The following is a 72,089-nucleotide window of genomic DNA, read 5'->3' on the forward strand; positions in this document are numbered from 1 at the left end:
GGAAGGAAATAATCACCCAAGTCCAAGAAACCCAGAGAGTCCCAAACAGGATAAACCCAAGAAGAAACACCCCAAGACACATATTAATCAAATTAACAAAGATCAAACACAAAGAACAAATATTGAAACAGCAAGGGAAAAACAACAAATAACACACAAGGGAATTCCCATAAGGATAACAGCTGATCTTTCAATAGAAACTCTTCAAGCCAGGAGGGAATGGCAAGACATACTTAAAATGATGAAAGAAAATAACCTACAGCCCAGATTATTGTACCCAGCAAGGATCTCATTCAGGTATGAAGGAGAAATCAAAAGCTTCTCAGACAAGCAAAAGCTGAGAGAATTCTGCACCACCAAACCAGCTCTCCAACAAATACTAAAGGATATTCTCTAGACAGGAAACACAAAAACGGTGTATAAACTTAAACCCAAAACAATAAAGTAAATGGCAACGGGATCATACTTATCAGTAATTACCTTAAACGTAAATGGGTTGAATGCCCCAACCAAAAGACAAAGACTGGCTGAGTGGATACAAAAATAAGACCCCTACATATGTTGTCTACAGGAGACCCACCTCAAAACAGGGGACACATACAGACTGAAAGTGAAGGGCTGGAAAAAGATTTTCCATGCAAATAGGGACCAAAAGAAAGCAGGAGTAGCAATACTCACGTCAGATAAAATAGACTTTAAAACAAAGGCTGTGAAAAGAGACAAAGAAGGTCACTACATAATGATCAAAGGATCAATCCAAGAAGAAGATATAACAATTATAAATATATATGCACCCAACACAGGAGCACCGCAGTATGTAAGGCAAATGCTAACAAGTATGAAAGGAGAAATTAACAATAACACAATAATAGTGGGAGACTTTAATACCCCACTCACACCTATGGATAGATCAACTAAACAGAAAATTAACAAAGAAACACAAACTTTAAATGATACAATAGACCAGTTAGACCTAATTGATATCTATAGGACATTTCATCCCAAAACAATGAATTTCACCTTTTTCTCAAGCGCACATGGAACCTTCTCCAGGATAGATCACATCCTGGGCCATAAAGCTAGCCTTGGTAAATTCAAAAAAATAGAAATCATTCCAAGCATCTTTTCTGACCACAATGCAGTAAGATTAGATCTCAATTACAGGAGAAAAACTATTAAAAATTCCAACATATGGAGGCTGAACAACACGCTGCTGAATAACCAACAAATCACAGAAGAAATCAAAAAAGAAATCAAAATTTGCATAGAAACGAATGAAAATGAAAACACAACAACCCCAAACCTGTGGGACACGGTAAAAGCAGTGCTAAGGGGAAAGTTCATAGCAATACAGGCACACCTCAAGAAACAAGAAAAAAGTCAAATAAATAACCTAACTCTACACCTAAAGCAACTAGAAAAGGAAGAAATGAAGAACCCCAGGGTTAGTAGAAGAAAAGAAATCTTAAAAATTAGAGCAGAAATAAATGCAAAAGAAACAAAAGAGACCATAGCAAAAATCAACAAAGCCAAAAGCTGGTTCTTTGAAAGGATAAATAAAATTGACAAACCATTAGCCAGACTAACCAAGAAACAAAGGGAGAAAAATCAAATCAATAAAATTAGAAACGAAAATGGAGAGATCACAACAGACAACACAGAAATACAAAAGATCATAAGAGACTACTATCAACAATTATATGCCAATAAAATGGACAACGAGGAAGAAATGGACAAATTCTTAGAAAAGTACAACTTTCCAAAACTCGACCAGGAAGAAATAGAAAACCTTAACAGACCCATCACAAGCACGGAAATTGAAACTGTAATCAAAAATCTTCCAGCACACAAAAGCCCAGGTCCAGATGGCTTCACAGCTGAATTCTACCAAAAATTTAGAGAAGAGCTAACACCTATCCTGCTCAAACTCTTCCAGAAAATTGCAGAGGAAGGTAAACTTCCAAACTCATTCTATGAGGCCACCATCACCCTAATACCAAAACCTGACAAAGATCCCACGAAAAAAGAAAACTACAGGTACCAAGTTTTATTACCAAGTTTTATTTTTAGAATTAGACAGACTTAAGTTTAAATTCCAATTTTGACAATTACTGGGAGATCTGACCCAGTTACCTGCCTTCTTTGTGTTTCATTTTCCTCAAACACAGAAGGGAGACAATCCTGACATCTTGAGATTGTTGTTGATCAGGATTTTATCTACGATTTATGAAAAAAGGACCAGTGTGAAATATAGACCCCGTAGATCTTAATTGGAAATTGAATAATATATAACTTGGAAATAATAAATTTGACTGTGTGTAATATGTATAATAACAAAGGAAATTTGGGGGAAATTATTTCTGGAGTACGGCCATTTTTCAGTTACGAGTAGAGTTTTTGGTTCACATTGTCAAGTGTTTAGTGCAGAAACATGTATCATTACAGAGAACAGTTTGAAATCTCAATTAGATTTACTCACGAGGAATCATCAAGATAAAGGAAATGTAGAAGATTAATATCACATTGAAATTTTCACTACATGAATGATATTTCAGACATCATTCCAGAAAACAAAGAAATTATTTATTCTTCTCAGAATGAAAGGATCTATTAGGTTTTGTAAGTAAATAGTTATACTACTTCCGACTTCATTCATCCATCATACATCCATTGTATGAATCTATGTTTTTATATATCCTATAATTGTAAAGTGCTTATAGTAAACATCAACAAAATCTCAGAATACAATAAATCTAGGACACCTTAACCTCTAATCACCTTTTTACTTAATTTCAATTATTCTTTGAAATTTGGGAGAATCATATATTTAATTACACAAATTTGTCTACAGCTTGAGTTAGAATCACTGGTGACAAAATGATCATCTACAGTATGAACACAAACTTGAATTGAATAGATTGCATAGAGTTGGGGCTTCCTAATGGTTGTCATGAGCAATGTGTGGTTAGCGGTATTATTGATTTCACACTAGGAACTTGTGGCCTCAAAATAATGCCTAGCTTAGTCCCAAGCATGTTGTCCAACCAATATAAAAACAGTAATAAACCACAGTGTTTTCTGGAAAACAAACCTTTGAATCATTTAAGAATACAGACAACAAAATCAGCTATTATGAGATTTTGGTTTATTGTAAAATTTAGCAAAGTTTATCTTGTAATCCCTGACCCCTTGCTCTGAAAACAAAAGCAAAGATATAATTATTGCTTATTCTTTTCCCCCTACTTTATTTGTGCCACTGTGAAAGAAGGGAGAAAAATCATCATAATAAATAGAGAGACTTAAGAGAGAAAGAGAAATCAGTCCAGACGAGAAATACTAGGAGCAACAGAAACACCATCAAGCCATTCAAAATAAGCTTCCTTTTAAAAGGTTGTCGTACTAAAAAAAAAAAAAAAAAAAAATTCACACCAAAAATATAGCAGCGGAGAAGGAAGATAAATACAAGTTAATTGCACACCAATCCCATGCATAAAACTGGGGCATTAGCCAAAGCAGTAGTATTCAGAATCCAACTTGGGACGCTTGTACAGTGCGTGTGAGTCCCCTACGACTGAACTGTCACTGAACTGGTCCAAGTCTGAGGGGGTGTGATGGCCTGGGACGTCATCCGCCAAAGTGTCCAGGTAGCTCCCCACGGAGATGCCGTCAAGCCCGTCACTGCCATCGTGGAGGCTGTTGCAGCTGCCGTGTAAGGAGGTGCTCTGACTCTCCAGTAAGCTGCACAGGCTGCCACTCAGACTGCTGCCTCGGCTGGTGATGGTGGCTTTCTCTTCAATCATCCACTTGATGGACTCGATGCTCTCATTGATGAGGAGCAACTGGCGCATGAGCTTCCCGTCTGTGGCTCTGAGGTTAACCTGTGGAGGGCAGGGAGAGAGGAGAGACCTGCCAGTTAGTCTGCGTTCTTGAAAGACCCCAGAGTCATTTAAATTCTGTCTCCTGCAGTCCATCATTTTACATTCAGAGAATAAAATACAAATTTACTTGAGCGCAGGATCTTTTTGAAAACTGCTGACAAAGGCTAGGAGTCATATTTAAAGAACTCACTTCCTTCCAGCCTTAACAGGCTCTGAAAGGGACTATGAACTCTCACTGCATCTCTGACCTTCACCAAGCTGCCTGGAAATAGCCTATTGAATGACAGATTCTGTCAAGAGACTTGTGCTCTCTATGGCCAGATTGTTTGTTGTTGTTGTTTTAGTTGCTTGGTTGTGTCTGACTCTTTTGTGACCCCATGGACTGTAGTCCTCTATCCATGTGATTTCCCAGGCAAGAATACTGGAGTGGCTTGCCATTTCCTTCTCCAGGGGATCTTCCTGACCCAGGGATTGAACCTGTGTCTCCTGCATTGGCAGAATTCTTTACCACTGAGCCACCAGGGAAGCTCAGATTTAATAGTTTATCCTTGTTAATTGAGAGTATGTGTGTGGATATTGAGAGAAGGGGGGATAGGAATCTGTAGAAATTAAGGAATCATCATCATCATTGTAGCAGCTCCTATTTTTGAGAGATTAGGTGACAAACACCATTAATAAAAGCTCAACACGCATTATATTGGGTTGGCCAAAAAGTTCATTCAGGTTTTTCGATGTTATAGAAATGACCAAGCGAACATTTGGTCAACTCAATAATAACCCTGTGCCTTAAGTATTATTATTTCTATCCTTCTTTTATAGATGAAGAAACTGAAATCTGCAAATAAAAAATTAAGAGTACAGAAAATGTCTGTACCTTTTATGACTATACTGACAAATATGTAGTGCTGAAAAATGCTTTCATGTTTAACAGGAACCAAATTGTTTCAATATTCCCTGAATCCAAGAGGCTGATAAATGAGGCTGATCTACTTTACACAATGAAGTGTACAAGTATTTTCTGTATATTTCATTATTTCCTTCAGATGTGTCAAGAGCAGCTCCAATCAAAACTGGGATATGAGACTCTGGGACAGTTCCCTTAAATGACTTCTAGGTATGTAGTCTTTCTGATGGTTTTAAATTACTTCAGAGAAATCTGTCTTAGTTACAAAGCAGAATTTCTCTGTAGGCCCCACAGTTCAACAGGAATATCTGTTAACATGAAGATTGTTTCTGAAGGAAGTAGGGGGAGAGCGCTGCAAGATAGCCCTTGTTCTGGTTGGAATTGAAGAGATAAGGCTCCTACAGAGATTCCAGCGGACTGGACTGTGAGGCAAGGACAGATTTAGCCACCAGAGGTCCTAGTCACATTCATCAGGGTTTAAATGAAATTCCAATTTTTTTTCGCCTGAGGTCTTTTAACCCAGGAGACTGGGCCTTGCTTATTCTCTCTTGAACACCCAGGATAATTCAGATTTATGGGTTTCTAGAATTATCCAAGGCACTCTGTTGTGAGTGACTCAAGTCAGAAGAGAGAAAGAAGCTTATATATGCATTTATATTGTAAATGTATTTCTAGGAAACAATCCATCTCTGAAGGAGAACTTTGGATTGAGTGAATGTGACAGACAGCTATTAAGAGAGATGAAATTTTTAGGATGACTTCAGAGATTTAAGATTGCAGGTAAATTCCATGTGTATATGTACAAAAATGCTTACGTATGTATGTATAAAGTATGAAGTATAATTTAAAAACCGTTAATCTACCTAGGATATTAAATAAAGTGACTTAGGAGACTACCTTATCTTCTCTGAGAAATGTACCAAAAATTCTTAGGCAGTCAGCAAGGAAAATCAATTTTCTCTGAGACATTCAAGAACAGAACTTAGTAAGTCTTGAGATGGTTTTCTATTTGTGGTGTTGTCTCAGTGACCTTGCTTTAAGGTTGTGTGGGGGAAGGAGGTTTTGTGGCAATTTTTTATATTTGAATTTACCCCCACACCCTATGAGTCATCAAAATACTGTTCAAATTACAAGTAATACAACAAATATTTACAAATGACCAACAATTTGCCTAGAACATCCACAGAGGAGCCAGGAAAATCAATAGAAGTCAAAGTCTTGCAAAATTGTTCAGTTAAGCATCTGTAGCCGATAAAACATGCTGTGCCCATTGTAGGAACAGTGCAATGGAAGTGTGGCCATTTCCCAACAGCTCCCCAGATGAACCACAGCTGCATTTGTTCACATCCCCACCCTGTCCTGTCAGAATGTTCCTGCGCATGCCCAGATCTGGACATATTCCCTGTTACTCCCTTCACTTGAAATACTGTTTTCCCCTTCAAATCCTCCCCATTCTTGAAGTCCTAATTCTTCCATGAAGTATCTCTTCTGCTGGCCTGTTTACCCTCTACTGTGTAGTTTGTATCTGACAGTCTACCTTAATTTTGTACACTTATGTTGCTACCTATTATTGTCTTTTAGCTGTTTCTTCAGCTAAGCTTTCAGTTCCTTAAAAAAGCTGTGTCTTATGTTTTGTCCATCTCTTATGGTCTGTTTTAAGGATGGATTGATTTTGCGGAGGGGAAACAGTCGTAATTTTAGGATCTGAGAAAGTTCAGCTCTTAAGACAATAATGCACATTCCCAGCAACTGTGTCACTGGAGGGTTAAAACATACTTATACTCTTTTCCCAGCAGTTTTTGTCTGAGCTACACAGTGGCTGCATCACATAAGAAGTGTTCAGTTTTGTTGAGCAATATGAATGAGAGGGGAGTAGACTCTGAAGTAACAAAAGCTTCCTTTGACCATGAAATGATTTATTTAAATAAAAAAATTCTTTTCTTCTGAAAGCAAACATTCACAGGCCATTGAACCACTGTAGGGGAAAATATGACGAAAGCAAGTCACTAAGAACGTGTTGGTCAGGCTGATAATGATTACACACTTAACTGCATCTAACCCTGTGTCCTCCAGGGAGAGAGTAAACAGCTTCCCACCGTGGGAGCGAGCCCTGGGCCATTCGGTTCACACGGCTCTCTGCCTGTTACCTGGCACTCCACCTAATAGTGCTTTCTCCTGGAATTAAGGTACAATTATGTTACTCCTGGTGAACCTTCAAAGTAGGAACGATCCACCACCAGGACTAAATCACCATGTGGCTTCTGTCTCCAGCAGCTGCCCTGCCTTTCCTCACTGTTATGCACATCAGTCCTTAGGAAGTCTGCCCATCCATTCAGAAGACAGCAGTCTTGCCCAGTGGGCGGGAACCTGTGTGGTTTTCCCACTTGAGGTCTTACAAGATCCCAGGATGTTTCTCTGAGGACAGTGGTGGTTGGGAGGACTTCCTCATGGTCTGAGTTTAAGTGACCCCTCCTTGGAGAGCCCCTTGCTGATCAATCATAGTATCTAATTCCTGTGCTTAGTTGTACACAGCATTTCTACATTTTTATGTTCCCTTCATAATACTTATGACTAATGGAAATCATCCTACTTATTACTTGTTTACTTTTTATTTTCTGTCTCCCATATGAGCATGTAAGCCATCACAGAGGGCAGGGGACTTGGTCTGTCCTGTTCACTACTGTACCCAAGACCTCTAAGAGTGCTTAACGCATAGTGGATGTACAAGTCTTATTTGTCCAAGGCCTGAATGATTGCCATAAGATGAACCATCTGTCAAGAATGCCCCTCCCTTGAGTTTTGCTATAAGTCAGTAATACCATAGGGCTTCTCTAGTGGCTTAGATGGTTAAGAATCTGCCTGCAATATGCGAGACCCAGGTTCAATCCCTGGGTTGGGAAGATCCCCTGGAGAAGGGAATGGCAACCGACTCCAGGGTTCTTGCCTGAAGAACCGGCAAGAGTCGGACACAAATGACTGACTAACACTTGCTAGTGATACAGTGCTTCAGGGGAAAGAATAAGGTAGCAAGAAAGAGCTCTTCAGTATTAAAGCATTCCAAGCACGGAATCCCACTCCCACCAAGTCACAGAGTTCAAACACTGAGTAACTAGGGCAAGGTTATTCCCAGCTTAAATGTACAGGTTACAAGAGAGTATCTCTGAAAGGAAGTGGACTTCACGACGTAAATCACACTCCAAGCATTATTCTGTGTGTTCGGAGGTGATAACTCGTACTAATACAACAACACTGTTCTGTAAACACTTGGTGAAAGAAATTAAACAAAGGGAACAAACAAATAGGATGCTACCAAAAAAAGATTTTTTTGTAAGGTTTGCATTAATTGATCCAAAGAGATGTCAATGTCCTTTCCTCTTTTCCTCTTCACTTGTCACCTCTGGCCCTTAGTATTGCAGTACAGCCCATCTTCGTACTTAATAAGCCTCTCGTGCCTCAAAATTGTAGCAAAATAGGTCTCTCAACTCTAGACAGAATGAAGACTGAAATTTCATGTCAATTATGATCAATGAACTGGTCTATAGAAGAACTTAATGGGGGGTCTTGAAAAGCAAATATTCTTAATAATAAACTTTTCCAGATCTATGTTTTTGTCCAATCTATCATTTTACTACTACAAAAATACAAAGGTTATGAATTGTCTCACTGGAATCCAAGAAAGAGTATGGTCATGCTTTCACTTCATCACGAAGTTGCCAAATAAATTGACTTCTTTGGTGGTGGTGTGTAAGGAACCCAGGACAGAGCTCTGGCCTGTCATTGTCACAGTCTACCTTTGGGCAAGGTGACTTGGCATATACAATCTTCTTATACAAGAAGAAGAATCCTGGGGATTAATTTTGAGCTCTGGTGAACCCCTGGACTCAATAGACATAGTAAAGTAGTCTATGAACAAAGTCTAATTTCTGCCCAATATTGAAAATGTAATTCAGTAGAGAAATCCACACATCACTTTTCTCTGCTCTCTGTATTGAGGTTTCATTGAAATTGTTATAAGAAGATTCTGTAGATCAGATCATCTCAGGATTTCCCTTTATTCTAACATAGTCTCTGATTGTCATTCCTGTGGCCATTTGATTACTAAATTGTTTCTGCTATGAGAGAATCATTCAAGCTATACAGGAGACAGAGCAATTAATTTACTGCTCCATCTCTGGCAAATTACTTTGCTAGTAAAAGCTCATGGCTAGAGTTTGAGCTCTATGTGAATTTTAATCACCTTATCAGAAATTCTGTGGCGATAGTAATTTTAGCTCTTGCCATTTGGGTTTCACTAAAAGTAATATTTGTGTTCTGTGCCAAGATAAACATACATACCATATTTAATGGGTCTATATATTAACTGAAATGTGCACATGAGCTGCTGAATATATCTGCCAAATAGGGACATTGCTCATTCCTTCTTGTCATCCTGCAGGCTTGCATAGCACCAGTGTTCATATCTCGCACAAAGCTCCCCTGTACCATTCTTATCTTTTTATTTATGGGAATTGACTAATCAGATAAAAGCAGGCCATCTCCCAGTTATGCAACCTACTGTAAAATCCACAGTATCCACGACCCAAATCCCAAATGTCCAGCAAGCTGTTATAGGAAGACTATTTTGCAAGCAAGTTAGTGATCATGAATATGAAGGAAGGAGAATAAATTAGATTTACCTTTTAATGTGATGTCCTAATCCTAGTGTCTAAGGTGAAAAAAAAAATCAGCATTTTTTTTTTCAAATTTGTAATTGGCGGAAGGCCTTTTTTCTAGCTGTATTTATTTCTAAATATCTAAAAAAAAAAAATCAAAAGCATCTAATGTACTAAATTAAAGGGCTGTTGTAAAGATACTTAGAATATTATTTCTCTAATAGTTTATGCCAGTTTATCTGCATGTTCCCTTTGTATAACCTCCTCTTGTCTAAATGTACTCCCTCCTCAAATTTGCCACATCCTCTGAAGAATACAGATTTCTTGTCTACTCATCCTTAAAATTTCTAGCAGTTTTATTAATAGCTGTATTTCTAAAGCACTCCTGTTTTGTCCAGAGGACCCTTAAGGATGGCACCATCTTACTGCAGTCTGAGAAGACACAGTACAATACTTGCATCCAATGCTTTGGGTTTAGAATGCGTTAGGAGAAGAGCATGTAGCATTTGCAAGTCAGAGCTAGTCTGCCAAAGTTTTCCTCTGCTTTCGTAGCCAGTTCAAAATTTACAACAGAATTTGTTTTGAATTGGGCAACAGAGGATTCCATTTTTCTATCAGTCAGCTTTGTCTTCCTCCATTAGAATTGTTTTTATGTGGAAATGAACAATAACTAAAACAGTTCACTGTTTTCCCAAAACCTCATAGAGGGGTAATTTCCCCAAAGACTAAATTACATACATAAAAACACTATCATCAGCACAGCTGACCAATTGATATTGTTTTGATAAATTACATAGCTGCATCTGGTTTATTTGAAAGGGGCACATGTGACTCTCCTGAATCTTGAACATAAATTCCTGCCATCAGGCCTGCTCATGAGATCTGTATAGTGTCTGCTGGTGAGTCCTCTGATTACCAAAGGAAGACAGAGAACTCTACAGCCTTATTCGGTCAGGTTTTGTTTTTTTTTTTTTTTTCGGTCAGGTTTTAGCTCCAGTTGATACTTAGATGCCTGTGATGAAAACTCCTTTACCATAACCTAATACAGTGAAAATTTCTTTCTTGAGAGATTTCAATATGTATATGCAAAGTATAATTCTGGCTAATGTATAAGACTATAAATCACCTGAGCTGAAATTCATTTGGAATGATGTCACTGAAACATGGACTCCCCATATTTGTAATAGAAGAGCTCCCACACAGAACACAGACCAGAAGAGTTTCTGCTAACCTATAATAAATGTTCTTTCTGCATGTTCATTTTTCTAATTTAGAATTTAAAGTGCGATTTTTACACGGAAGGCTCGGATTTGGTAATGTGCCCCCCCGTGATTTGTAGTGGCTGTGTCTCCAATGGGAGGGAAGCAGGAGGCGGGGTGCTGTGCTGGGAAATGTTGAACGGTTGGCTGCCTGGAAAGCTACACACACACAAACATGCACACATGCACATAATAGAAACTGTGCTGATACAAATAATACTAAAATATTTATATAAAATTATATATAATTTATATAGAATGTTTTATAAAATAAAATATACAGTACCTTTTATTGTCAATTTCATGTACTGTAACTGATTCTCAGAAACTCCTTTTGTTTATTTTTGTTGAATTATTATACAGACAGCAACTTCTAGTTTCAGTCCAACCATAATTGAACAAATAGAATTGATCCCAGTCCACTAACTCTTTTCTAAATAATTTTTCTTCCTTAAGTCTGATATGTGATCTGTTGTTTAACCATTTTCCACCCTAGTGCAAATTATATTCATTAAACTGAAATCTGTTTCAGCCTCAGCATGAATTAACATCTGAGCTTTATGGATTTGTCAGTGATGGGAGCAATTTGGCTAAGTTAGATATGTTTTTGACTGCATACAGAGTATTTCCCAGTAATTTTTTTGTGCTATGGATAATGTAATAGCTAAGGACATGACACAGTTTTAAGTCAAATCTGTAGTATCAACATTTTCCCCATTGGATCATTTTCCCCTTAAGATCTTGTCATAAGATAATCAACAAAGTTAAGTCAAGTTCTGATTTATGAAGTTTTACAGTTTCTATGCTGTAAATACTCCTACAATGGCCAGTGTCAAGCTGCCAACATGATGTCACTAAGCATACAGTCAGTATGGAATGGAATTTTATCTTTTCCCCTAAGTAGAATTTGAGGGAGATGTAAAATATTTATACCAAAGTTATTAGTGGTCTTTTATGGAAAGGTTTCAAATACTGAATACAGATTATTCTTTTAAGCATCATTGAGATATAAAATCTATTTGGAAAGGGAATAATCAAGATACTTAGACCCACTTAGTATTTACATTTCTATATTATAATTTTTCATGGATTTATTTCTAAAATATGCTGTGCACTTCTCCATCTCTGTAAATAGAACAAAGTAGTAGAACCAGACAGAATCAAGTAGTAGTAAGAGGCCACCACCATGAACAGAGTATTTCTAGTTCAGAGTTATTCAACAATGCACTTAGGGGTTATTGAGGTAATCGCTTGTTAGTCCTTTGTTCATATGGTCCCTTCTTATAAAAGTGCTCAATTTTCTCTTTCAGTAACTACTAGATATTGATATTAGATCTGTTTGCCACAGTTCTTATGCCGTTTTTTCTTCCTGAGTCCCTCAATTTTTTCTAATCTGCTATCTGCAGCACAGCAGTACTTCAGTAATACTTCAGTAACTATAATTTTCCTATTTGTTGAGTATGAGAGAACTGAGTTGCAAGGAAAATTAACCTTTGCAATTCTTAGAAAGTGACTTTAAGCAGTGAGTAAAATTAGGTGAAGAAGCAGCCTCTGCAAAGCATAAAGCACGTAGGCCTTGCTCCCTGGAGCAGTGCTTCTTGACATACACATTACCTTGGAGTCTTGTTAAAATTCAGATTCTCTCCACTAATTCTGTGATCCTGCATTTCAAACAAGTTCTCAGCAGATGCCAGTAGAGATAGGCAGCCTCTAAGATGCCTCCAAATAAAACCCCCTCTTTCCTGATATCTACATCCCGGCCTGAGTGTAGACTGGACCTTTCGACTGGTTTCTTAGGAATACAATATGGCAAAAATGATGGGATGTCAGTTCTGAGAAAAGATTACAAAAAGACTGTTTTCTGTCGTGGGTACGTTCTTTTACTTGCTGAGAGGAGAGGAATCTGCCAGGCTGTGAGGTGTACTATTGTGAGATTTCCATGATAAGGAACTGATATCTCTGGACAATAGTTAGCAAGGGGCTAGGCACCGAAGAATTGATGCTTTTGAACTGTGGTGTTGGAGAAGACTCTTGAGAGTCCCTTGGACTGCAAGAAAATCCAACCAGTTCATTTTAAAGGAGATCAGCCCTGGGATTTCTTTGGAAGGAAGGATGCTAAAGCGGAAACTCCAGTACTTTGGCCACCTCATGCAAAGAGTTGATTCACTGGAAAAGGCTCTGATGCTGGGAGGGATTGGGGGCAGGAGGAGAAGGGGACAACAGAGGATGAGATGGCTGGATGGCATCACCGACTCGATGGATGTGAGTTTGAGTGAACTCGGGGAGTTGGTGATGGACAGGGAGGCCTGGCATGTTGTGATTCATGGGGTCGCAAAAGAGTCGGACATGACTGAGTGACTGAACTGAACTGAACAGAGGCCTTCCCACTACTACTTCCTATGTGAGTGAGCATGAAGCAGTGAGGGGGCTGTGAAATGACTGTAGCTCCATCTGATGTGCTAATTGCAGACTTTGAAGAGACTCAAGCCAGAAACACTCAGTTTACCTGTGCCAGACTTCTGACTCACAGAAACTGAGATAACACATTTGTTGTTTGCCTTGCTAAATTTTGGAGTATTTGTTACACAGAATGGATAAACATACATCAATGCCATTGGTATATGGGCTACACCGTGAGTAGCAAGGACTTATATATCTTTTCTATTTGTGGATAATTTGGGGTAGTAGATGCTGGACCACCATGTCTGTGGAATGCTACTCTATTGGCATATTGTTTTATAGCTTGAGAAAAGTAAAAAATAGAGTAAATAGTGAAATATACATTGATGGAGACAAGAAATGTTAGAAGTCATGGTCTTCTTTGAGGGGCCATCTGCATCACCCACAGGACAAATGCATGGTTTATTATCCTGAGGCTAAATGACAAATGATATCTCTGATATTTAGTGACACAGATAATGCTTTAAATAGAGATCAATTATAAATAATACTCCTATAATTTGAGGGCCATAAACAGTAGGGTGTACAATGATAAGATAATAAACTTAGATGTTAACATTCAGATAGCTTAAGAACTTAGAATACACTAAGACTAGTGACATCTTTGAGTTTTCAATACTGACAAATTGACTAAATTTTAACCCTGCTTTTCAGAATTCATTTAATTTGAAGAATTCACTTTAATGTGTCCTCACTAGCGGAAAGGAAGGAGGAGATAAGGAAAACAACAAATGTGTTTATTGTCTCCCATGAACCAGACTTTGTGTTTCACATATTAACCGATTTTTTTTAGAAAGGGCTTCAGAAAATGCACTGGTCATAACAAACACCCTCTTCCAACAACACAAGAGAAGACTCTATACATGGACATCACCAGATGGTCAACACCAAAATCAGATTGATTATATTCTTTGCAGCCAAAGATGGAGAAACTCTATACAGTCAGCAAAAACAAGACCAGGAGCTGACTGTGGCTCAGATCATAAACTCCTTATTGCCAAATTCAGACTTAAATTGAAGAAAGTAGGGAAAACCACTAGACCATTCAGGTATGACCTAAATCAAATCCCTTATGATTATACAGTGGAAGTGAGAAATAGATTTAAGGGCCTAGACCTGATAGATAAGAGTGCCTGATGAACTATGGAATGAGGTTCGTGACATTGTACAGGACACAGGGATCAAAACCATCCCCATGGAAAAGAAATGCAAAACAGCAAAATGGCTGTCTGGGGAGGCCTTACAAATAGCTGTGAAAAGAAGAGAAGTGAAAAGCAAAGGAGAAAAGGAAAGATACAAACATCTGAATGCAGAGTTCCAAAGAATAGCAAGAAGAGATAAGAAAGCCTTCTTCAGCGATCGATGCAAAGAAATAGAGAAAAGCAACAGAATGGGAAAGACTAGGGATCTCTTCCAGAAAATCAGAGATACCAAAGGAACATTTCATGCAAAGATGGGCTCGATAAAGGACAGAAATGGTATGGACCTAACAGAAGCAGAAGATATTAAGAAGAGATAGCAAGAATACACAGAAGAACTGTACAAAAAAGATCTTCACGACCCAGATAATCACAATGGTGTGAGCACTGACCTAGAGCCAGACATCCTGGAATGTGAAGTCAAGTGGGCCTTAGAAAGCATCACTACGAACAAAGCTATTGGAGGTGATGGAATTCCAGTTGAGCTCTTCCAAATCCTAAAAGATGATGCTGTGAAAGTGCTGCACTCTATATGACAGCAAATTTGGAAAACTCAGCAGTGGCCACAGGACTGGAAAAGGTCAGTTTTCATTCCAATCCCAAAAAAAGGCAATGCCAAAGAATGCTCAAACTACCGCACAATTGCACTCATCTCACATGCTAGTAAAGTAATGCTCACAATTCTCCAAGCCAGGCTTCAGCAATATGTGAACCATGAACTTCCTGATGTTCAAGCTGGTTTTAGAAAAGGCAGAGGAACCAGAGATCAAATTGCCAACATCTGCTGGATCATGGAAAAAAGCAAGAGAGTTCCAGAAAAACATCTATTTCTGCTTTATTGACTATGCCAAAGCCTTTGACTGTGTGGATCACAATAAACTGTGGAAAATTCTCAAAGAGATGGGAATACCAGAACACCTGATCTGCCTCTTAAGAAATTTGTATGCAGGTCAGGAAGCAACAGTTAGAACTGGACATGGAACAACAGACTGGTTCCAAATAGGAAAAGGAGTTCGTCAAGGCTGTATATTGTCACCATGTTTATTTAACTTATATGCAGAGTACATCATGAGAGACGCTGGACTGGAAGAAACACAAGCTGGAATCAAGATTGCCGGGAGAAATATCAATAACCTCAGATATGCAGATGACACCACCCTTATGGCAGAAAGTGAAGAGGAACTCAAAAGCCTCTTGATGAAAGTGAAGTGGAGAGTAAAAAAGTTGGCTTAAAACTCAACATTCAGAAAACGAAGATCATGGCATCCGGTCCCATCACTTCATGGGAAATAGATGGGGAAACAGTGGAAACAGTGTCAGACTTTATTTTTCTGGGCTCCAAAATCACTACAGATGGTGACTGCAGCCATGAAATTAAAAGATGCTTACTCCTTGGAAGGAAAGTTATGACCAACCTAGACAGCATATTCAAAAGCAGAGACATTACTTTGCCAACAAAGGTTCATCTAGTCAAGGCTATGGTTTTTCCTGTGGTCATGTATGAATGTGAGAGTTGGACTGTGAAGAAGGCTGAGTGCCGAAGAATTGATGCTTTTGAACTGTGGTGTTGGAGAAGACTCTTGAGAGTCTCTTGGACTGCAAGGAGAGCCAACCAGTTCATTCTGAAGGAGATCAGCCCTGGGATTTTTTTGGAAAGAATGATACTAAAGCTGAAACTCTGTTACTTTGGCCACCTCATGCGAAGGGTTGACTCATTGGAAAAGACTCTGATGCTGGGAGGGATTGGGGGCAGGAGGAGAAGGGGACGACAGAGGATGAGATGGCTGGATGGCATCACTGACTCGATGGACGTGAGTCTGAGTGAACTCTGGGAGTTGGTGGTGGACAGGGAGGCCTGGTGTGCTGCGATTCATGGGGTCGCAAAGAGTCGGGCACGACTGAGCGACTGATCTGATCTGTAGAATGGTCCTTGTGCATAGGGAATATAACTGAGACACAAACCTTTTGTTAGAACCATTCATTTTTTAGCTAATGTTGATAATTTTATAATATTTGGAATGCTTCCTTTTATGATGAAGATTAGTTTTATTTTTCATATGATGCCTAAACACCAACTAAATATTGACATTTGGGAAAATGTGAGTGGGGCTCTCCAGATGACATGAGTTGCAGTGCAGCAGTGATCTCACTCTATAAAGTGTGGCCAGTGAGAAACAACTCACTGAAAATACACTGACTTTCTTATTTAGTTATTTTGTCTGATTAAAAAAATCTGTAGGAATATTAATAAACATATCTTCCATTTATTAGTTGCTTCCTATATATCATGTCTTAAATATTAACTTATATATTTAATGTCATTATCATAATAAATCTGTAAAGCTGATTATGATTCTCATTGTGGTTCCAGTCTGACATATAAAGAGGTTGAAAGTTATCACTGTTTCCCCAAAGAGAAAAAAATGGAATAAACTGAAGATCAACAACTCTTCTTACATCCACCAGAGACTTAAGGTCACAGGGTAAACTGCTGCCCCCAGGAGACAAAGAAGTGGATACAGAGAATCTTTGCTTACCAAGAACAGATGCCCAGAAGCAGAAGCCCCCCCGCTGGAGTTAGTAGGAAGACTTAAAACTAAAGTTGAAGAATTGCTGGAGATTCATTGTAGACTAGTTACTAGCATTGTAACTAGTTTTTAAGTTAAAAACTCCACGTTAAAAATTTCAGGGGAAGCCCCACAGTTTCATGAGTTTTACCTCCAGCAGCCCCACGAGGTTCCAACTTTCCTTGATGCTCTGTTAGGGGCAGGAGCAAAGTAAAGTATGCCCAAAGCTCTCTGTTCTCTTTCTCAAGGCCTGCTGTCAAGGAAAACTATTTACCAGAGCCTCACTGACTGGGGTTTTATCAAAGCCTAACCAACCTTTTTTGTTGTTGTTTAGTTGCTAAGTCATATCCAATTCTTTTGCGACTTCATGGACTGTAGCCTGCCAGGCTTCTCTGTCCATGGGATTTCCCAGGCAAGAACACAAGAGTGGCTTGCCATTTCCTTCTCCAGGGGATCTTCCTGACCCAGGGATCAAACCCTCACCTCCTGCATCTCCTGCATTGGCAGGTGAATTCTTTACTGAGTCACCAGAGAACCAACTAGGGGTAAAGAGAAATGCCCATCTCAGGCTCACAAAAAGACTGAGACCTGACCATGGACTCTAGACTGCCTCTCCTCCCTACACCGTACACCATATCAATAGGGCTCCTGAAAATAACAGGGACTGCAGCTGAACATCCCACAGGCCTCAGACTCTATTTAAGGAGTCTCTAGGAAAACCCAAAGGCAAAAAAAAAAAAAAAAAGAGAGGAAATATTAGTCTCTGACACCTACAGCTAACAGTAAACACAATTTAACTCCTATTCAGATAAATATAAAACCTCACATCTCAGGTCTCTCTCAGTTCCTTTTATATCATACACAGCTTGCAACAAAAAATTACAGGACATTCTGAAAAAGCAAAAATTCTGAAGAGACAAGTAATGCCTCAGAACCAGACTCAGATATGGCACAGATTTTGATATTATTAGACTGGGAATTTTAAGTAACTATGTGGAAAATTCTGAAAGAGATGGGAATACCAGACCACCTGTTCTGCCTCTTGAGAAACCTGTATGCAGATCAGGAAGCAACAGTTAGAACTGGACATGGAACAACAGACTGGTTCCAAATAGGAAAAGGAGTTCGTCAAGGCTGTATATTGTCACCCTGTTTATTTAACTTATATGCAGAGTACATCATGAGAAACGCTGGACTGGAAGAAACACAAGCTGGAATCAAGATTGCGGGGAGAAATATCAATAACCTCAGATATGCAGATGACACCACCCTTATGGCAGAAAGTGAAGAGGAACTAAAAAGCCTCTTGATTAAGGTGAAAGTGGAGAGTGAAAAAGTTGGCTTAAAGCTCAGCATTCAGAAAACGAAGATCATGACATCCAGTCCTATCATTTCATGGGGAATAGATGGGGAAACAGTGGAAAGAGTGTCAGACTTTACTTTTCTGGGCTCCAAAATCATTACAGATGGTGACTGCAGCCATGAAATTAAAAGACGCTTACTCCTTGGAAGGAAAGTTATGACCAACCTAGACAGCATATTCAAAAGCAGAGACATTACTTTGCCAACAAAGGTTCGTCTAGTCAAGGCTATGGTTTTTCCTGTGGTCATGTATGGATGTGAGAGTTGGACTGTGAAGAAGGCTGAGCACTGAAGAATTGATGCTTTTGAACTGTGGCGTTGGAGAAGACTTTTGAGAGTCCCTCGGACTGCAAGGAGAGCCAACCAGTCCATTCTGAAGGAGATCAGCCCTGGGATTTCTTTGGAAGGAATGATGCTAAAGCTGAAACTCCAGTACTTTGGCTACCTCATGCGAAGCGTTGACTCATTGGAAAAGACTCTGATGCTGGGAGCGATTGGGGGCAGGAGGAGAAGGGGACGACAGAGGATGAGATGGCTGGATGGCATAACCGACTTGATGGACGTGAGTCTGAGTGAACTCTGGGAGTTGGTGATGGACAGGGAGGCCTGGCGTGCTGTGATTCATGGGGTCGCAAAGAGTCGGACACGACTGAGCAACTGATCTGATGATTAATTTGATAAGGAATCTAATATAGAAAGTAGACAACATGCAAGAATAGGTGTGTCATGTGAGCAGAGAGATAACATTTGTACAAACAATCAAAAGGAAATGCTGTAAGTCAGAAACACTGCAATATAAATGATGAATGCTTGTGATGAATATATCAGTAGACTGGACACAGCTAAGGAAAGGATCCATGAGCTCAAAGAGTTTAAAAATCTCTTCAACAATGTGTTGAAGCATAGCCTAAGAGGCTTACCAAAGCATAATTTAATTACCAATGGACAGATACGCTTGTATGACCTGTAATTTACTACTAATTTGGCTCAGACTTATGAAGTTGTAAGTTGACGTGTAGATTTGTGTTTTGAAGACCTGAAAGTGATTTTGGCCCAGTGGAAAGAAAAACATCTCAAAGTTATGGTTTTATTGTCCTGTTTGATGTTAAATGGCTTTGTCTCTAAACAGATTATTTCATATGTCTTTCTTGAGAAATTACCTAAACTCTAATTCTCTTTTGGGCCAGCTGTATCATCTTGCTGCTTTTTTCATTAAATAAGCTAAATAAATCTTCGGCAAGTGCTCCCTCTATGTTTATATGAGAACCATGTTTTCAACTACTTAAAAATTACACTTTGATAGGGTTGGACATTGCCATCAAAATACATAGTATGCCTGCCTGCTGGAACTGGTGAGACAGTTCCAAAGAAGTGGCCTCTGGAGTGAAATCTGACTCTCCATTTTCTTCTGATTTGGTGCCTTTTATTCTGGTTTCCTTGCTTCATTATTATTGTTTTGGATCCTTGGCTAATAGTTACCAGTTTTGGTTAACTCAATGTTAGGTAATGTCCATTTTCTCAACTGGGTACTGAACCCTCCTGTATTAAAAAAAAAAAAAAAAAGTAGTAGTATGCAAAACCAGCCAATTCCAGGAACTCGTGCACTGAACCAACAGGCCAGGTCCCATAATCTATAAATGATTTCCTGTTTGGGGTAGATCTAATTGGCAATCTGGTTTCATGATGTACTCACTTGGGATCTCTATAGGATGATGGGAATCTATTCTCTGTTGGGTGAGAGATGACACAGAGTTTGGTCAGTTGGTCTATATTGTTTGTCTTTTGTTGTGCTCAAATCCATGTAGAAAATATTATTTCCACTGACTAGGAGAAAAACACTTTGAGAATGTGTGTTTTGTGTTTTCTAGTGTCCTGTGCCTAGGGTGGTAGAACTGAAGTTTTAAGTCCTGTTGGTGGCTGTGTATTTGAGAAAAACCTTTTACTGCTCATAGATAAGAAAATGAAATATTTCCCTACTTATAGAATAAATTAAGTTATAGTGTCTTAGGAAAAAAGAGAATTTTCTCATTAGAGATACTAATAAATACTTGGAAAATTTAATATTCTCAGAATTTCAAGAATGTAAGTTGAACGTTAATATTTTAATGTACTGACATTTTTAAGGGAAAAACAAATCCCTCACAATGTTAGCTTAGAAACATCAAAGTGAATCTTTAGAAATGAATTGGTTTGGTAAATTTAGGTTATAAATAACTAAATGTCTTTTCCTTGCTTTTTTTCAATATGGAGACTAAACATATAATTTAAGTTTTCTTGTTTAAGATTTGGATTTATTTTCTAATGAAGAGATAAGTTAATGCTAACTTCCTGAATTCCTTTAACTGGTTTACTGTTGAAATAAGCTAAGGTTAATGTATTCAACTATATTGTCTTGGGCTCCAAAATCAATGAGGACAGTGACTGCAACCATGAAATTAAAAGGTGCTTGCTCCTTGGAAGAATAGCTGTGACAAACCTAGATAGTATACTAAAAAGCAGAGCATCATTTTGCTGACAAAGGTCCATATAGTCAAAGCTATGGGTTTTCCAGTGGTCATATATGGATGTGAGAGATGGACCATAAAGAAGGCTGAGCGCTGAAGGATTGAGGCTTTGGAACTGTGGTTCTGGAGAAGTCTCTTGAGAGTCACTTGGACAGAAAGGATATCAAATCAGTCAATCCTAAAGGAAATCAATCCTGACTATTCATTGGAAGGGCTGATTCTGAAGCTGAAGCTCCAATACTTTGTCCCCTGATGCAAAGAGCTGACTCACTGAAAAAGACCTTGATGCTGGGAAAAACTGAGGGCAAGATGAGGAGGGGGTGACAGAGGATGAGATGGTTGGATGGCATCACCGACTTGATGGATATGAGTTTGAGCAAACTCAGGGAGATAGTGCTGGACAGAGAAGCCTGGTGCACTACAATCCATGTGGTTACAAAGAGTTGGAAACAACTTAGCAACTGAACAAAAACAATATTAAGTTATAATTCTTAATCTTTTTTATTCAACGGTAATTGTGTTATGTTCTGTCAGTTCAAACATAATTTGGAGGATATTAATTGTAGAATTTAAACTAATATAAATCAAGTTAATAAATGAAAATTTATGGCTATAAATAATTTCTAAGGAAAATAGAATTTTCAGATGTGTCACCAGTTAGTTGTTATGTATATCATTGCTTTTTATTTAAATAGTAACAGAGTGGCTGAATCTTTGGGTCATTTTAATAAACATATTTTTGCATCCACAAAAGTGTTAAAGGTGTACACTTGGCTATGAAGATCTTATAAAGTAGTTGTGTAAGCTTTGCTGGTCTCCTTAATAGCTTGTATATGATAGTGGTTACTCTCCAGTTTTTCTCTGAAATGTTAGTAAGTTTGATTAAAACTTATGGCTTATCTAGGTGATTCAGACTAGACTAGAAATAATCATGGCAAAGAACTATAACTAAAATATGCCAGGACATGGAAGCAACCTAGATGTCCATCAGCAGATGAATGGATAAGAAAGCTGTGGTACATATACACAATGGAGTATTATTCAGCCATTAAAAAGAATACATGTGAATCAGTTCTAATGAGGTGGATGGAACTGGAGCCTATTATACAGAGTGAAGTAAGCCAGAAAGAAAAACACCAATACAGTATACTAATGCATATATATGGAATTTAGAAAGATGGTAATGATAACCCTGTATGCAAGACAGCAAAAGAGACACAGATGTATAGAACAGTCTTTTGGACTCTATGGGAGAGGGAATGGGGGGATGATTTGGGAGAATGGCATTAAAACATGTATAATATCATATAAGAAACGAATCGCCAGTCCAGGTTCAATGCAGGATACAGGATGCTTGGAGCTGGTACACTGGGATGATCCAGAGGGATGGTATGGGGAGGGAGGGGAGGGGGGTTCAGGATTGGGAACACGTGTATACCCGTGGTGGATTCATGTTGATGTATGGCAAAACAAATACAATATTGTAAAGTAAAGAAAATAATTAATAAATAAAAATTAAAAAATAAATAAATAATACATTCATAAGTAAAAAAAAAAAAAAAGAAGAAGAATATTTTTGTTCTCAGTAAAAGTGGTTTGTTCCAGAATGTGAAAGGAAATAGTAAAGAATAGAGCTTGAACTGAAATTGAAAACTGACTATACCAAAAAACCCCAAATTATTTGCTTTTAAATATCATATCTACAAAGGCTTCCCTGGTGGTTCAGATGGTAAAGAATCTGCCTGCAATGCAGGAGACCCAGGTTTGGTCCCTGAGTCGGGAAGATCCCCTGGAGAAGGAAATGGCTAGCACTCCAGTATTCTTGCCTGGAGAATTCCCAGGGACAGAGGAGCCTGGCTGGCATATATAGTCTATGGGGTTGCAAAGAGTCAGAAATGACTGAGTGAATAACACACAAAGAATTATTTGGGAAAAAAGCAATGTAATGTATAAAAATATTGGTAAAATTTGCTCAGTTTTGATGGCTTTATTAGGAGATAAAATTTTTTAATCTTTAAAGATTTAGATCTTTATTAAAAGAAAAACAGGTTTAAAATAATGAATAGCAACAAATGTCACTGACTGTTAAACAGTTTAGTTATCAAAGACATTTAGTCAATATGTTAGGCAACAATTTTTTAAAGGAGTTTATGGATAAAATACTACATTACCAATGCAAAGCTCAAAGTTGCTTTTTTGCCTTCTTCTGTTGGAATGAAAAATTGGTGTAGAATTTAGTTTACTCTTAGTAAGATATAGTAAAAGGTTATTCTTCCGTTATCTGCCCAGATAGTAGAGATGCCTTATCTAACCTGAAAATTTTCTATTCTTTGGGCTGATTTTGGCTTGTCCTTGAAAAAAAAACAAGTTACTTAAAGAATTACTTAAAATTGTGTCATGTTCTTAATGCCAAACAATGACCATTCATTATTTCCAAGCACATAATGCCAGTGTTTTAATCAAACAACTAAATATAGGCTAATAATACTTTAACCCTTTTGATTTTACCTTCCCAAGATAAGACCCTAAATTCAGGGGGAAATTTTTTGAATATCTTTTACGCCCAAGCTGTTCTTTATGGTCTTTGCAAAGGTCCCCATTTGCTAGACAGTGGGCACAGCAAATGACTGAACAAGCGTGTGTTCCAATAAAAGTATTTACAAAAACATGTGAACTGGATTTAGGCAGTGGCTGCCAGGGTCCTAGTCTTACAGGTATTAAAACAAACAAACAAACAAAAAAAAACACATCCTGATGAATTTAACTCAATATATTTTTTTTCAGGGACTTATTTGACCTCTGCGCCTCTATTCTTCCTTTATCCACCTTTTCCATCCTTATAGTTTCCCCTCATTAAAGGGCTAAAGACACCTAAGCATATGCTTGCCTTAGGTTTGTATGAGTCATTCACTACCCCCCAACACCGCCTTTTTTTTTTTGGAATAATGTGCTTTGGTAGACTCAAACAGAGCCACTGCCAGAAACCTACTTAGAAAAGACACAAATGCAGATGGGCCCAGGAAAGTATATGCAACACAGATGATGTATGTGAAGGAACCGAAAAATGTGACTTTGCTGTGACAAAAGTTTCTGTTAAGTATGCGTCACTAAGTCTAACTCCTTTTTATCTTTAATCACTTTTAATCTCCAATTTATTCCATAAAAAGTTGCCTTTATTGTATAAAAGAACTTGCATACTCTGAATTTAATACTTCAAGTAAGACTCCATAAGCTTTGTTTCTTCTGGGTGGGTCAAGGTGATTTCCAGGAGGAAGGAATGGATTAGCTCTTCATTTTGGTTGGCTTCCTCTCTCCGATTATCTGTGATTCAGCATATATCTAGTATTGTGATGATCCAGTCAGTGCTCTTCATTTTACTGAGTGCTTTAGATTTTCCACAAATAGCTTAATGATATCTCTGTCCCCAAAGATCATCGGTAACTAAATTTATATGCTTCTATCTTTAGTGTTTTAGAAACTCAAATGTTTAAACTGCCTCTTTGCATGATATGATTTTGAAAAATTATTGTGTTTGCTTTATTTTAAATGAAATTTTTTAGCTCTTTAACATTGCCTCAAACGCTATATTCATTTTCCCAATTTAGTACTCTCCTAGAATTTTACTCTAATTAGATGATTTCACCTGGATGTATAAGAATTTGTTCTTCTTTGAAGAGTGATGTAGTTTGTCATGTTTATATCTACAATGATCTATTTCTGGAAGAAATAACATACTATGCTTTTAAAACAGAGGTGATGGCTGAGTTGTTACTTATTGATACTCGAGATGTCCTGTGATTCAATTACCCATTGATGGTGGAGTTCAGTGAGGATAGCAAGAAAACCTAGAACTTTGAGTCTAGTCTTGCTTCCATTAGTAACTTGTAACAAGTCCCCTAATCTTCCCATGCCTCCATTTCCCCATTAGATTCCTTTCAGCCCTAAACTGTCTTGATTCTCAAATGTAACATGTTAATAGTAAATGACCAGTATACACTTTGCAAAGGAAATTGGAAGTTCCATTTGTCCAATAGAACACTGTCGGGATGATCCCAGAGTTTGATTCTAGTAGATGACTGCATCAGTAGAAAGAGTTTATGCAGGAACGAGGGGATCTTTTAAGATAGAGAATTTTTCAAGACATGGCAGCAACAAATTTAGTGGTAACAATCGAATATAGAGGCAAATGACAAGGAAGTAGTAAGCAGGGTGTCCTCCAGTGCAGTGGGTCTATCCTGTCCATTCATCCTAGTTTCTTACTGGAATTATTAGTACATGCCAAATCTACAAAGGTATGTTGAATGAAAAAATGAGTGAGAATGGAAAAAACAGGTCCATATGTATATGGTAAGAGTCGGACAGGACTGAGTGACTTCACTTTCACTTCTCACTTTCATGCATTGGAGAAGGAAATGGCAACCCACTCCAGTGTTCTTGCCTGGAGAATCCCATGGATGGAGAAGCCTGGTAGGCTGCAGTCCATGGGGTCGCACAGAGTCGGACACGACTGAAGCGACTTAGTAGTAGTAGTAGTAATGTAGCAGAGAATAAGTATGTATTAATTTTCTTTGGGAAAAGAGAATGTATTTCAGTTGCCTAATGAAAAACAAGATGGATTTGGATAGAGAGATGGGTATGGGTGGCCAGTCAGGAAGGACATTATAATTTGAGCCCATAATGAGGAAAATAGGCAAAGGTCTAGAAATGTATAAGTTCACTTCCTGCTCAGGCAGTGGAAAGCCAACTAGAGGACCTGAAGATCAAGAATGTGGTTGGAGGTGGGAATGTAGTTTGAAAGCATATCATGAAGAGAGTCTGGAGTGCTGGGCAAGGATAAGATGCTGTGACAATCCATGCCTTAGAAGAGTTCACCACATTCTCTTAAACAGAAGCTCTCAATCAGAGTCTCACCACACTGCTGTGCTGTGGGTTACTAAATCTAGCTGCCCTCAGGAGAGCTTCAGAGGGCTTCATTAGTATCTCACGCCTGTTTTTAGTACGGGCAAAATTTTACTAGTTGCAGCAACAAAAGATATTACAGAAAACAATTTGGCCATGTAGGGACATTAGCTAGGACTGGAGCTTAAACTGACACCAGAAAGCTTTACTGTGTGCATCTTTTTCTTCTTGTTCAGTTGCTCAATCATGTCCAATTTCTTGCGACCCCATGGGCTGCAGCATGCCAGGCTTCCCTTATCCTTCACCATCTCCCAGATCTTGTTCAAACTCATGTCCATTGAGTCAGTGATGCCATCCAACCATCTCATCCTCTGCCGTCCCCTTTTCCTCCTGCCTTTAATCTTTCCTAGAATCAGGGTCTATTCTAATGAGTTGGCTCTTTGCATCAGATAGCCAAAATATTGGAGTTTCAACTTAAGTATCAGTCCTTCCAATGAATATTCAGGGCTGACTTCATTTAGGATTGACTGGTTTGATCTCAATACAGTCCAAGAGACTCTCAAGAGTCTTCTTCAACACATTTGAAAGCATTAATTCTTTGGTGCTCACCCTTCTTTATGGTCCAACTCTCACATCCAGGCATGACTACTGGAAAAACCATAGCTTTGCCTATACAGACCCTTGTTGGCAAAGTAATGTCTCTGCTTTTTAATATGCTGTCTGCTAAGTCACTTCAGTCATGTCTGACTCTGTGCAACCCCATAGACAGCAGCCCACCAGGCTCCCCCGTCCCTGGGATTCTCCAGGCAAGAACACTGGAGTGGGTTGCCATTTCCTTCTCCAGTGCATGAAAGTGAAAAGTGAAAGTGAAGTCGCTCAGTCGTGTCCGACTCTTAGCGACCCCATGGACTGCAGCCTACCAGGCTCTTCCCTCCATGAGATTTTCCAGGCAAGAGTACTGGAGTGGGTTGCCATTGCCTTCTCTGAATACGCTGTCTAGGTTGGTCATAGCTTTTCTTCCAAGGAGCACACATCTTTTAATTTCATGGCTACAGTCACCATCTACATTGATTTTGGAGCCCTCCAAAATAAAGTCTGTCACTGTTTCCATTGTTTCCCTATCTATTTGCCATGAAGTGATGGGATCAGAGGCCATGGTCTTCATTTTTGAACACTGAGTTTTTTTTTTTTAATTTTATTTTATTTTTAAACTTTACAATATTGTATTAGTTTTGCCAAATATCAAAATGAATCCGCCACAGGTACACCCACGTTCCCCATCCTGAACCCTCCTCCCTCCTCCCTCCCCTACCCTCCCTCTTGGTCGTCCTAGTGCACCAGCCCCAAGCATCCAGTACCATGCATCGAACCTGGACTGGTGACTCGTTTCATACATGATATTATACATGTTTCAATGCTATTCTCCCAAATCTCCCCACCCTCTCCCTCTCCCACAGAGTCCATAAGACTGATCTATACATCGGTGTCTCTTTTGCTGTCTCGTACACAGGGTTATTATTACCATCTTTCTAAATTCCATATATATGCGTTAGTATACTGTATTGGTGTTTTTCCTTCTGGCTTACTTCACTCTGTATAATAGGCTCCAGTTTCATCCATCTCATTAGAACTGATTCAAATGTATTCTTCTTAATGTCTGAGTAATATTCCATTGTGTATATGTACCACAGCTTTCTTATCCATTCATCTGCTGATGGGCATCTAGGTTGCTTCCATGTCCTAGCTATTATAAACAGTGCTGCGATGAACATTGGGGTACACGTGTCTCTTTCTCTTCTGGTTTCCTCAGTGTGTATGCCCAGCAGTGGGATTGCTGGATCATAAGGCAGTTCTATTTGCAGTTTTTTAAGGAATCTCCACACTGTCCCCCATAGTGGCTGTACTAGTTTGCATTCCCACCAACAGTGTAAGAGAGTTCCCTTTTCTCCACACCCTCTCCAGCATTTATTGCTTGTAGACTTTTGGATCGCAGCCATTCTGACTGGCGTGAAATGGTACCTCATAGTGGTTTTGATTTGCATTTCTCTGATAATGAGTGATGTTGAGCATCTTTTCATGTGTTTGTTAGCCATCTGTATGTCTTCTTTGGAGAAATGTCTATTTAGTTCTTTGGCCCATTTTTTGATTGGGTCATTTATTTTTCTGGAGTTGAGCTGAGGAGTTGCTTGTATATTTTTGAGATTAGTTGTTTGTCCATTGCTTCATTTGCTATTATTTTCTCCCATTCTGAAGGCTACCTTTTCACCTTGCTAATAGTTTCCTTTGTTGTGCAGAAGCTTTTAAGGTTAATTAGGTCCCATTTGTTTATTTTTGCTTTTATTTCCAATATTCTGGGAGGTGGGTCATAGAGGATCCTGCTGTGATGTATGTCAGAGAATGTTTTGCCTATGTTCTCCTCTAGGAGTTTTATAGTTTCTGGTCTTACGTTTAGATCTTTAATCCATTTTGAGTTTATTTTTGTGTATGGTGTTAGAAAGTGTTCTAGTTTCATTCTTTTACAAGTGGTTGACCAGATTTCCCAGCACCACTTGTTAAAGAGATTGTCTTTAATCCATTGTATATTCTTGCCTCCTTTGTCAAAGATAAGGTGTCCATATGTGCGTGGATTTATCTCTGGGCTTTCTATTTTGTTCCATTGATCTATATTTCTGTCTTTGTGCCAGTACCATACTGTCTTGATAACTGTGGCTTTGTAATAGAGCCTGAAGTCAGGTAGGTTGATTCCTCCAGTTCCATTCTTCTTTCTCAAGATAGCTTTGGCTATTCGAGGTTTTTTGTATTTCCATACAAATTGTGAAATTATTTGTTCTAGCTCTGTGAAGAATACCGTTGGTAGCTTGATAGGGATTGCATTGAATCTATAAATTGCTTTGGGTAGTATACTCATTTTCACTATATTGATTCTTCCAATCCATGAGCATGGTATATTTCTCCATCTATTAGTGTCCTCTTTGATTTCTTTCACCAGTGAACACTGAGTTTTAAGCCAGCTTTTTCTCTCTCTTCTTTCACCTTCATCAAGAGGCTCTTTAGTTCCTCTTCACTTTCTGCCATAAGGGTGATTGTCATCTGCATACCTGAGGTTATTGATATTTCTCCTGGCAATCTTGATTCCAGCTTGAGCTTCATCCAGCCTGGCATTTTATATGATGTACTCTGTACAGAAGTTAAATAAGAAGGGTGACAATATACAGTCTTGATGTACTCCTTTCCCGATTTTGAACCAGTCCCTTGTTCCATGTCCGGTTCTAGCTATTGCTTCTTGACCTGCATACAGGTTTCTCGGGAGCCAGGTGAGGTGGTCTGGTATTCTCACCTCTTTAAGAACTTTCCACAGTTTGTTGTGATCCACACAGTCAAAGGTTTTAGCATAGTCGATGAAGCAGATGTTTTTAATGGAACTCTCTTGCTTTTTCAATGATCCAGCAGATATTGACAATTTCATTTCTGGTTCCTCTGCCTTTTCTAAATCCAGCTTGAACATCTGGATGTTCATGGTTCATATAATGTTGAAACCTAGCTTGGAGAATTTTGAGCATTACTTTGCTACCGTGTGAGATAAGTACAGTTGTACAGTAGTTTGAACAATATTTGGCATTGCCTTTCTTTGGAATTGGAATGAAAACTGACCTTTTCCAGTCCTGTCACAATTGTTGAGTTTTCCAAATTTGCTGGCATACTGAGTCCAGCACTTTCACAGCATCATCTTTCAGGATTTGAAATAGCTCAGCTGGAATTCCATCACCTTCACTAGCTTTGTTCATAGTGATGCTTCCTAGGTCCCATTTGACTTTGCACTTCAGGATATCTGGCTGTACATGAGTGATCACGCCATCATGGTTATCTGGGTCATTAAGATCTTTTTTGTATAGTTCTGTGTATTCTTGCCACCTCTTCTTAATATCTTCTGCTTCTGTTTGGTAGATACCATCTGTCCTTTACTGCACCTATCTGCATGAAATGTTCCTTGGGTGTCTCTAATTTTTTCTTGACGAGATCTCTAGTCTTTCTGATACTATTGTTTTCCTATATTTCTTTGTATTGTTCACTTCAGTTCAGTTCAGTTCAGTTGCTCAGTTGTGTCCGACTCTTTGCCACCCTATGAACTGCAGCATGCCAGGCCTCCCTGTCCATCACCAACTCCTGGAGTTCACTCAGACTCACGTCCATCGAGTCAGCGATGTCATCCAGCCATCTCATCCTCTGTCGTCCTCTTCTCCTCCTGCCCCCAATCCCTCCCAGCATCAGAGTCTTTTCCAATGAGTCAACTCTTCGCATGAGGTGGCCAAACTACTGGAGTTTCAGCTTTAGCATCATTACTTTCAAAGAACACCCAGGACTGATCTCCTTTAGAATGGAGTGGTTAGATCTCCTTGCCGTCCAAGGGACTCTCAAGAGTCTTCACCTCCAACACCACAGCTCAAAAGCATCAATTCTTCGGCGCTCAGCCTTCTTCACACTCCAACTCTCACATCCATACATGACCACAGGAAAAACCATAGCCTTGACTAGATGGACCTTTGTTGGCAAATAATATTTCTGCTTTTGAATATGCCATCTAGGTTGGTCATAACTTTCCTTCCAAGGAGTAAGCGCCTTTTAATTTCATGGCTGCAATCACCATCTGCAGTGATTTTGGAGCCCCCAAAAATAAAGTCTGACACTGTTTCCACTGTTTCCCCATCTATTTCCCATGAAGTGATGGGACCAGATGCCATGATCTTAGTTTTCTGAATGTTGAGCTTTAAGCCAACTTTTTCACTCTCCACTTTCACTTTCATCAAGAGGCTTTTGAGTTCCTCTTCACTTTCTGCCATAAGGGTGGTGTCATCTGCATATCCAAGATTATTGATATTTCTTCCGGCAATCTTGATTCCAGCTTGTGCTTCTTCCAGTCCAGTGTTTCTCATGATGTACTCTGCATATAAGTTAAATAAGCAGGGTGACAATATAAAGCCTTGACATACTCCTTTTCCTATTTGGAACCAGTCTGTATTCCATGTTCAGTTCTAACTGTTGCTTCATGACCTGCATATAGGTTTCTCAAGAGGCAGGTCAGGTGGTCTGGTATTCCCATCTCTTTCAGAATTTTCCAGTTTATTGTGATCCACACAGTCAAAGGCTTTGGCATAGTCAGTAAAGCAGAAATAGATGTTTTTCTGGAACGCTCTTGCTTTGTTCACTTAGGAGGGCTTTTTATGTATTCTTTGGAACTCTGCATTCAGATAGGTATATCTTTCCTTTTCTCCTTTGCCTTTCACCTCTTTTTTCTCAGCTATTTGTAAGGCCTCTTCAGACAACTGTTTTGCCAATTTGCATTTCATTTTCTTTTTCAGGATGGATGCAAACTCTTTCTAGGACTAATTTGCCAAACTAAATAACCTACTATTTCATGCTCCTGAATGAAAAATGATAGATTCATGTTTGGGAGGAACTGGGCTGAGCATTAAAAAAATAAATAAATAAAAGTCTGTTTGTACATGTGAAGCAAGGCTGTTTTCTGTTTTTCAATCAGAAGCAAAAATGTGGGTGAAGTGACAGAGAAAGGCCCAGAGGTCTTGACTCCAAATTCTTATTCTGATCTCTGATTTCCTCCCTGTAAACCCAGTCTTACTGTTCTTAAAATTCTCATAAGAAATATGCATTTCCTCTTGAGTTTTGACTTGTTCTCCCTATTTAAGGACATATTTAAATTTCTCTGAAGTCTATGTTTATGCTGCCTTTTTTTGTGTGACTACAAAGGAAGTTTGTTACATGCCTTTCAAATGCAATAACATTGTTTCTAACTTAATTACTAAACAAACTATGTTTTAAATGCTAAACAAACTTTATGTTTTAAATGAGTGCATTTAAAGTGTTCTCAAGAAACAAGCAAGATTTCCTTTTGAAATTACATCCTTAACAGCAGTTTAATGAAGTTAATACAGTAAATATTTCTTAAAAGGAGTGATGATTGAGAATTTCTATTTCCCTTTAGAAGAAGAAATGTCTGATACTCCATCCTATAAACAAGGATATAGATTCCTCAGATATACAGTGACACCTGGTTCATTTCATTGTGAGCCAATTTCTTGACAGCTTTAGCTATCTTTTATATATTTAACCACTTTCAAAATAATATCCTGAGGCTACCTCAGAGACTCTGCTAGCTAGTAGAGTTGTTAGATGTTCTTGGAAAAAAGATGCTGTGTGGAATAGCAATGTGATTATCATAATTAAGAAATCACATTCTCAGCTTATGCAACTCATTGGGGAAATTTTTCGTACCAAGGGTTAGAATTTGATCCTTATCTCTATGTATTAATAAAAGACCTAAATAGACTCAGTTGCTTTTACACCTTAATTTTATGATTAGTCCAAATTAAGAGGTATCAGTTTCTGTTTGAGCTTCTCAAGAGAGAGTGCTGTTCAGAAATAATTTCTTTTTCAATGTGAAAATTACAAAGATACCAGACGTTTAAATGATCTTAACAGATTCTTGCTCACACATTGGCAATACCATTTTACAGAAAGACTTTGCCTCTTTCCTCCAAATAAACTAAGAGAAGTAGACATTTTTGCTTTATTTTGTCTTTTCCTTTTTGACTTAGTATATTTGGGCATTTCTTTTCTTTATGAAGTTCCAGTCTCAAACAGGTAGGAAAATGGTATCCCAGGCAGTTTGGTATCCCGGAAAGAACCAGAGTTTGGATCTTGAAACTTCAGGTATAAAATCCATTTATTCCATTAATTAGCTCTTAGGTTTTGTCAGTGAGACATGATATTTAATATTTTCTCTGCACCAAAATTTTAATCCATAAAATGGTATATGTTACCCAATAGATTACTGTATTAGTATGGCTGGAAGAACTGCATGAAATAATATATACACATAACATAGAGCCTGGCCCAATGGTGCTCAACAAAGTGTAATTAACTCCTGAAGTTTGCAGCAGTAAACGCCTACTTGGAAAAGAAAAAAAGTCTCAAATCAACAACCTGATGTAATATACCTCAAGGAAACTATAGAAAGAACGAACTAAATTGAAACCTAGCAACATGAAGAAAATTAAAAAAAAAAAAAAGAACAGAAATAAATAGAAAAGAGAATAGGAAAAATGATTTTAAAAAAAGAAATCAATGAAGCTAAGAGTTCCTCTTTTAAAAGATTAAAAAAATTGACAAACCCTTAGCTAGACTAAGAAAAAGGGAAAGAAAACTTAAATAAGAAAAATTAGAAATAAAAGAGGAGACATGAAAACTGAAGCCACAAAAACAAAAGATTTTAAGAGACTACTATAAACAATTATACACCAACAAATTGGATACCTAGTTGAAATGGCTACATTTCTAGAAAACCTACCAAGACCGAATCATAAATAAATAAGACAACCTAAAAAGACCTATTCATGACAGGCTACCTCTAAGAAAAAGGCACTTTGGTATACTGAATATTTCAAGCTGAAGGAGTTTGAGAAGATACCAGAAGCAGGAAGGTCACTCTGACCACCTTTCCACATTCTTCTCCTGAAACACATGCTAAAACTCTCAGGTGAGAAGTACCTTCCCTTTCTTCAGAGGAAAGACGCATCCCTGTCTTTAAAAACCAAGGGTATGCTAAAAAGAATCTGAACAAATAGGCCTTGTTAGATTTCCTCCAGTTCACTATACTGAGCGCATACTCTTCAGCCTATGCTATTTCTCCATGAGTGTCCATTCTTCAGCAAACCTAACAGAAAATAGTCAGTTTTAATCTTTTCTTCAGATGTTAATTTCCTTATGCAGACTCCTGTGTTATATAAACTTTATATTAAATAAATTTGCATGCTTTCCTCCTGTTAATTTGTCTTTGTCAGTTTAATTTTCAGAGCCAGTTAGGGCACCTAAGAGGGTCAGGAAATTTTTTTCTTTCTTATAAATTAGTAGGAAAGTTGGATTATCAGTCAAAAACCTCCTTACAAAGAAAAGACCAGAACCAGCAGGAAATTTTTTTCTTTCTTATAAATTAGTAGGAAAGTTGGATTATCAGTCAAAAACCTCCTTACAAAGAAAAGACCAGAACCAGACAGCGTCACTGGAGAATTCTACCAAACATTTAAAGAATTAAGTACAATCCTTCTCAAACTCTTCCAAAAAACTTAAAAAGAAGGAAGTACTTCCTTAGTCCTTTTATGAGGCAGCATTACCTTGATAGCAAAATCAAAGACACTATATAATATGAAAACTATAGCCCTAATAGCCCTGATTAACACTGATGCAAAAATCCGCAACAAAATGCTAGCAAATAGAATTAAAATACAAATTAAAAGGGCCTATGACCAAGTAGGATTTATTCCTGGAATGCAAAGATGATTCAAACATAGGAAAATCAATTAAATATACCACAGTAGCAGACTGAAGGACAAAAGCCACATGATCATCTCAACTGATGCAGAAAAAGCATTTGACAAAATTTGACATCCTGAATTGTTTCTAAAAAGTCTACCACATTTAAGGATGCTGAAATTCAAGGTAATTTAGCAGGTCAATGAAACTGACTGAATTTGTTTCCAATAAAAATCTGGTTGTTCCCTTGCTCAAAAAGATTATACTATGGTTTCAGGATAGAAAATCTGCACGATACACGTGAGTTAAGTCATTTTTATTTTAATTTTTAAAGTCATTGATATTTCAATCAAAATATCTAATATCATTGATACCTATAATACTTCAGAATTACATGTACACAATGAAAAATTAAATGCATTGATGAACGCATGCATGATTAATTCCATGCAACCAAAAAGTATATACCTTAAAGACAGGAATAAGACTCTCAGATTGCTAGTGGTAAAAGAAACCACAGTTAATAATTAAATCAGGCTACCACATTCTATGAGACCTGTATGTCAACTTAAGATTGATGACTTGCCCCACACTGTATCACCACTTAGTGGCAGAAATAGTAGTAACCTATCTTCTAGTTTCAATTCATTAATAGTTCCACAACACTAAAAAGTTGAGGTATGTTAAATTATGGTCTGGTCTGTAGTATTAGCCTTTAACAGACCATCCATACCTTTTGATGATAGTTTAGGATTGGATAAAAATGAATCATTTTTTTTTTTAAAGAAATATACTTGGATTAAACAGGCACTGATTTGAATAAGGATTCATGAGCTATTCGATACTATTATATTTGATGTTATATTTCTTTGATCTAAATTTAACATGTATTTTAGAATCAAGAATCCCATCTCACATTTTGCTGTTGAAAAATTGGAGTCATGGAAGTACTATAATTACCTAAAACTTACACACCTATTCAAAAAGGTAACTGAGAATAAAAATATATTGTTGATTTCTATTCTTATCCTTGCATATTCTGTTCCACCTGAAAAATCACTGAGGTCAAATTAAATGGTTTGCAAATAGCAGTTCTCTTACAATAGAAAAACTAGCATAAATTCAATGTTAATTCATCACTTCTAGCTTTGAAAGATCACAAATGAGGGTGATAAAAACAGATGCCTGGCATATGGCAACAGATGGGTCACCACATTTAAAAAGAGCTACTGGGAACAGGATGGTTCACTTTACTTAATTCTTATCACATAAGGTGAAAAGGATGGAAATGAAAACAGTCAAGGCAATGCAGGCATAATTGGCTCCAATTTTCCTATAGTTTTAAAATGTGTTTTTAAAATACAGGACTTAGTTTGCCCCTGTTTTACATCATAGTGTTGTCCATAACCATGTAGAAAAATCAATAATAGAAAGTCAAACAAATATGGATAGAAACCTACAATACCTATTGGCAAAAAATAAGTCTGCTAGTGGCAAGATTTATTGAACAGATGGCACATGATGAATTCATCAGGACATGTCTAGACACCCAGATTCATAATAATATGAAGTGTTACTATTTTTACTCAGATGATGCCTTATCCTAATATTACACTGAAAATTTCATCTATGAAGCAATTACAGATTTATAATTATATATGCCCTTTTTAATAAATTTGAAATAAGAATGATGCCTATGATAAAACTTATTAATACCTATAAACCAGTACAGAGATACCCTAAGATGTGATGCTTGCCTAATACATTAGCCTCTAAACTACTGTTCATTTTCAAGAAATAGTCAATAATCTATTTGGATTTGATTCTATAAATACAACTATAAATTCAGGTGATAAAAAAGAAACAAAATATTTGCATTCACACATGTTATATTGGCTTCCCTGGTAGCTCAGACAGTAGTCTGCCAGCAATGCAGAAGACTCCGGTTTGATCCCTGGGTTGGGAAGATCAGCTGGAGAAGGAAATGGCAACCCATTCCAGTATTCTTGCATGGGGAATCCCATGGATGGAGGAGCCTGGTAGTACATGGAGTTGCAAAGAGTCGGACACGACTGAGCAACGTCACTTTCACTTTTCATGTTATACTACATAATAGCTGGATTTTATTTAAGTGTGTGCCAAAGAATTAGCACAGATGATGCCAAATCATTTCTTTTCCTTTGGGTGTCAATCTTCTTAATAAAGCTCTCTATTAATATCTATTGATACCTGTCTATTAAAGAAAATACATAATTTCAATTGAAATAAAATCCTTGAAGAATTTTCTGAAGTTAAAAGTCAAAGTTCAGTTCAGTTCAGTTGCTCAGTTGTGTCTGACTCTTTGCAACCCCATGAATCACAGCATGCCAGGCCTCCCTGTCCATCACCAACTCCCAGGGTTCACTCAGACTCACGTCCATCGAGTCAGTGATGCCATCCAGCCATCTCATCCTTTGTCATCCTCTTCTCCTCCTGCCCCCAATCCCTCCCAGCATCAGAGTCTTTTCCAATGAGTCAACTCTTCGCCATGAGGTGGCCAAAGTACTGGAGTTTCAGCTTTAGCATCATTCCTTCCAAAGAAATCCCAGGGCTGATCTCCTTTAGAATGGACTGGTTGGATCTCCTTGCAGTCCAAGGGACTCTCAAGAGTCTTCTCCAACACCACAGTTCAAAAGCATCAATTCTTCGGCACTCAGCTTTCTTCACTGTCCAACTCTCACATCCATACATGACCACAGGAAAAACCATAGCCTTGACTAGACGGACCTTTGTTGGCAAAGTAATGTCTCTGCTTTTAAATATGCTATTTAAGTTGGTCATAACTTTTCTTCCAAGGAGTAAGCATCTTTTAATTTCATGGCTGCAGTCACCATCTGCAGTGATTTTGGAGCCCAAAAAAATAAAGTCTGACACTGTTTCCATTGTTTCCCCATCTATTTCCCATGAAGTGATAGGACCAGATGCCATGATCTTCGTTTTCTGAATGTTGAGCTTTAAGCCAACTTTTTCACTCTCCTCTTTCACTTTCATCAAGTCAAAAGCTTATCCTATTATTGATGTTGTCCTTGTTTAGTTGCTAAGTCTATCTGGCTCTTTTGCAACCCCATGGACTGTTTGTAGTCCACCAACCTCCTCTGTCCATGTGATTTCCCAAGCAAGAACATGGGACTGGGTTGCCATTTCCTTCTCAAGGGGATCTTCCTGAACCAGGGATAGAACCTGAGTCTCCTGGATTGGCAAGTGGATTCTTTACTGCTGAGCCATCAGGAAAGCCCCATTCTATATTGTTGTTGTTGAGTCGCTAAGTCATGTCCAACTCTTTGTGATGCCATGAACAGCAGCACGCCAGCCTTCCCTGTCCTTCAGAGCAGCCCTATCCCATATTGTGCTGGTGGTGGTTTAGTCGCTAAGTCATGTTGATTCTTGAGACCCCATGAACTATAGCCTGCCAGGCTCCTCTGTCCATGTGATTCTCCAGGCAAGAATACTGGAGTTGGTTGCCATTTCCTTCTCCAGGGGAATCTTCCGGACCCAGGGATTGAACCTGGGTCTCCTGCATTGCAAGTAGATTCTTTACCAACTGAGCTATGAGGGAAGTCCCTATCCCATATTTTAATACAGAATAAAAGCAAAACTACTATAATGTAAGTTCAGACTTACAGTCAAATATCACTAGAATTTATAAAATTTATAAAATTATATAATTTTATATATAAAATTTATAAATTATTAAAAAATAATAAATTTTTTATTTAATTTATTTTTAATAAATTTTAAATAAATTATTAATTTATTAAAAATAAATTATTTTAAAAATAATAAAAAATTTATAAAAATTTATAAAATCCATTTCCTGCCTCCTCCCTGCTCAAAGAATGACACATTATCCTGATTTTTTTTCCCCTCTCTTTGGCTTATGCCTATTCTATTTTAATTAAAAATGTATAAATAAAAAAAAATAGAATTTATAATTATTGTCTAGAAGTTAAAATTTTGTTGGATGCAATTTAAAACATAACCAATTGTTGTGCCTAGGTTCCTCTAAAACTAGGGAAATTTTTTTTTCTCTTTTCCTATTCTCCATCTTCTGATTCAGAGATGTTATTCTTGCAATCAGCTAAAACTTGACATTGGTCCCACCTAACAGTCTGTATATATGGCTTCTCTAAACTTATCAGAGTGATTCCCATTACCGTTCTTCAGTAATAGCATCTTTCTAGGCTGGTTATACAATGTCAGAATTCACTGCTCAGATAAAGAGCAGCTGGAGCTTATGTACTGAATTCTGGGAAATAAGCATAGGTACCATAAGTAAAGCCCTGTGACCAATGTCAGAAATAGGAGAAATCCTGGTAGCAGTGCTTTTTAAAGGTAGTGGAGGTTTTATTTTGATAAAAGTATTCAGAGTTTGAATTTTTGTTATATTGTTTATATAATCCCACTTAGAAATTTTAATAAGTTTTAATAAGTTTAATAAGTTTTAATAAGTTCAGAATAACTTCCAAAGTGACAACAAAGAATTCCAACAATAACCATATTGCATACAAAATAATGGCTAGTTTTTAGTAAAGCACTAGTTCATGATGTGTGTGTGTGTGTGTGTGTGTGTTTCACCTAATTTTCACAAAAACTTTGATGGATATCATCATCTTCAAATTTCAACTCAAAGAGGATCTATAACTTGCCAGCTTCATACAACTGGAAACTGATGGAGCTGGGATTCAGTCTGAGATCTATAACGTGTGGTCACGCAGATGCTTACCTGCTCTTTTCCCCTCTGCAAGAGATCAGAGTATTCTTGCACCCTTTAAAGAAAAACAAACTACTCAAATATTCAGTCCGACAAAAGAAAAAAGGAAAGAAAAGTTGGAAAATCTTGTTGCAAGAGGAATGACAATTATTCTGCCTGCCTAGGAATTATTAAGGAAATATTACATCATTACAACAAAAATATAAGAAACAAGTTAACTATCCAGTATTAGGGAAATGCAGACAAAACTGAGTATTTTTCAGGCAATAAAAATTAAGTTTAGAAAAATCATATAGGAAAAGGCTTATAATACAATGTCCAGCTACAAAAAGTAAAATATAAGGTGTAACTTCAACAATGGAAAGGAAAAATTACAGGAGAAAAATACTTTAAGACAAAAATGTTACACTAGTGGCCTCAGGGTAATGTAATCATTTTTGGTCCCTCCATCTTTTCCTTGTATTTTATGTACTTTCTAAAATATGTATCAGGAATGTATATTACATTTTAATCATAAAACTACTTTAATTTCAAAATAAATCAGTCAGAATTATATAGTTCATAGATAAATGTCATTTGGATAATTAAAACATAATTTTTTTGCTTAGAAAATATCAACATACTAATAAAGGCAACTTAAATTTATTGAGGGCATATATTATAATCATATAATCTGTAGTTATGAAATTATACCTAGTAGGAAGAAACCAAAAATTTTTGACATATTTATATTTTGAATAAGTATAATCTTTTCTCTTTCCTCGTTCCAAAAATATTTTTGTCATTTTGTTATTCCGGTGCATACTTTCATTGCTCAGTAATAAACAGCATGCTTTCTTGTTTATGAGTATTTCAAAAAGACAGCATACTTTAAGGATCCTGTAATATAAAACACATGGAAACCATTTAGTTCTCAAGAAGAGAACTTAAGAGAAAAATAATATATTAAAAAATATAACACAGCTTTTGTTACATGGTCTTTAGTGAAAAAAGTGAAAGTGTTAGTTGCTTGGTTGTGGCCAACTCTTTGTGACCCCCATGGACTATATACAGTCCACAGGGCTCCTCTGCCCATGAAATTCTCTAGGCAAGAATACTGGAGTGGGTAGCCACTCTTTGTCCTTCGTGCCAGTCAAATCATATTCAAACTTCTTAGATTAGTATTTTCTATTCATTTGGGTAATTTTACCTTTCCAATATTCTTTTCATTGACTCCAGCATAATCTTCTCATCCACCTCAATCATTCTCATTACAGTTGAACAGGCAGTCAGTGCTTTATACTATCCTAAATTTGCTCAAGCTGTTATTTCTACTGACAGTTACTCTCCTAATTACTTTCTAGACAGATTTATTCATTTATTCCTCCAATACTGAGCTCTTAAACTTTGCTGAATTCTAGAAATGAAATAACTGAATGAGATTCTGGCTTTGAGAGAACTTATAGTCTTATGAGGGATATAAAAAAAAATACAGTATTATCCATGATATGACTGGAAGGTTAAAAAATCAGAGTTAACAGGAAGTGGGAAGGATAAGGATGGGAGAGAAAAAAGATGCAGACAAAAGGAATGGCATGTACAAATGTCGAGACAAGAGTATACACAGCACATTGAAGAAGTTGAGGTGGGTGAAAAGTGTGTATGCATAGTATAAATAGTTAGATATAATTTGTTTCCAATAAAAATTACATTTTATTATGGATCAGAACCTTTTGGCTTTAGACCAGAATTTTCAATAATGTGGAGGTTAAATATTGCTATTGTTTTAGTAACAACCTCATGCCTTATCTGATTGATTTGCAAGTAACCTGAAATTCTTGTCTCAAATTCATTTGTATTTTTCCTGGCGTTTATATGGTAGTGGGATAAAGATGATGTTTAGAATGTGTTTTATTTACTTGATCTCTATTCTAGAAAACATTTCTAGAAGCAGTGATGGGGAATAGTGTCCAGGGTGGACATTTACATAGTTAAATGATTTGCAATTGAGAGTTTCCATCTGTCTTTAAGGGCCAACAAAGAGTGAGGATTTGGAAAGATGTATATTTACTATAGATACTGGAACAACCAAAATTTCTGGCTTCAGCAAAGTTAATTTCATGTATAAGGGAGAGAAAATAGATTCACACACTTGGAAATGAGTCTAACAAGAATCAACTTGACATTCTTAGTATATACTTATTTTATTTGTTCTCAGAGGAGTTAGTGTCCTTGAGTAGCACAGAATTCTGCTTACAAAAAGGCCCTGGGTTTCACGTAGATAAATTTTTCAAGTTATTTGATCCTATTGACAAAAAATCAACTCAAAGATGTAAAAAAAACTCTAAAAAGGAAAAGTGTATCTCTCCTTAAGGAATACTGGGTGAAATCCAAACAGAATCAGTTTGTCTTAAGACTGAAAGCAAACAAACGTAACACAACACTTAATATTAAGAAATTACTGAGAATCCCATAATGATATCTGGGCTTTGGGAATTAACATACAAATGGAAATGCATCTCCTCTATTTATGTTGGCTGTTCCACAGCGTCCGGAACAGCCAGTCTGGAAAGTGGGAAGTCTGGCCTTGTCTCAATCTACTGTAAATCACTCTGTCTCTGTATCTCCATTTCCGACTCAGCAATGTGAGCGTTTGATAGCGCTCCTAGGAAACTTAATTAGTGGTTCATGGTTTTAAGTAAAAGTGTTACCGACTCTTAACAGTGATCATTTAACCCATTTGCTTGTTAATGCCAATAAGGTAAGATAGTTGTGCTGGGATTATTTAAAAGTATACAACACAGAAAGTAGTATCCTTTTGTGAGTTTAGCCTTGTTTTTTAATTTATTGACTGCTAATCACAATATTCTGATCTCACTTTGTTTATTAATTAAATCAAAATGTTTGGGCAATTCCATTTTGAGCTGGCACCACCCTTCAAAGCCTGTTGATTTTCCTTGTCTATTGCCAAGTAAAGTTATGGCTCACTAAAAAGATTGCTTTGTATTGTGACTGGAAGGAATACTGTTTAAAGAAATTCTTTCACTGTCTTCTTAAATTCCCTTTAAAGCTATAGTATATGTTAATATTGGAGAAGGAAATGGCAACCCACTCCAGTATTCCTGCCTGGAAAATCCCATGAACAGAGGAGCTTGACATACTACAGTCCATGGGATCACAAAAGAGATGGACACAACCTAATGACTAAACAACAATACTACATTAATACAATACATGACAACCCTTAAGGTCTCTTGATCTTAAAAATTCCTCCAAAATTCCTAATCTCATCATGCCCGAAAATGCAGGAGACCAGGGTTTGATCCCTGGGTCAGGGACATCCTCTGGAGAAAGGAAGAACTACTCACTCCAGCATTCTTGCCTGGAGAATTCTATGGACTGAGGAGTCTGGTGGGCTATAGTCCTTGGGGTCACAAAGAGTCGAACACGACTAAGTAACTACCACTTTTTATCATGTATGAATCCAGATGATATTTCAACTGCAACAGAATAGAAGTAGTCAGCTGCTTCACTGAATAAGTTTCCCATCTTCTGTGAAATTGGTGTTTTTTAATCCTACTTTTAAATGTAAGTGATAACTTGGTTGGAAAGGAGGGCCATTAAATTTACTGCCAGTGAGCAACTGAACAAGTTCAAAAAATGCTTACCAGGACCCACAGGATATTCATCAGACTCCACTTTGAAGTACAGATCAAGGCAATGGACAATACTATGCTGATAAAAATCAACCCAAATAATAACCCAAAGAAATTATACCAATACAGACATCTAAGAAAATAGTTTCATTATGCATAAGCATACTGATATGGAAAATTCAAATGTCATTTTCCTCTGGTACCAGATTATCTCGAAGCAGGACACATGATGGTAGACATGGCAGTTTAATTTCTGTATAATTTCATAGGCTGAAGGATGGTGGTTAGAGGGAGGGAACTGGACAGAGTGGAAGAAATTTCAAAATCCATGTCTAAGTCCTTATGTAAGTTTGATCCGCATGAAAACTTGTGGGTTCATCATCATGGGTCCAGTGTCTACCAAAATAATCCTTGTCATATTCTAGTTCATTTTTTCCCACTGACAAAAATACACATATAAAGAAAACTATAAATCTCAACTCTTCGTTATCCTGACTTTCTTCTCACATATTTATTCTGGTTTTTCCAAACTAACTTTTAAAAACTTCCAAATAAGGAATAATTGGAACAAGTATTACTTTATAAAGCAAACAGAAATTTTAAAACTGAAGTAGTAAACTCAAAATTAACAAGCAGAATATAAAAGTTAAAATTCTCTTTCATCAAGCTTGTCAGAGCCGTAGTTCTTGGCAAACTCTGAACATAGCCAGATTAAAGGAAAAACAAGTGGGTATTTTTCAAGACTTACTTCAATATATGGATTTTACTATTAAATATAATCCCCAAAAGGAGTTTGTCTGAATTTTAAATGCTAAATTTAACATAACACGATGATGGTCATAGCAAAGCTTGATTTATTACTTCTTTAGCCAAGTGAGTGTAATATCAGGCAGAAGGCTATTATTATTAGCCACATTTACTAGGCAGATACTATATTCTAATAAATGAATGCTATAAACATTGTAAAATAGCATATGCTATATTCATTGTCTAATTGTTGTAACCTCATAACCCCATGACTGAGAAAAGAAGATAGCATATGTGAAAATGCTTTGTAAACTATGGTGTACAGGGCAAAATAACAACTCAAAGGAGAAATATTTTCTTAGACAAAAAAAGTGCTAAAAGATTATTTCCTTTTCCGGCATAGTCTTCTCTGCTCTTCCTCACTTCTAGCTTCCAGCATCCTTGCCCCCATACAGCTTAAATATCAGTAGTAGAAAGTGTCTAACATGCCAAATGTATTTACTGAATACCACCTAGGGTCCAAAATCTTCCAGTTACCCTTTCATTGTTTCATATGGAGCCCAAACTCTGACTGAAAAGATGATTTTGTAAGAACAGGGTTTCTGGCATTAAGTCAATAGGAAGGTAGGAAACTGAGAGCATATTCTTCCAATTGCCCCAAATACACTTCAGATAGACACACTTGTAAAATTTAACTGAGTACTGGCCTGAGGTATGCTTCTTATTGACGTGAGGTGGCCACCTGTAGTGCTCTGTTGAAAAATATTCTTAGGACAGGTCTAAATTCAGCAGGAAAAAGTGATGTAAGTCATTAATTATGAATATACTGCATATAGGAGGGAGGAAGGACAATATTTATAACTTCTTGTGCTGAAACTTTCACTGAAGTATCTAGAGGGAAACTTTTAAGTTGAAAAATATTTAAGGAAAAGTGTGTTTTCATATGTGTATGTGGATATGTGTGTAGGATGGAGAGAAGGAGGAAGGGGAGGGGGAAAGAATGAAAAGGTAAAGGTAACACATGGGAGAGCCTGGGAGGTGGTATAGCGTGATTTCAGTACTGTTTTTGTAGCTTTAACGTAAAGTCCAAAATTATTTTAAAATACAGTTTTAAAAAAATTCCCCACATATTTGTAAATTTTTCCTGTTGGTAATATAAACAAGAAGCAGGAAGATTAAAAGCAGCAAAAGACCATGCAGTGCAGCTTCTTGGAAGGGGATAAAACCAATGCTTTTGGGAAAGTGAGTAGTATTTAAAAGTTCACATAGGGACAAAAACAATTCTGAAGGAAACCCATGCAGTTGCTAGTTTAGTAGTGATACTAACATATCTGATAGCCATTTTTCATCTTTGAAATCTAGTTACAAATTAAAAACAGAAACCTTGGTTGATTCTCTGAAACAGTCTCCAGGTCTAGAATCTTATAATAAATATGGAAGAAACCTAACTTTTCTCATTCTGTCAATCTAATTTACCCATCTGGACATTGCTGATGATGTTCACTGCGAGTTTGCAGACTGCCTTAAACACCTCAGACACAGGGTTCCCACGTCTGTATTCAGGATTTGCCAAGGAGAGGCAGAGAAGTATGCCCAAGAAATCAGTGCTCTCTGAGTACCAAGGTAGACTGCAAAATAAATTATCATTTTCAACCAAAACCACATAAACTGTGTTATATATCAATATGTATTGCGCATAATATTATAAATGATGTCTATCTTTCTTATAAGTTCCTTTTTTTTTTTTTTTTTAAACTCTGGGACTTCAGAACCTCATTCCAGAATAGGCAAAGAACATGGCAGAAACTAAAATGTGCATTTCTTTGTGCACCTAATGGAGATGAAAAACATCCTTTCATTCCTATGTGGCCAGTATCCCTCAGAGTAACAGATTCTGAAACTGACCATATGTGAGAATAGAATAGGTCCTGAAACCAAGAAAAATTCTTCTGTATCACTTCACAGAGGAAAAAAAGGTTCTTTTCTTTTCCTTCCTCCTTTTCTTCAATGTCCTTCCCGCACTTCCTCTCTCTTCTCCCCACCCTCCCTCCTGTTTCTCTCTCTTAAGTCAAATGTCACAGTAACAGATAATAGGAAGAAAAACGTCTGTCTTTCTTAACCAAAAACTTAAGTTTCAGTGACTGGGCGTGGCTGGTGGGAAGCAGTGGAGGGATTGGGGTTCTATGTTCGAGTCCCAAAAGGCAGTGTTGTTAATGCCTTCCAAAACCAAAAATTAGAACCAGGAGTAAGATGTATTTTGATTTACACGTTAAACAAATGCTGAGTCCCTAAATGATTGCTTGGGCATTAGGGAAACACAAGCAGTGCAGTGCTTAGTCACAGCTTCTGCCCTCAGGATTATTATAGAGAGGGAGAAAAAGACAGTAGTTTTCTTAACCAAACTGAAATATACAGCCAAAATTTGGCCCAAATACAAAATGACAAATGAAGTCATGTACGTATAGATGGGGAAACAGGGGAAACAGTGGCTGACTTTATTTTTGGGCTCCAAAATCACTGCAGATGGTGACTGCAGCCATGAAATTAAAAGACGCTTACTCCTTGGAAGGAAAATTATGACCAACCTAGACAGCATATTAAAAAGCACAGACATCACTTTGTCAACAAAGGTCCATCTAGTCAAGGCTATGGTTTTTCCAGTAGTCATGTAAGGATGTGAGAGTTGGACTATAATGAAAGCTGAGAGCAGAAGAGTTGATGTTTTTGAACTGTGGTGTTGGAAAAGACTCTTTAGAGTCCCTTGGACTGCAAGAAGATCCAACCAGTCCATCCTAAAGGAGATCAGCCCTGGGTGTTCATTGGTAGGACTAATGTTGAAGCTGAAACTTCAATACTTTGGCCACCTGATGCAAAGAGCTGCCTCATTTGAAAAGACCCTGATGCTGGGAAAGATTGAGGGCGGGAGGAGAAGGGGATGACAGAGGATGAGATGGTTGGATGGCATCACCGACTCAATGGACATGAGTTTGAGTAAACTCTGGGAGTTGGTGATGGACAGGAAGGCCTGGTGTGCTGAGGTTCATGGGGTCTCAAAGAGTTGGACACGACTGAGCAACTGAACTGAACAAAGGATTTTATCAGAGTTTCACCTTATAGAACTCTTTAGCTCCAGAGATTTATAAATATATCTTAAATAATCATGTGCTTTTTCTGCAGAAAAATTGTGTCAATGAACAATATTTAAAATACCATTAAATCATTAAGTTTTATAGTGTGGTTATAAAATCACTGATTTAAATGATGAAACTGGTAGCCTTCTAGCAATACTATTTTATCATCACCTTGTAAGATGGTAAGTGGCTTCCCTGGTGGCTCAGCTGGTAAAGAATCCGCCTGCAATGCGGGAGACTCGGCTTCGATCCCTGGGTCAGGAAGATCCCCTGGAGAAGGAAATGGCAACCCACTCCAGGACTCCTGTCTGGAAAATCCCATGGATGGAGGAGCCTGGTCGGCTACAGTCCATGGGGTTGCAGAGTCGGATGCGACTGAATGACTTCACCTTCCTTTCCTTTCCTTTGTAAGATGGTAAGAGGCTAGAGTATGGTTTCAGATGCTTATCCATGAAATCCTATAAAGGGCTTTGTCTGTTTATAATCAGTTACTTTTTGTCCTTTTCTGCATTCTGAGCAGTGACTGCTTTTCTCACTAAAATCCTATGTAAAATCTACCAGAGTCAATATTTTCTACCCACCTATTTCTGGCATGAGGCATGAGCTCTTAGGAGGAAACTGTGGAATGCGTGGTAAATGTTCTCAAAGTAGTCGTCCAGTCCGTTACCTTCCTTGTGGTGGACTTGTCCACGATTACCATCAGCCATTTCAACTAAGATCCTAAGGACTCATTGATTTGTAATTCACCTTACTCAATAGAAAGGACTTGTCACTGTTGAAATGATCATTTCCTACTTGGGCAATAATAATTTCAGATGTTGCTTTTGGGAAAGTATGTTCCAGGCCTATTTGCTGCTGCTGCTGCTGCTAAGTCGCTTCAGTCGTGTCCGACTCTGTGCGACCCCAGAGACGGCAGCCCACCAGGCTCCCCCATCCCTGGGATTCTCCAGGCAAGAACACTGGAGTGGGTTACCATTTCCTTCTCCAATGCATGAAAGAGAAAAGTGAAAGTGAAGTCGCTCAGTCGTGTCTGACTCTTAGCAACCCCGTGGACTACAGCCCACCAGGCTCCTCCGTCCATGGATTTTCCAGGCAAGAGCACTGGAGTGGGGTGCCATTGCTAGCAACTGGGATCTAGTTCATGCAGGACAAGCAGTTATTTGTGTGTGTGCATACTAAGATGCTTCAGTCATGTCTGACTCTTTGTGACCTCATGGACTGTAGCCCTCCAGGCTTGTCTGTTCATGGGATTTTCCAGGCAAGAATACTGGAGTGGGTTGCCATGGCCTCCTCCAGAGGATCTTCCTGACCCAGGGATTGAACCTGCATCTCTTATGTCTCCTGCCTTGGCAGGCGGTTTCTTTACCACTCATGCCACCTGGGAAGCCCTTTAATACCTCACTCTTCTGATTTTTTGCTTTGCAGTCTTCCAACTGTCCATAAGACGTGCCTTCAGGGAGAGGGCAAATTGGTCAGTAATATAGTCCCACTTTTATACATCACTTTCATTAAGAATCAGTTTGAAGAATATTAGTTATTTCTTCAAATAAAGAATCCAGTGTTGTGATTATGTCTGACCTCTGTGAGTAGAATCTATTTTGTCCTCATGAGCCTTCCAAAGTCTGAAAAATCTAAGATGGTTTTGAGACATGACCACAGAGGGCACTTTAGTTTCAAGGATGGCCATTCTGGTTCCTCCATGCGGCATGAATCATCTTGTGCCATGTTAGCATTCTGACCCAACTTTAAAAAGTTTTGTTCATATTATTATTAAAAAAAACTCAACACGGAGATTATGTTAAATAGCAAGTGACTGATGAGAAGTACATTCCAGTTTGAAGACTTGGTTACTTTCTTCAAAGGAGTGATGAAGTGGTCTGATTAAGTCAGATTTCCACGGGTGGAATTTGATTCTAAAAGAACTACTGAATATTGGGATAATCGTTTATTATTAAAAGCAAACTAATGGCTTTTTCATTTTAATGAGTGACTAGTTGAGATTCATATAAGTGAATTGACAGAATAAGATACAAATTGACTAGATAAACATTTCTTAAACTCTTATCAGTAATCTGTTTATATTACCTAACACCCCACAGGTCTTACCTCACAAGTGGGTTAGGAGTGAGAACGAAATGGCACAATTCATGAAACCTATGTACAGTTCCAACTGGTACATTGTACTAATCCAATAAATGCCAGGTGACATAATAAAATATTATTGTGTAAAACAAGAAACATGAAATCCACACATGTTAAATTCTGTAAGTGTATATATGCCTATATATGCAGGCAAAGACATAGAGGAAACACCCAAGAGGATTCACACCAAATTGCCAGCAGTAGTTTCCCTTGGGGTCAGGAATAACAGGGAAGATGTGTTAAAGGTAGGTGAAAAGGGACTTTTGTTTTCCTTTATGTATTTCTGAAAGTTTTATAATAAGAGAGCATATATTTAAGTTCAAAAGGAAAAAATAATATTTTAAAGGGATACGTAAATATCCACTGGTAGTTGTGTGATGAAATTATTCTAAAAATGTCCATTCACAATAAATGCACACTTCATGGTGCTGAGATATAGCGCTGTTTGGGAATAATTTGGATCCAGCAGATACCCAGTGGTTCTTGTTTGAATGAATGGCTGGGAAACCACTTATGGTGACCTAGTCAAATTATTAACCCCTGTGAGCCATAGCTTCCTTATCTGTAAAATTAATATAATAAATATTGAGCACAGTATTTATCCCCTTTTTTCAAAGGAGAGTTACTTGAGTTTTATTTTAAAGACTGAGACTTTTCAAATGTATGTTTGAAAATATAATTTTTCCTTATGGAATTCTATGACTAGTTTACATTGAGCACAGTTTGGATCAAGGTGTTTTGAGCACACATCTGTAAAGTCCTGGCAGGTGTAAGGATTTCTCATTTCTACTACTTTCTAGTGAGTTATCTAAGAGCCAAGCTTAATTTCAGAGAATGTCTCAGGGAACTAAAATGCTACCAGTGGTAAGTTTTTAAAACTCCAAGTCATGAACACAATCGAGCTCCAGTATTGAACTCTGAAGTTAAGACAGGGCATTAATTCACCATGAGCTTTTGTAGAAAAGTATTTATGGGGATGTTGGTGATGGCAGCAAAAAGAGAGGGTACAACTGCTGGAAACAAGCTGATTTTAAACATGTCCGTCCAAATCTTGGTTGTTCCTAGACAGATGTCTTTAGTTCTTATTCCTCCTTGGAGGGCTTATGTTAAATAACCACACAGTTTAACTTATTTTGTAAATTAGAAGACAATCACACATGTACATTTAAACCTGAGTGTCAACACGGGCACCAGGGTTCTCTAAAGGGTGAAATGTAGCAACACAGGTTTAAAGCTCAGATTCTGACCCCAACCTAGCTTATCCCCACTCTCTCAGTAGTTTTGAGCATTAACAGCAAGCCTCAATGCTTTATCTATAAAAATATTTGTGAATAATATATTTAGTTATGATTATTATAAGAATGGGATAGTACATATAACTGTTAAAACTTCCACAATGCCTTCTACATAGAAAAGACTCACGATAAGTAACCAAATACTAGTCTCAATTCCTCACATTTCCTAAAGAAATTAAGTTCTACAATTCTTTATGCTACTATACTTTGCTTGCATTAAAGCTGGGGAAAGGCTTCACAGGTTTCTTCTTTGCTTTTTATGGAAAGGCAGTCTCTGTGGAAGATCTGATGATGAGAAGTGCTATGATGGTCAGTCTGATAGAAGAGGTGCCCACACTATCATCAGTCCCATCAAGGACTCTGTGTACGATCAACAGAACAGCCATGTATTGACAGAACACCTATTACTGTCATCATTCTTACTGCTTTAGGATGCATCAAAAATAGCTGATTTCTTTTTTATATTATTTCATTGGAGTCTTACAATGCCTTATGAGAGATGCTTTAATCACTATGTTAACAGAAAGCAGAGTGCTAGAGTAGTTATATAACTTGCAGATGCCACATAGCAGTGAGTGAAAGAGCCAAGATTAGAATGAGGGTTGCTGAGAACGGGACAGGCCCTCCCACCAGGGAAGATGGACTAAAAGTCTCTGCAAGAACAAGGTTCAGGGTCTTGGCAGGCTGGTGGGCCCAGTGGTTTGTCTGCACCCTGACTTGCTCTAGGCTTGACTGGAAATCCCAGCTTGTCTGATTCCAAAGTTTACGAAGGTTCCACCGAACCAGAGTTTCACCACTTGAGTAGTGACTGAACAAGCTTTAAAAGACAATCAAAAAGGAATGTTCTTCAAAGAACTGCCCCCGTGCCCTGCCCGCCCCCCCGCAAAAATAACAACTTGTCAGGGATCCCAGAGATTCCAGCCATGAATCACAGTTTCAGAAGTAGTATCTTCAAAAACTAAAGTCTTATGTGAGAAAGTGTTTTAATTATGATTCATTACCATAATATAGAAGGTAAACTGAATGTTTTTATGCTACCAAGGAAGTAAACATAATCTTTTATGAGAAGTTAAAAAATCCTCATAAAGTTTGTGGTCTCTCAAGACTGAAGCAGTATGGTTGTACAACTTGAATGGAAGGTAATTCTTTCCATCTGATGTACGTTCCTGGGGACAGGGCAGGGCTCATCAGTTCTTTGATAGGTTACTTTTTTTTAACTTATGCATAAATCCTCTGAATTCTATGTGTTTCTAGCAAAGAAAAACTACTACCTTTGCCTACACTGCTGTCAGTTTTAAGCCACTGTGTAAGGAAACACATACCAACATAATTTATTAGATTAAGTATAATAACATTCCATGTGCAAAATAACAGAAGAAGCTACTGTTTAGGAATCAGATTTTCTCATCTCTTTGATGTCTTTATCACTAATATTTAGCCCTTAATTTGCATGGCTATCAGCACTTTTAATTCCTTGTACAAGACACATTTGCCACGAGAAATCTCCTGAGCTTTATCTTTTAATCTCAGCAGTTATGTCCGATTTCCACTATGGTTTGCTGACATATTGGTTTGTAATCTTTCTCTGGCAAAATTATATCCCTGTTTTATCTTTTCAGCTGTCTTGTGAACTCATCAAGGAAAATGTGTTCCATGTTATGACTTCTCAAGTTTATACCCAAGAGTTTTACATAAAGTTTTGTCCAATTGAAAGAACAACAACAACAAAAAACACTACATGATAAAACACTAACAATACTATTGAAACAGTATTATGGAACAAATGATAGAAATCTCCTAGCCTAATTTGAAACATGTCCAAAGCAATTGTGAAATTAATTTAATGAAATTATGATCACTTTTTGAGGAAATATAAAGTAACTTTATTTTTTATTACAAAATAGACAAACCATTTGTTATGAGAAGGGGCATGGAAAAGATAAGAGAAAGTATTGATAAAAACCAAATACAATTCTATCCTTTTCAAAAATTTTCAATTTATGTTCCAGTATTATTATGTGCCTTGTATTTATGTGTGTTTGTGTCTAGCTCTGGGTATTATCTAGAAAACGTTATTAAAGCAAGAGTTGAAGAATTAGGTAGGGTATTTGAATGGTTTAATAGTAAGACAAATAACTAACTTGAAATTGTTTATCCCTCACTATTACACAGCTGCAACAGTAGTTGCTAAAATATGGGACGAAGAAACCATATTTTCAGATTAGTCATTCTTAATGGCACAGCATTTACCATTCCAGCATGACAGAATTGACTAAAATTCCAAAAATCTGGGATGTGGCATAAATAGATAGTATATACTTCATTTAGCATACTTTGTTGTTCTGAACAGCAATTATCTAGGAAAGCAAACTTGGGTGGGTCCATTAGATCCCTTCTAACTCCAGACTCTGATTCTTGAGTGGTTACCATTATAATCTTATTCATTCCAAAATTTTTCCAGAGTAAATCAACGCACATACGTTCAGTCTTAAACTAGAGGTATGGTACAGATGTTATTGAGATAACACTAAAATCCCTGGAACATCTTGTTAAAGAAAACTGCAGTATAAAATTTACCGCTAACTGGTAAACACAGATTTTGACAGAGATTATTTACATTTATTAGAAAAATATTTCAGATATTATGTGACATTCTAAAACTTAGAACAGTATTTGACAAGCAATATTTAAAGTCTTATTCTTAAGAAAGCTTTGCAAGTGGAGTCTGCATAGATAGTAGAATGAAAAGTCCAAATATAGGACAGAGCCTGCAAAGACTGACTTTTTAAAGTAAGCATTTTGTACTAAATCCCCAATGTCTCAAGGCAGGCCTGGTACAGTGTTGGCAGTTAATAAATATTTGTTGGTTATTGAATGAACCAATATCTGAAACTACCCAGGACATGACATCATGATGATTTCTTTTTGTTGGTCCTTTAAGTACTGTAAGGGTTGTGACTTATCATAGATTTATAAAAATTATTCTGTATTTTGAAGATAATTTATTGGGATGCAGACTAGAATGGGGGAAAAGCATAGTACATGGAGTCAGATGATATGCATTCAAATTGTGATTCTGTTTACTAATTAGCTATGTGACCCTAGCCTGTTTTCTCAACCACCTCTAAGCCACAATGATCTCATTCCCAAAATGTGAAGACACTTTTTTCTCAGTTATGACCTGAGGCTCAAATAATATGACAGATAGTAAAACACTCTGTGAAACTGAAGAGCAGTGAAAAAATACTACTGGGCAGACTTTGCACAAGACATCAGACATCTATTTCCAATTTTGTTGTAAATTTCCTATATGTATTCCTGCATTTGCTTATTGTATTGTCAAATTTCCTTATCTCTAAATTGAAAAATATTTTACCCATTGGGAAAATGTGCTCCCTCTCAAAAATATCCTGATTGTTACTTTGAATTTGCCCTACTGTATCAAATATATGGGCTTCCCTGGTGGCTCAGTGGTAAAGAATCCACCTGCAAATGCAAGAGACATGGGTTCCATCCCTGCGTCGGGAAGATCCCCTGGAGAAGGAAATGGCAACCCACTCTGGTATTCTTGCCTAGGAGATCCCATGGACAGAGGAACCTGGTGGGCTACAGTCTATAGGGCCACAGAAGAGTCAGACATGACTTAGCCACTAAAACAAAAACAGCAGCAATCAAATATATGCCTGAAATTTTTCTTTTCCAATATTTTCCTTCCGACACTCTTCCTTCCCACATGAACATGTGCTATTCATGTTTCTAACAAGAGTATCAAGGTTAAGAAGTTTGGCCACAAAAATAGTTCCTCCCCACTTCAATCTCTTTCATCTTCCTTCCTTTACACCTGAGTCTCACAGAGCTCTAAGAGCTTTGATTGTAATATTTACAGATAAGAGTTAAGGTAATGATTCACAAAACCATAAAAGGAGATGAGAGAGAGACAATGAGAAAACCAGGTGCGTGTCAAGAACTTAAAGTGTTGAGATTCTATCTTAGAAAAGTCTATGGTGCCTTTTGTCAATGGTTAGCACATACATTTTAATAGGAAAAGAAGGAAGTCTTAATTCCTGCAAGTGTCCAGAAAGTCTTGTACAAGGCTAAGGTGTTTCATAGGAAGGGGTTCTGGGGGCAGGAGCCAAGCCTGATAATTCCAGATCATCCAGAAGAAAAATCTGTGAACACAAAGTAATGAGCATAAAATGTGGGTCAGGCATAAGTCCAAACAGGCTGACTCAGTGCTCACAGGAGAGGGCAGAAAAGAACATACAACTCACAGAGGCCTCACCCCAACTTCTCTCCAGGAGGATGCTAGAAGGAGACAGAAAGAACAGAAAGGAACTACATCTGTTCCACATTTATAACAAAAGTGCCAAGTCTACATAAAAACAAATATGTTGCTTTGCAATTGTGCTGAAGCTGGAGGTTTTAGCACCCACAAGAGTTACATAAAATGGGGGGAAATTATCTCATTGGCAGGGAATATACCTGTTTTTTATTCCTTCCCTCTAAACTCCCATGGCCAGTGTCAGTGTTATCATTTGCTCAGTGGAGACCTTTATTAGACGACAAAGTTAAAGATAAAAACATCTGATCTGGCATAAATTCTCCCAGATGCATAGATAGCTATGCTTCATATAGGAAATATAGTCAATTTAATAATCTGCCCCTGCTGTTGTTGCTGTTTCTGTTTGTTATTTTTTAATGTATTTACTTATATAACATAGTCATCATATATAGCCAGATCTGGCTTGGGAAAACAGATTTTTATGAAGCAGCCATGAAATTAAAAGACGCTTTCTCCTTGGAAGGAAAGTTATGACCAACCTAGATAGTATATTCAAAAGCAGAGACATTACTTTGCCAACAAAGGTTTGTCTAGTCAAGGCTATGGTTTTTCCTGTGGTCATGTATGGATGTGAGAGTTGGACTGTGAAGAAGTCTGAGCGCCGAAGAATTGATGCTTTTGAACTGTGGTGTTGGAGAAGACTCTTGACAGTCCCTTGGACTGCAAGGAGATCCAACCAGTCCATTCTAAAGGAGATCAGCCCTGGGATTTCTTTGGAAGGAATGATGCTAAAGCTGAAACTCCAGTACTTTGGCCACCTCATGCAAAGAGCTGACTCATTGGAAAAGACTCTGATGCTGGGAGGGATTGGGGGCAGGAAGAGAAGGGGACGACAGAGGATGAGATGGCTGGATGGCATCACTGACTCGATGGACGTGAGTCTGAGTGAACTCCAGGAGTTGGTGATGGACAGGGAGGCTTGGCATGCTGCGATTCATGGGGTCGCAGAGAGTCCAACACGACTGAGCGACTGATCTGGTCTGATCTAGTAACATTTTCATGGAGAAAAATAAATAAGGCTAGAAAATACCTTTCATTGAAAAATAACAATTTTCTAAAAATCTTACAAAATTCTTCAGTACACTTGGCTTGATATACTATTAATATAAATAATTAATGGTGAGTGCAAGAGATTTGAGAGCCCTAAATGGCAACCCACTCCAGTGTTCTTGCCTGGAGAATCCCAGGGATGGGGGAGCCCGGTGGGCTGCCGTCTACAGGGTCTGCACAGTCAGACACAATTAAAGTGACTTAGCAGCAGCAGGAGCAGCAAATAGGCTCCTTGAACTTTTATGTTGTGTATTTTGAGCACCTGATTAGTTACCAGATATAGTAAATGTGCTTACTGAATAATTATTGAGTAATATGTATAACCTGTGGTGTGTGTATATATTTAGTGAAACATAGTAAGAGTGAATAGAGTAATGATATCTTTGCATTACATATATATACATGCATACATAGAACTATGTATGTATGAATCTCTACATGTTTGCTTTCCACATCTGGTGCATTCTAGTTGGGAAGAAAATGGATACTTGAGGCATAAAAAGTAAAGTTCTTAAGTAGACCAGTTTAAGAGATCTTAAAAGCGGTTTTTGGAGCCCTTGTGTTGACAGTGTGGTAAAAATTCTGAACGTAGGACATGATCTCTGAAGAATGGCTTTTTGTACAAATATGTTTGCCAAGATTACTTTATGCTTTGGAATTTATTCCCTCCCAGAGTTCCAGCTGCAAAAAGAGAGGAGCTAGGGTAACACTATGGGTTACTTCTTTTTCATGCAAAGCCCCTATAGATAGGATGTATGTAGAAGTGGCTGAGGCTTCTGTTGTTACTTTCCTCCTTTCCAAGCTGGTGGGAAATGCGGTTTTGTTGTGTGGTCATCTTAAAAGGATTTGGGAAGGAATCATTTCCTCCAACCAGTTCATTGTAAAAAATAAACCAAGGTCCAGAGAGGTTAAGTAATTTGCCTGAGTTCACGGCAAGTAAATAAAGTGTCTCTCTCTAAGTACATCCGGAATAACAAGTATTCTAGGACCCCTGTTAGCCCCATTGTCCTATTCTTAGGCTAACGTTTGCAAACAGCACAGAAAACAATTGCAGATTGAGGACTGGGGGCGGGGGGAAGGGTAGGAAGTGGTTATTAGCAAATCCCTGGGCCTGGGGATCACCTGCTCTTTCGGATCAACCGTGAAACAAGCTATTCATAAGGACATCGAGGACGACTGAGCCATTGTTTTCAGAACCAGCAGTGGAGAATCAGCTCCATGGTGGCTTTGGGGGGGTGGGGGTGGGGGGTTGCACCAAAGGGCGGGAGCAGTAGTCGTGTAAAAGGAGTGAGCCAGGAAGAAGGGCTGCAGGGACCCCGCCGCGCCACCTTTCGGCAAACCAGGAAGTGTTTTTGCAATAAGCGCAATGGACCGACCCACGTTTCGAAACGAAAGTGTGAACGGCAGACAGCAGGCCCCAGTTGGGTGCAGTAACTGCAGACCCTCGGGTGGGTTTATGCCTGGGAGGCTGTGGACCGGCAGCTGAATGGTCAGAGCCGGTAGCAGCGAGTTGGCTTCAGAAAGTACACAGAGCAGGGCAGGCTTTCCGGTCTTAGCGAACTGCGACTGAGCAAAGTCTCCGGTAAACAAGCTTCCTGCAGCTACATCCATATGCGCGCCCGCTGCGCGCCCCTCTCACCAGTGTTTCCGATGCACCCAGCCCTCTGCTCGGCCGCCCCAGTTGCCCTCTCTCCCCTGCCCCACCTCCCGGGTCTTGCTTCCCAGGTTCCCACTCCCACAGCCGGCGCACCACACTCACCATCTCTTGCCTGAGGAGGTGAATCTTGGTTTCCAGCCTCTCCAGGGTGCTACTGGAGTGGGTGGGTCGTGGGGAGCCAGAGGTTGGGGAGGATGAAGAGGAGGACGACAAGGAGAGAGGGAAACTGCAGCAGCTGCTGCTGCTGCTGCAACCGCTGCCGCTGCCCCCGCTCCCCCCTCCGGGGTCTCTGTCCCTCTCCGGGGGAACCGGCTCCTCCCCACGGAGCGAGCGCACTAGGCTCTCGGGCACTTTGCGTCCCAGCTTCAGCTCGATGTCTCTGAGGTCGGGCAGCGGGCCGTCTTCCATGACTTTTCAAGAACGATGAAAATGGTAATAAAATACTACGGATGAGAGTCAGCAGCGGCCTCCAAGGCTGCCTGGAGATCGACACACCCCTCCCAAGCCCGGGTGTCTATCCTCCGTGGTTCAAACGCACTGTCCACTCCATAGCCGCCTGCGCGCAGTTTAAGTCCTGAAATCCACACAGGACGCGGCGGGTCGCAGCCGCAGTTCCCGGGGCGCTGTGACTCGCCCAGCACTTATAAGATTATAAAGCCCTCTTCATCCTCTTCCTTTTTGGCCACCCCACTGCAAAGTTAAGTTAATTGATATTGCAGAGAGGGGGAAATTCCGAGTGCTAGAGACCAAAAGACAAGAGAGGGAAATGTCTGTTTCAGCTCAATGGGGGAAAAATTCACGTTATAAAACTGTCCATTCACATCCCAGCGCCATTCACCAACTGCCCATCTGGTACCATGCGACACAAAATAATGATGTGGCCACACTCCAGGGTTGTTTCATTTCCCAGCCATATGTCTTCAAGCTTTTGGTATATCCTGGATTATCAGAAATAATTTCTGATCCATGAGAGAGGAGGTCTGACGTGTGCACAGACACATTAAAAAAAAAAAAAAAAAGTTTGCTTAACAGGAGTTTAACGGCTTTCTCAATGCTGCAGAAATCCCCTTCTTCCCATTTAGGCTGTTAGATCCAAGTCATTGTGTTCCCCCAAGCCTCAGAAACTAAACTCTGCTGGCAGGTGGACCAAACCAGGGCCAACCCTTGTACCGTAAAGCATAGGCAAGAAGAGCAATAGAAAATTTCCCACCCCTGCTGCTCCCTGTAGTTTCAACGTCCTGTTTTAGTTGAAAGCACTTTGATTAGACTTAAAGGTTCAGTTTTTCAAAATTGCCGGGTAACTACAACTTCTAGAACTGGTAACAAATACTAGAGGCAGAAAAATGTCTTTAACTGTAGTATTCCCCCTCCCTCATCTTCCTATATGGCAAAAATTTTGCTTCAGAGAAGCCTTTCCTAATAATTTTGTACTAATGTAAGGTGTAATAATTCCACCAAAAGTTCATTGAGAGTGTGCAACCAAAGTTAATTGTCTTATCAAACGTTACGCTATGGCAGCACAAGCAGATGTGAAAAATTAAATAGCCAGAATAACCTATATGATTACTGAGTGGTAGATTTTAAAAGGGGAAAGTTGCTGATATACTTTTACCTTAATTATGGAGGAAGAATATTGAATCTAACTAGTAAAAAGTTGTCTTTGGTAATTTATCTTTTTTTTTTTTTTTCCCCAGCTATTTAAAAGAAACCCAAAGCATGCCATCTATGGATCTGAGACACTTCTACCAAATAAGTTATTATGAACTCTGTGGATTATAGTCTTGATTTAACATTGAATTTGTATTAAGAATCTTCAAGCAGAGGGTACTGTTTTTCAGTCTGCTAAACTAATATTTGGGATTCCATTAGGACTTTTCAAAATAGGGACCCCTCTCTTTCTGGGATAAATAAGTACTTGTGTTCTTGGTCTTTCCCAGAGACATCGCTCAGGTTTTACACTTATGAGAACATGGGCAGGTACATCTCAGAGTATGTTTTTAAGCAGAGCCATATCCAAGAAGCCTAAGGATAGAAAATAGGCCTTCTGAGTAAAGTATTTCATATCGGGGAGAAAGTTGCTAAAGTTCTCTTGTCAGCATGTCAGAAATTATAGGTTATTTCTTCTCTTAAAAAGAAAAAAAAAAAAAAGCTGTAAATTAAGTGACCCAATCAAAGGGGAAGAAAACTAAATCTCAACTCACTGATAAAACTTCATGCTTTGTCCTAAATTTGGAAAACCACAAGTTCATTGGGTAGGAATTATAATGAAGAGGTTTTTTACTTAAAAAAAATTTTTTTTTTTGTCATAAAGCCCTTACAAAGTTCAGCATAGGGCTGGTTGTGAAAAGGAGCATATAAACACAGTATCTAACTTGAACTTGGTCCATAAAAATAGTTTATTTTAAAATTATCATCGATGTAACTGTATAAAAGAGGAACACCTCTTTGCTGTGAGTCACAGACAGTAAAATGTGTGTTTGGTACTGAAGGTAATTAAAAAATAGAAAATGGTTTTTTTCTGTTTTAGATTTCTGCAGAGAAAGCATCTCCAAAAGAAAAAATATGATCTATATGTAAATTAATACTTTGTGCCAGTGCAATATAAAACAAACAAAAACTTTTTAGGAAAAGTTTAATTATGTTACACCTTTAAAATTTCTCAACTTAATGCCTAATGACATTTTAGTTTAAAACAGAGATATTTTGAATGCCAAAATGATCATTTTCAAAACATGTTAGAATCACAGTAGTCTTAGTAGGCTACCAGTAGATTGTATGAACCCTGTCACTACTGTTTTATTTGGTTTGATCTGAGGACATTCCTTACCCAAAATGTTCAAAAATAAGGGTCTTTTTTACTTTTGGGTCTTGAGACTATTTTGTTTTCAAGATTTTTCTATGATGAAAAAACATGTGTGAGAGCTTTAACTAATTGTTGTTAGCCCTATATCACACACTGATTTGGGGGATTAGTTGACAAGAACTGCAGTACTGGGTCTAGGATGCCGGCTGAGGAGGAAGTAGGGTCATCAACAAGAAGAGGGCACATGGTGAGTAAAGCGGAAAAAAAATGGGAAGGAAAAACTCTTCAGAGCAATTTTCTTTTTTTTCTGTATTTCACTAAGCCCTCAGTCTTAGCAGTGCTGACTTCCTACTCCTGCTTTTCTCCTCCATCTCCAACCACCTCTTATTTCCATAATTGATTGCATCTTCCAGCAACAACCTAAATTCAGGATGTTTCCCCAAGGCCTAATATATTGAAAAGTAAAATCCTAAAAGTTAAAGTTAGGGTTACTGTATTATTTGTAATATAATTTTCTGGACCCAGACTACTTTATTATATACATCCTTTATCTGACTGCATTATATATGAACTGTATTTGCCTTTTGTCCGTTTAAATGCCTAAGGAATCTAGGACTTCCCTGGTGGTTCAGATGGTAAAGAATCCACCTGCAATGCAGGAGACCTGAGTTTGATCCCTGGGTAGGGAAGATCCCCTGGAGAAGGGAATGGCAAAACACTTGGTATTCTGGCCTGAAGAATTTCATGGACAGAGGAGTCTGGTAGGCTACCGTCCATGGAGTTGCAAAGAGTCAGACACGACTGAGCGACTAGCTAGGAGTCTAAGAATGGTCATTAAACTATGGGGAACTTTAAGAGACTGGGTTTCTTCCCCAGTTGGATTCTGTTCACAGAGAAAGAAAGAGAGCCTCTTATTTATTATCATTTTAAAAAATCCAGTATCTAATGAAGTGGGAACATTGTTGAACTCAGATGACAAATTTTAAAAGAATGCCTCAGTCACAAAAACAGAGTGATGTGATCTAAGCTTCACACATTCCACCCTTAGAACACTTCCTGGTATGAGACAGTGTTTAGAGCAAAAGTACAGTCTCTAAGACTGTGTATGTTGTGAGTAATGTCACTCTTTAATCTGCTGCTGGCCTTGTGGTGAAAGGGAAAAAAAATTTAAAAAGTCCTTCTACCTTCTCTCTGTCACTGATTGGAAGTTTTCAGCTTTCCCAGCTCTGCTGGCACAGAGTTCAAGGATTAGGACAAAGTCTCTAACCTGAGATTCCACTCCCCACAGTTCAGAGGAATATCAAGCAGTCAACAGCCTCAGGTTACCTTTAATGATTTTAGGAAATATCTGTTATATTTAATGGGTGTGGGGTTCTTTAAATCTCTGTTTTAAATGTGTAGAGGTGGTGTTCCTCTTTGTTGTTGTTGTTGTTCAGCTGATTATGTGTTTAACAAGGAAGTTGTCATAGCAAAACTGAAGACTGTTGATCTTAGAGTGGAATTACATATCTGCTAAAGCTGCAAAGATTTTTCCCTGCCTGTTTATTGTCATTCAATTTGTGTATAATTTTGTAGCTGAGTTGGATCTGTTTAACTAAGTAAAATCATCTGGTTTGTTACCAACTTGAACAACTTATACATGTGTATGCTCTATATATCCATCTAATATATTTCTGAAATATCTCTTCCCAAGAAGCACAGATCCTTTAAATAGTACTCTGATTGGAATCTAATTAATATTTATAACCAGAGCTAAACACTATCCTGAGAGGTTCACTAGACAATACTAAAAGTAGGTCACCAGCATTTAAGTCTGTCTTATCCCCTCTTCATAATCCCTGTCAAATCTCTCTGCCTTCATTGTTTGTAATAGAGTCTTTTATTTCCTTTTACTTGATGTCCTAAACTCTGAATTTCTACCGCTCGTTTCTTCTATAGCCATCCCAGTTTGAATGGACTTAAAGGTTGTTTCAGTGGAGTGCCGCTAAATGTTTACAATTAGCTGTTTGCAAATATAGAAATAGCTGACTTGTAGCTTTTGACAGTTTTCATGGCGTAAATATTTCCACCACAGCTGATTTCAAGCTTCCAGTGTGAGTTGGAAAAAAATGGGCCGTAGTACGTTTTTTTCCCTACTGTTTCCACCGAACAGATAAATTGACATAAATAGCGTCAAGAGCACGGATTGTAGTAAAGTGTAGTCAAATAATTAGGAAGTGATGAGTTTTGATATTCATTACCTTTGTCTTAGTATAATTCACCTAATTTTAAGCTTATACAATGTAATTTTAAAAATTATGGCTGTGTTTAGCAATTGGCTTACAAAATTCCAATTGGTTGCTATAAACTGGTATGTGCTGGCTCCAGTATACCTGTGTCTCATAAAATCTTGGGGGATGATCATTAATTATAGTTAAGAGATAAAAACTAAAACAAGAGAAAGCAGTGAAGCTTTAAATCTAAGGGCTTGGAAAAGTGGTAATGGGGAAGTGAGTCCTGAAGTTGGAGCCAAAAGTTTAGAGGACTCATAAAACTCTGTTGGTTTCCTGGAGCTGCTTAACAACACAGATGGAGTGGCTTGAAACAAAATTGTCTTATAGTTCTGAGAATAAGAAGTCCAAAATCAAGGCTGACAGAGCCATAATGCCTCTGGAGAGTTTGGGAAAGATCCTTCCTCACCTCTTCCAGCTTCTGGTAGCCCTGCACATTCCTTGGATAGCATAACTCCAATCTCTGCCTCAGTCATCACGTGGCTATCTTCCTTCTGTGTCTGTATCTCAATTTCTGTCTGCTTGTAGGAGGTCAGTCATTTGGGGTCAAGGACCCATCCTACTCAAGTATATCTTCACTTAGCAAATTAAAACGGTAACAACTGTATCCCCAAATAAAGTCACATTCTGAGGGATGATTCTTCCAACTCCCAGAGATACTGAAGGACAGGGGAGCCTGGTGTGCTGCAGTCCATGGGATTACAAAGAGTTGAACATGACTACGTGACTAAACAATAGCAGCGGGGGTGTGATAGGGCTAGTATTTCAACATAGCTTTTCCAGCAACACAGTTCAACCCATAACACTGTGAAATAATGTCTGGTCTTACAGATTTGCTTCAGGCATGAGGCTGTGAATCATATCAAAGAACTGGAAGTTTATTTTTATTTGGTAGTTTTTTATATTTGGTAGTGATGTATAGAGGTCACCTTAAAGGTGGAAAGCCACAGAAAGGAAATAGTTAAAGGACTCTTTCCCTTCTATTAATAATCACTTATGAGTTAGATAATAACAGCTATTAGCTTTTATAGACTAGGAAACTTTGATCACTGAAACATCCTGATCTTGAAATGGCATAGTCTTTGACATAATTCATACAATCCACTTTTGATATCTTTCATCCAATACCTTGACAATTTCTGAAATTGAATTTGAGGTGGGCTCTAATAGTGTATGCTGCTGCTGCTAAGTCACTTCAGTCGTGTCCGACTCTGTGCAACCCCACAGATGGCAGCCCACCAGGCTCCCCCGTCCCTTGGATTCTCCAGGCAAGAACACTGGAGTGGGTTGCCATTGCCTTATAACACTAAAACATAAAGAGGGCACTAGTGGTAAAGAACCCACTTGCCAATGCATGAGACTTAAGATACGTGGGTTAGATCCCTGGGTCAGGAAGATCTCCTGGAGAATGAATTGGCAACCCATCCAGGACTCTTGCCTGAAGAATCCCAAGGACAGAAGAGTCTGGTAGGCTACATTTCTTTGAGTTGCAAAGGGTTAGACACAACTAAGCAACTTAGCACCAGCAAAACATAAAAGGACTAAATAAATATCATCTTCCTATGTCCTAGCTTAGAGGCAAACTTATAAATTTGATTTGAAAATGATTTGATAAATTTTATTTGAAATATTGGTTTTATAGAACACGGAAGCTAAGCTTATCGAACTAGAACCTCAATCACGGTAGAAAAAAGCAATGGTGAATGCTCACAGAGAGGAGAATGTCCAGAAAGTTTACAGAGAGCTATGCTTTTACACAAAGATTTCGACCTGTAGATGTGGCTTATGCCATAGAATTTGAAACTGGATGCACGGCTTCAGGGTCAATGCCCATTTCTGGCAATGTCCTGTGAATATCTCAATTCCTATCTGTATTTTAGGCTTCTCAGATCAGATCAGATCAGTCGCTCAGTCGTGTCCGACTCTTTGCGACCCCATGAATCGCAGCACGCCAGGCCTCCCTGTCCATCACCAACTCCCGGAGTTCACTCAGACTCATGTCCATCGAGTCAGTGATGCCATCCAGCCATCTCATCCTCTGTCGTCCCCTTCTACTCCTGCCCCCGATCCTTCCCAGCACCAGAGTCTTTTCCAATGAGTCAACTCTTCGCATGAGGTGGCCAAAGTACTCGAGTTTCAGCTTTAGCATCATTCCTTCCAAAGAAATCCCAGGGCTGATCTCCTTCAGAATGGACTGGTTGGATCTCCTTGCAGTCCAAGGGACTCTCAAGAGTCTTCTCCAACACCACAGTTCAAAAGCATCAATTCTTCGGTGCTCAGCCTTCTTCACAGTCCAACTCTCACGTCCATACATGACCACAGGAAAAACCATAGCCTTGACTAGACGGACCTTTGTTGGCAAAGTAATGTCTCTGCTTTTGAATATGCTATCTAGGTTGGTCATAACTTTCCTTCCAAGGAGTAAGCGTCTTTTAATTTCATGGCTGCAGTCACCATCTATAGTGATTTTGGAGCCCAGAAAAATAAAGTCGGACACTGTTTCCACTGTTTCCCCATCTATTTCTCATGAAGTGGTGGGACCGGATGCCATGATCTTCGTTTTCTGAATGTTGAGCTTTAAACCAACTTTTTCACTCTCCACTTTCACTTTCATCAAGAGGTTTTTGAATTCCTCTTCACTTTCTGCCATAAGGGTGGTGTCATCTGCATATCTGAGGTTATTGATATTTCTCCCGGCAATCTTGATTCCAGCTTGTGCTTCTTCCAGTCCAGTGTTTCTCATGATGTACTCTGCATATAAGTTAAATAAACAGGGTGACAATATACAGCCTTGACGAACTCTTTTTTCTATTTGGAACCAGTCAGTTGTTCCATGTCCAGTTCTAACTGTTGCTTCCTGACCTGCATATAGGTTTCTTAACAGGCAGGTCAGATGGTCTGGTATTCCCATCTCTTTCAGAATTTCCCACAGGTTATTGTGATCCACAGAGTCAAAGGCTTTGGCATAGTCAATAAAGCAGAAATAGATGTTTTTCTGGAACTCTCTTGCTTTTTCCATGATCCAGCGGATGTTGGCAATTTGATCTCTGGTTCCTCTGCCTTTTCTAAAACCAGCTTGAACATCAGGAAGTTCACGGTTCACATATTGCTGAAGCCTGGGTTGGAGAATTTTGAGCATGACTTTACTAGCGTGTGAGATGAGTGCAAGTGTGCGGTAGTTTGAGCATTCTTTGGCATTGCCTTTATTTAGGATTGGAATGAAAACTGACCTTTTCCAGTCCTGTGGCCACTGCTGAGTTTTCCAAATTTGTTGGCATATTGAGTGCAGCACTTTAGTTTCTCCTTATTCTTAGGGTTATAAGTACAGATGGAAAAGCAAAAATGCCTTTCAGAAGCATGGGAGGAAGAGAAGGAGGAAAACAAGTTCTTTGCAATTTTTAATTTCAAAAAGATCATAAAGATTCTATATAAAGACACACATAGTGTTAGTTAGTATTATTTGGGAGTGAAAACTCAAGAACTTCTCATAGTAGAGTTATAGATCTTAGTCTTAGGACTTAAGAGCATTACTCAACAGTTGAAATGAAAACCTTGCTGCATGGAGAGTCAGAGAGAAAGAGAATGTGATTTTCTTTCAGAAGTCTGTATGATTCAATGAGAATACTTATGTGACCATAATAAGACATATTGAGCATATACGTCTTTATAAAAGATAAATACTGTAATTACATCTTCAAATATTAAGACTGAAAGTTACTGGTTATAACACCCCGTTAACAAATCAAGCAAGAACCTTTTTGGAGTTTTAAAAAGCACTTTTAAATCAGAGCAGCACAAATCACAGTGACAAAGTGGAGAATGTATCTGTTCTATATGTCTGCATCTACAGCAGAAACTAACACAACATTGTAAAGCAATTATATCCCAACAAAAAAGTAATTAACAATAATTTAAAAATAAAGAAGAAACTCTGAAGCAGAACTGGGTAAAGGAATAAGTGTTATATGTTAGACATTATTTTGTGAGATTCTTTACATGTTTTGTATCGTTTAATCCTCAAAACAACCCAGAGAAGCAAATGTTATTAACCCTGATCTCGTAAGATTCATTTGAGGCTCCAAGAGGTGAAACCACTCACCTAATGTTCTAAGAGCATAAGTGGGAAAGCTGGGATTTGCCCTCAGCTCTACTGACTCCCAGGGCTTCCCTGGTGGCTCAGCTGGTAAGGAATCTGCCTGCAATGTGGGAGACCTGAGTTTGATCCCTGGGTTGGCAGAATCCCCTGGAGAAGGAAACAGCTACCCACTCTGTCCTGTAGAACTCCATGGACTGTTCCATGGAGTCACAGAGCCAGACAGGACTGAGCAACTTTCACTTTCACTTTCATCAGTTCAGTTCAGTCCCTCAGTCGTGTTCGACTCTTTGTGACCCCATGAATCACAGCACGCCAGGCCTCCCTGTAAATCACCAACTCCCGGAGTTCACTCAGACTCACGCCCATGGAGTCGGTGATGCCATCCAGCCATCTCATCCTCTGTCGTCCCCTTCTCCTCCTGCCCCCAATCCCTCCCAGCATCAGAATCTTTTCCAATGAGTCAACTCTTCGCATGAGGTGGCCAAAGTACTGGAGTTTCAGCTTTAGCATCATTCCTTCCAAAGAAATCCCAGGTCTGATCTCCTTCCGAATGGACTGGTTGGATCTCCTTGCAGTCCCAGGGACTCAAGTCTTCTCCAACACCACAGTTCAAAAGCATCAATTCTTCGGCGTTCAGCTTTCTTCACAGTCCAACTCTCACATCCATACATGACCACTGGAAAAACCATAGCCTTGACTAGATGGACCTTTGTTGGCACAGTCATGTCTCTGCTTTTTAATATGCTGTCTAGGTTGGTCATAACTTTCCTTCAGAGGAGTAAGCATCTCTTAATTTCATGGCTGCAATCACCATCTGTATTTGACTTTGGAGCCCCCAAAAATAAAGTTTGACACTGTTTCCCCATCTATTTCCCATGAAGTGATGGGACCAGATGCCATGATCTTCGTTTTCTGAATGTTGAGGTTTAAGCAACTTATTCACTCTCCTCTTTCACTTTCATCAAGAGGCTTTTTAGTTCCTCTTCTCTTTCTGCCATAAGGGTGGTGTCATCTGCATATCTGAGGTTATTGATATTTCTTATGGCAATCTTGATTCCAGCTTGTGCTTCTTCCAAGCTTGTGCTTCTTCCAGCCCAGCATTTCTGACTCCCAAACTCCTATTGCTTCCATGTTTTATATTTTGAAGATAGGCATTAGCCCTCTTTCAGTATGGGTTCCACTGCTACACATATATTTTTAAGAAACCAACATTGAATTAGTGCTTCCTATGTTCTTAGAAAAACTCATATTCCAAATAAGATAGAGTTAAAAAGTAAAACAGATTAGAAAAAATAAAAGTGCATTCATGGGAGATTCATTTACAGTGCATCATTAGGGAGCATTAGGGTGTTCTGGAATGCTGTTCCCATTCTCTACCTTTGATTTCAAATGAATTATTACTCCCTCCTCTAGCATGGAGCTGGAGTTTGAGGCTGAATCTGGCACTTCATGGAGTGCCAGATTTGAATAGATGTGGGAATTAATTATTTGGTTCACAAAGTGATGGCCTATAAGAAATGATAGACATGGGCAAGCAGAGAGGTCATAAAAACGTGCTGTCTGAAAGCTTGCGCAATAGTCAGTGCTGGGCAGAAAGGTTTACGACCTTTTGTCCAGGGAGTCTGCTCTTTTCCAGTGTGATGTGACAACCGCTTAGGGCAATGCAAATTCACAGGGGTTAGAAAAAGCCCAAGGCCCCCAGCCATTCCAGAAGATGAAAGGCAACTGAGGTGGCCTGGCTCAATCTCTTCCTTTTGCACTCATTTTATACCCAACCCACGTGGTGTAGCTGGTTTTGCAGTAGCTGATCCTGCTTTCCATAAGCTTTGGCTTATTGCCTGAGGTTATACTTTGGTACTTCAAACATGCCCTGGTTTGATTTAAGAACATTGCTCAATTCTATGTAAATTTCAGTATGCTCTACCAGAAACACTTCAAATTTGAATTGAGTTTGCATCAGTGCTGGTCCTTAGGAGTCAGTGGAAATGATGTGATCCTAAATATCTGAGGTACTATAGGCCAAGATGTGGTCTCAGAAGAGAGAAGGAGGGAAAGAAAGAAGGGGGAAAAAAAGGATGGGTAGTGGGAATTGGGGGAGAGGAATAGCGTTTCTGACAGGTGCACACCTCGCAATTCCACGCAGACAGTGAAGATCGCTCTTGTAACAGCAACCAGTTTCATCTGACAGCTGTGGAGAAATGGGGAGCAGAAACACCTTTCATTCTCATCCTCTCAGTTTTGGTTTTGTGCTACAAATGATTTAAGGAGATAATAGGATTCTGAAAAGACAAATTTTGAGTAGGATTATTGCCTGATATAACCTGGAATGCCATAGTTAAAAGCAGACTACGTGTGACATAAAATAATGGGTGCTCTATATTTTTAGTAAACGATCTAGCAAAGTTATCTTCCCACAGCACTATCACTGAACTTTATTATTTTCTCTTTCACATTCCCATTCAAATATGTTAACTAGAAAGGAATTCATCTATGAATGTTCAGGAACCCTTTAGCCTGGTTTGTTTGTGCCATGTTGGGTAGCAAATAACTTGGTAGGGGTACTTGAGAGATGGGATAATATTATGGGAAGAGTCCAAAGCCATAAGTGGAGTATAGGGACTTGGTTTGAAGTCCTATGTCTGGAGGAGAGATAGATGAGTGTCTGGGTACATGTATCTGGATATACAGGAGGAAAAGAGAGTTGAGAGGAGATGGGTCATCAGATACAAGTGCCGAAGCTACAGTTTCCCTGTGGTCATCCATGAATGTACATGCCTTACATGTTAAAGTCTCTTGGCCATCAAATCTGTAATTCTGTTTATATGAATGATTTCTTAACTTACAAGAAAACTGCATGTTTTATCTTAGTAAACTTGTATCACTTATTCATCTTCATTTCCTTAGCATAATATGAGCATTGTAAATTGAATTATTTTTGGTTCTTGTGTGAGAACTGGAGTGATCCATAATATATAGTTATACCATAGAGTTTATTCATTTCTTCAACATGCCGTCAACTCCAGACAGACTCCTAGGCATTTGGGTCAGAGATTCACTGACAAAGAATGGCTTAGTTGACATATAACCTGGCATTACATCATTCTGAATTGTGTATGAATAGGGATTATAAAAAAACATTTGCTAGTTGGCCAGAATGTAGCCTCCCTTTTATAGAAGTTAAGTTTCCTGGTGTAATGTAATATCTTCGCTTTGTATTATGGTACCTTTCCTAATTATATGTGTACTTCGTTTAAAAGAGTGTAGAAGGGCCAAACCATATTTGACTAAGAAGGCTTCAGTGCACATTATTTGAACAAGCATGTTTATGTAGCTATGGAAGTATGAAAAAGAACAGAAAATAATTAGATGAAATTATATTCTTCTTTTAATCAATTCCCACTTGTACAACACTAAGGATTTTTCCTCCCTTGTGTTTCTGCTCTCCAACTAAGCTTTCCTTTGCCATTAAATTTTTTTTTACAGTTTTGTTCATAATTTTATTGTGTTCTACTTCTATTTCAATGACAAAGGAATGATATTTGGAAATGTCAACTATGACTCCTTCTGAAATCCAAAAGAGAGGGGATATATGTATACGTATGGATGATTCACCTTACTATACAGTAGAAACTAACACAACATTATAAAGCAAATACACTTCAGTGAAATTAATTTGTTAAAATATGTAAATAAATAAGACTCCCTCCCTTGTTCCCTTTCCCCACAGCTCTTTTCAGTTCTTCCCTGTCACTTTTTCTCCATTCTTCCTCATTTTTATCTCATTTCTCCTTTCCCTATCCTGGTTGCTAGCACTTCTCTCTCTCCCTCTTGCTCTCCTTTCTTCCATTTTCTCTCTTTAATCCTTAGATGTAAAGACTGAAAACAGTTAGTGGTGTCTCATGCTGATTCAGGCTGATCTAACACTGTTTCCTTTTAATAATGTTCGTTAGTGTTTACTGAGTACTTGCTTATATTTCATCTTATCTTCACAACTCTAGGAGGTGGGTGTTCTTATGGTGCCCATGTTACAATATGTGGCTTAGTTAACTTCAGCTGTTTTCCTGTGGCCACACAGCTAGGAGCTGTGTTTTATCTCAAGATAAATGCTCTTCTGATTCCAGAGTCCATGCACTTAACTTAATCATTATTGAATGCTTTCCCTTTTCATCAAAGGCCTGTGATCAGGTCCCTTGCTTCTATTTGATGCTATCTCCTTGTAGACTGGTGTAACTCGGCTGTGTACCCCTGTCACTCATAACTACTTTCTCCCTCTTCTACCCTCCCAATGTACCTGTCCTTGTGTTTGCTGAAGCTTGTAGAACAGATCAGTTAAATGAGTTGGGGTGTCTTGTTCTTACTTTATAGTTAGGAAAATAGGGGTAGGTGCTTGGTTGGCAAGGGAAAATTAAGTCTATCCTAGGATATGTGTGTTTTTTTTTTTTTTTTTTTAGAAAATTACTCCTATGTTCACTGCAGTTTTATCTTCCATCTCTTTGAAAGTAGATATGGCTGAGGAACAACCTCTGTAAGACCCTAGAAAGAGCAGATAAACCACTTCTATGTGAATCAGGCAAAAATGTATACCTCTGCCTTAGATCCTGAATTTATAACTTACATAAGATTTGACAATAACCAAGAAATTGAACTAGCACGATCTATTTTATCCTAACAGCATTGTAATTATAACAGGAATTTATGTGCTTTTAAAAATATTTTAGGAAACTTAAATACCCAGAAATGTTAAATGACCTAATGAAAACAATAATTCAACAAGTATCTTCTTCATGCTCTGCACAGAGCCAGAGTCTTTGCTTATTTTATCTCAACTATGATGTTCTTTCTACTACTTCATGCTACGTAAAATCAGCATGTCTCAAATTTGTCATATTCTTCAAGCTAGCTGTTTCTGTACATCCTTATTTTAATTTGTGCTGTGTTGTACTCAGTCACTCAGTTGTGTCCAATTCCTTGTGACCCCATAGACTGTAGCCCGATAGGCTTCTCTGGTCCATGGGGATTCTCCAGACAAGAACACTAGAGTGCGTTGCCATGCTCCTCCAGGGGATCTTCCCAACCCAAGGATCAAACCCAGGTCTCCCATATTGCAGGCAGATTCTTTACTGTCTGAGCCACCAGGGAAGCCCATTGTACCACAGTTTGTGAACTCAATCTCTTTCGTCGTTTACAAGTTTGAGAATATTTACTATGCCTTTATCTCTTTTACTCTTATATTCAGTTAATCATCAAACCCTGCTGATATTTTTTAATAAAAAGATTTTCTATTTTGGTGACTCTGCTGTAGTTTCAGGTTCATCACCCCATGATTACATTATCACAATTGGATCTAAATGGATTTGCCACCTTTAATGTTTCCTCTCATCTACTTTGCATGCTGCTGTTTCTAAGTAGTTTTCCTAAACAGGCTTTTCATCATCTTAAGAACCTGTAATGGCTCCACTGCCTCTGGTCCCGGTCCTAAATTATTCATTCTAACTTTCACAGTATGACCTCTACAACATGAAAAATATCTTACCTATTCAACACAATGCCACATGTCCTCACAAAGAAAATTGCCTGTTCCAGCTGGAATGCCTTCCACATAGTTTCACACACATGTACACACTCACACACTGCCAGTTTAAACCACTTTGCCTTTTCTGATAATGTCCTTCTTGTCTAGGATTTCCTACCTTTTTTCATGAGTCCATTCTTCGGTAAACAGACTTATTTTTCTCTTCTTCCAGTTCTTCTCCCCTTCTTACTTTCCTTCCTTTGTCAAGCATTACCATTTCTATGTCAGGAACCACACTAGGATGAAAATAAAGGACATGTGTGAAAAAGACCTAATCCTTGTGCTTAAGAAACTCAAGATCAAGTGAATCCAATGTGTTTGTAACATAACCTCATTCATACAAGTGTTGTTCCTATGGTGGCTCCATTCTGTGAATTTATACTTCTCACTAGCAATTATCATTGTTTTCATAGTAATCAGGAGAAAGAATCAGGAGTACATCCAGTGTGCAAAACAAAGTATCTGGCTTTGAAGATATAATAAAATATTGCATGTGGTTTTTGATCAAGAGACTTAAGATCTAGTGGAGAAATCAGGTTGTATATTAACAAATTCACAGATATATATAATAATTGACAAAAGTTGATTAA

At 38.3% G+C, this 72,089-nt stretch overlaps 1 protein-coding gene across 1 annotated transcript; it reads right to left on the bottom strand.

The window, feature by feature from the left end:
* Positions 1–3,128: 3,128 nt before the first annotated feature.
* Positions 3,129–57,855, bottom strand: LURAP1L (leucine rich adaptor protein 1 like). The gene is given in 2 exon segments (NM_001101256.1): positions 3,129–3,878; positions 56,861–57,855. Coding segments are annotated over 2 exon segments (681 nt in total). The 5' UTR covers positions 57,167–57,855; the 3' UTR covers positions 3,129–3,503.
* Between the last annotated feature and the right edge of the window lie 14,234 nt (positions 57,856–72,089).

This window comes from Bos taurus, chromosome 8 (genome assembly GCF_002263795.3).
Source record: "Bos taurus isolate L1 Dominette 01449 registration number 42190680 breed Hereford chromosome 8, ARS-UCD2.0, whole genome shotgun sequence".
NCBI classification, from domain to species: Eukaryota; Metazoa; Chordata; class Mammalia; order Artiodactyla; family Bovidae; genus Bos; species Bos taurus.